Source organism: Triticum aestivum, chromosome 4A, assembly GCF_018294505.1.
Source record: "Triticum aestivum cultivar Chinese Spring chromosome 4A, IWGSC CS RefSeq v2.1, whole genome shotgun sequence".
NCBI classification, from domain to species: Eukaryota; Viridiplantae; Streptophyta; class Magnoliopsida; order Poales; family Poaceae; genus Triticum; species Triticum aestivum.
In genome coordinates this window covers 638,457,330-638,528,081 of record NC_057803.1, presented here as the reverse complement: position 1 = coordinate 638,528,081, position 70,752 = coordinate 638,457,330, and the positions used below count along the sequence as shown (strand labels likewise).

The 70,752-nt window shown below is 46.9% G+C and overlaps 8 protein-coding genes across 8 annotated transcripts; all 8 read right to left on the bottom strand.

Annotated features, from left to right (window-relative positions):
- Positions 1-13,516: 13,516 nt before the first annotated feature.
- LOC123082821 (uncharacterized) lies at positions 13,517-14,482 on the bottom strand. The gene has a single exon (XM_044505059.1). The coding sequence runs from the start codon at positions 14,401-14,403 to the stop codon at positions 13,747-13,749; it is 657 nt and encodes a 218-aa protein (XP_044360994.1). The 5' UTR covers positions 14,404-14,482; the 3' UTR covers positions 13,517-13,746.
- A 16,615-nt stretch (positions 14,483-31,097) lies between these two features.
- Positions 31,098-32,109, bottom strand: LOC123082820 (cell number regulator 10). Its single transcript, XM_044505058.1, has 2 exons — positions 31,910-32,109; positions 31,098-31,803 (listed from the first exon to the last, which is right to left on the bottom strand). Exons 1-2 carry the CDS (start codon positions 32,016-32,018, stop codon positions 31,439-31,441), a joined length of 474 nt encoding a protein of 157 aa, XP_044360993.1. The 5' UTR covers positions 32,019-32,109; the 3' UTR covers positions 31,098-31,438.
- Positions 32,110-38,251: 6,142 nt separating this feature from the next.
- On the bottom strand, positions 38,252-39,056 carry LOC123082818 (cell number regulator 10-like). Its single transcript, XM_044505057.1, has one exon. The coding sequence runs from the start codon at positions 38,998-39,000 to the stop codon at positions 38,533-38,535; it is 468 nt and encodes a 155-aa protein (XP_044360992.1). The 5' UTR covers positions 39,001-39,056; the 3' UTR covers positions 38,252-38,532.
- A 4,261-nt stretch (positions 39,057-43,317) lies between these two features.
- LOC123082817 (cell number regulator 10-like) lies at positions 43,318-44,292 on the bottom strand. The gene is made up of 2 exons (XM_044505056.1): positions 44,103-44,292; positions 43,318-44,005 (listed from the first exon to the last, which is right to left on the bottom strand). The coding sequence occupies exons 1-2, from the start codon at positions 44,206-44,208 to the stop codon at positions 43,635-43,637; spliced, it is 477 nt and encodes a 158-aa protein (XP_044360991.1). The 5' UTR covers positions 44,209-44,292; the 3' UTR covers positions 43,318-43,634.
- Positions 44,293-45,194: 902 nt separating this feature from the next.
- Positions 45,195-46,169, bottom strand: LOC123082816 (cell number regulator 10-like). Its single transcript, XM_044505055.1, has 2 exons — positions 45,980-46,169; positions 45,195-45,882 (listed from the first exon to the last, which is right to left on the bottom strand). Exons 1-2 carry the CDS (start codon positions 46,083-46,085, stop codon positions 45,512-45,514), a joined length of 477 nt encoding a protein of 158 aa, XP_044360990.1. The 5' UTR covers positions 46,086-46,169; the 3' UTR covers positions 45,195-45,511.
- Positions 46,170-47,070: 901 nt separating this feature from the next.
- LOC123082815 (cell number regulator 10-like) lies at positions 47,071-48,045 on the bottom strand. The gene is made up of 2 exons (XM_044505054.1): positions 47,856-48,045; positions 47,071-47,758 (listed from the first exon to the last, which is right to left on the bottom strand). The coding sequence occupies exons 1-2, from the start codon at positions 47,959-47,961 to the stop codon at positions 47,388-47,390; spliced, it is 477 nt and encodes a 158-aa protein (XP_044360989.1). The 5' UTR covers positions 47,962-48,045; the 3' UTR covers positions 47,071-47,387.
- Positions 48,046-63,002: 14,957 nt separating this feature from the next.
- Positions 63,003-63,962, bottom strand: LOC123082814 (uncharacterized). Its single transcript, XM_044505053.1, has one exon. The coding sequence runs from the start codon at positions 63,863-63,865 to the stop codon at positions 63,257-63,259; it is 609 nt and encodes a 202-aa protein (XP_044360988.1). The 5' UTR covers positions 63,866-63,962; the 3' UTR covers positions 63,003-63,256.
- A 2,138-nt stretch (positions 63,963-66,100) lies between these two features.
- Positions 66,101-66,961, bottom strand: LOC123082813 (uncharacterized). Its single transcript, XM_044505052.1, has one exon. It carries the CDS (start codon positions 66,886-66,888, stop codon positions 66,280-66,282), a length of 609 nt encoding a protein of 202 aa, XP_044360987.1. The 5' UTR covers positions 66,889-66,961; the 3' UTR covers positions 66,101-66,279.
- Positions 66,962-70,752: the final 3,791 nt, after the last annotated feature.

The following is a 70,752-nucleotide window of genomic DNA, read 5'->3' as shown; positions in this document are numbered from 1 at the left end:
AACTAGATTATTGACTCTAGTGCAAGTGGGAGAATGTTGGAAATATGCCCTAGAGGCAATAATAAATTGATTATTATTATATTTCCTTGTTCATGATAATCGTTTATTATCCATGCTAGAATTGTATTGATAGGAAACTCAGATACATGTGTGGATACATAGACAACACCATGTCCCTAGTAAGCCTCTAGTTGACTAGCTCGTTGATCAATAGATGGTTACGGTTTCCTGACCATGGACATTGGATGTCGTTGATAACGGGATGACATCATTAGGAGAATGATGTGATGGACAAGACCCAATCCTAAGCATAGCACTAGATCGTGTAGTTCGTATGCTAAAGCTTTTCTAATGTCAAGTATCATTTCCTTAGACCATGAGATTGTGCAACTCCCGGATACCGTAGGAGTGCTTTGGGTGTGCCAAACGTCACAACGTAACTGGGTGACTATAAAGGTGCACTACAGGTATCTCCGAAAGTGTCTGTTGGGTTGGCACGAATCGAGACTGGGATTTGTCACTCCGTGTAAAACGGAGAGGTATCTCTGGGCCCACTCGGTAGGACATCATCATAATGTGCACAATGTGACCAAGGAGTTGATCATGGGATGATGTGTTACGGAACGAGTAAAGAGACTTGCCGGTTACGAGATTGAACAAGGTATCGGGATACCGACGATCGAATCTCGGGCAACTATCGTACCGCTAGACAAAGGGAATTGTATACGGGATTGATTAAGTCCTTGACATCGTGGTTCATTCGATGAGATCATCATGGAACATGTGGGAGCCAACATGGGTATCCAGATCCCGCTGTTGGTTATTGACCGGAGAATGTCTCGGTCATGTCTGCATGTCTCCCGAACCCGTAGGGTCTACACACTTAAGGTTCGATGACGCTAGGGTTATAAAGGAAGCTTGTATGTGGTAACCGAATGTTGTTCGGAGTCCCGGATGAGATCCCGAACGTCATGAGGAGTTCCGGAATGGTCCGGAGGTAAAGATTTATATATGGGAAGTCCTGTTTTGGTCACCGGACAAGTTTCGGGGTCACTGGTATTGTACCGGGACCACCGGAAGGGTCCCGGGGGTCCACCGGGTGGGGCCACCTGCCCCGGGGGGGCACATGGGCTGTAGGGGTGTGCACCTTGGCCTATATGGTCCAAGGGCACCAGCCCCAAGAGGCCCATGCGCCAAAGGATAAGGAAAGGAAGAGTCCTAAAGGGGGAAGGCACCTCCGAGGTGCCTTGGGGAGGAGGGACTCCTCCTAGCCGCACCCTTCCTTGGAGGAAGGGCCAAGGCTGCGCCTGCCCCCCCCCCCCTCTCCCTTGCCCCTATATATATGTGGGGGTGGGAGGGCAGCCATACCAATGTTCTGGTGCAGCCCTCCCCTTCTCCCAAGTCCTTCTCCTCTCCTGTGGTGCTTGGTGAAGCCCTGCAGGATTGCCACGCTCCTCCACCACCACCATGCCGTTGTGCTGCTGCTGGATGGAGTCTTCCTCAACCTCTCCCTCTCTCCTTGCTGGATCAAGGCGTGGGAGACGTCACTGGGCTGTACGTGTGTTGAACGCGGAGGTGCCGTCCGTTCGGCACTTGGTCATCGGTGATTTGGATCACGACGAGTACGACTCCATCAACCCCGCTCACTTGAACGCTTCCGCTTAGCGATCTACAAGGGTATGTAGATGCACTCTCCTTCCCCTCGTTGCTGGTCTCTCCATAGATAGATCTTGGTGACACGTAGGAAAATTTTGAATTTCTGCTACGTTCCCCAACACGCCATTAGTAGGCCTTTTCCTAGTAGTGTAGAAACTTCCGTGTGCAGCCACAAGCCATTATGGGCTCTGGCATAGTTGATTAAGTCGTGCGAACTCTTACAGGGTAGACTAGCAGATGTAGGGGAAAGTAGGTGTACCGGTCTATCCATCGTAAGGTGCTAGCGCTTCTGAAAGACTGTGTCTCGGTCATCCGTTTCTCAAACACCATGTAGTGCGAGAAATCCAACGGAGGCGATCGAGTCTTGTGGGGAAAAGTGCGCAAACCTCTGCAGAGTGTAACAAACTAATCATGATTAGCCGTGTCCCCGGTTATGGACATCTTGAGTATCTAGTATCTGGATTATCATGTGAATCTCAACATGTTACTCTAAAATTAATGTTGTTGGGTTAATGATGATGCTTAATTGGGATTGAGAATGTTGTCAACCATTCTCAATGTTTAACAACCACCATGATAGTAATTAACTTTATTTCTTTTGAAGTAGGGAAAATTTGGCTTTATGCAAAAACTATAACCATAGAGCTTTCCACCAGCCAAATATGCATATAGTATAGCTGTTACATTCCATTACTCTCTATGTGTTACCTTGCCAGCATATTCCATGTGCTGACCCGTTTTCGGGCTGCAACGTTAATGTTGCAGACTTTTTAGACGACGATTAAGGAGTTTTTAGGTCATGGTTCTATACTCAGTGATGCCGTTGGAGTTGATGGACTCACTTATCTTCCAAGCCTTCCGCTGTTATCGTAATTAGATGGCCTTAAGCCATATTTATTGTAATAAGTTCTCTTTTGAGACACTCGATGTAATAAGTGTGTGATTGCTACTCTGCTATAAATCCTCCGAGTACTGTGTGGTGTCAGCATTACTGATCCAGGGATGACACCGGAGCACAGAGATCACACTGTTTGAGGTCTGGTCGCTACAGAGATGGTATCAGAGCACAAGCTGACTGTAGGACACGACCACTAAGCTAAAGACCTAGATCACTACTCACTCTCTTCTCTTCTAACCTCTCATCTTTTCTACTCTTGAGGATGGCAGATGCAAGGAACAAGTTCACCCAACCGGATGAAGATACACCCTTTGGACGCCACTTGAAGGAAGTCACTAGATACCTGAACATAGGAGTACCAAGCTTCACAGGAACCTACAATGCCACTTTACCTGAAGAAGAGCGCTGGATGATTCAAGTTCAAATCCCAGGAAGGACGTTCATGCCAGTCACTGAGCCCATAGAGTTTTCTTTTGATGCACCAACTTGAAGTCTAGGAAAGAGCATGGCGGCTCACATCGCCATGGGACGCATTGGAGAAGTCTACCAGAAGGATCTCGAGGATACTATCTACCAGATTTGCGGGCGCCGAGATGAACACTGGGAGATGATTAACACCATGAAGGATAGATCAATCGCAGCTTTTATCCAGGAGTTAAACCAGCACATTCGACGCCAGGAGAATCAGATGTGCGCCGACATGATAGACCCGAAGAAGACTAAGACTAGAATCAAGGAACTGGAGGAAGAACTCAAGGCTACGCGCAAAGATTATGAAGAAGAAATTGAAGTATTGGTGGATAAGAATGCCGACCTAACTATGAAGCTAGCAGTATTTATGGGAGGCCCGACACCAGTAGATGAAGACGAAGAACCCAAGGAGATTAGCCTGGAAGACTACATCATCATCGACGGCACCGACTCGGAACCAGATAGTAGTGATGATGACTATGTTGATGAAGCAGGAGCAGATATCATGGAGTCTACAACCGTAGAATATTTCTAGTAGACCACCTCATCAGTAGTAGTAGTCCACCATGTAAATATAGTAGTCCGAGCACCTTGCGATAGTTAGATCGATTGTATGCCTTTGTTTGATTGAATGAAGTGAATTGTTTGCTTTTGCCTCATGTGCATATGGGTAGTGTTTTCTCTTTAGACCCCCTCTATTCGTATATCTCATCTTTTCTAAACCCTCAGATGCCTCCAAGACGTGACCTCGGATTTGCCTTCCGCCGGAGCTCACCCAGTTGATCCAGCAACAGAACACCTTGATGCAGTTGGTAGTTCAGAATCAGAATCAGGGGAGTAACAACAACCCACCACCACCACCACCTGTTGACCACTTAGCCCGTTTTCTTAGGCTGAATCCGCCGGTGTTTTCCAGTAGCACCGAGCCGATAGTAGCAGATGATTGGCTTCGCAAGACAGCTAGGGAGTTGACCACTGTAGGATGCACAGATGCGGAGAAGGTTAAGTTTGCCGCACATCAGTTAGAAGGACCCGCAGCATCATGGTGGGAGAATTTCACAGCCACCTTTCCAGTCGACACTGTCACATGGGATCAGTTTCAGCGGGCTTTCCGTACTGCCCATGTTTCAGCAGGAGCAATGGCCATGAAGAAGCGTGAGTTTCGTAACTTGCGCCAAGGAGGACGGACAGTTGGCCAGTATGTGGAGGAGTTTAGTAAGCTAGCACGTTATGCCCCAGACGACGTTGCTACGGATGCAGCTAAGCAGGAGAAGTTCCTGGAAGGACTGAATGATGAGTTGAGTATGCAGTTGATGGTAGCCACCTTCAACAACTACCAAGAGTTGGTAGACCGTGCTCTTATGATTGAAGGGAAGCAGCAGCAAATTGAGATCCGCAAGAGGAAGTATGGACAAGGAAAGTATAATTCAGGAGCTCAGCAGAAGCCACGTTTTACCCCTAGACTGGGAGGACATTTTTAGCATACCCATGGAGTAGGTAGCTCGCACAATCACAATGGCACCAAGAATGGTAATGGGAATGGAGGAAGCAATGGCCAGAACCGCAGCACCCCATCAACCCCAGCCAAGAGAGATCAGAGTCAAGTCACCTGTTTCAAGTGTTCCAAGACCGGACATTATGCCAATGAATGTCCTGAAGGCCAAAGCGGCAATGGAAGCTCTGGAAAGAAGCCGAACCCTTTCAACAGGGGACAGGTGAACCACGTTAATGTGGAGGAGGTTGAAGCTCAGCCCGATGCAGTAATAGGTAAGTTTTTGGTTAAGTCATTTACTGCACTCGTTCTTTTTGATACTGGTGCATCGCATTCATACATATCAAGGGGATTTGTGGAAAAGTATAGCCTACCCACTAGGGTTCTCAAAACACCTATGCTAGTAAGCTCACCAGGAGCATAGTACATGGCCAGTCAAGGATGTTTTCAAGTGCCATTAAGTATAGGACGGCATGTTTTCCCAACAGATTTAATTATTCTGCAATCTCAAGGTCTGGATGTGATTCTTGGTATGGATTGGCTGTCGATGTATGGAGGAAACATCGATTGTGCTAGTAAGTCAATTTTGCTTACCACCCCAGAAGGGAGAAGGATCAAGTATGTATCCCGGCATGTGCCAAACAAGACACAAGTAAATTCATTAACATGAGTTGTGCATGAGGAAGTACCAGTGGTAAGGGAATTCCCTGATGTATTTCCAGAGGAGTTGCCAGGCATGCCACCGGATAGAGATATTGAGTTCTTGATTGAGCTATTGCCAGGCACAGGGCCAATATCAAAGAGACTATATAGGATGCCAGCAAAGGAATTGGTGGAAATTAAGAAACAGATTAAGGAGTTACTGGATAAAGGTTACATTCGCCCAAGTTCTTCACCTTGGGGATCGCCAGTACTATTAGTAGAGAAGAAGGATGGATCGTTAAGGATGGTTGTTGATTATCGGGGATTGAATGAAGTAACAATCAAGAACAAGTACCCGCTACCAATGATCAATGATCTGTTTGATCGATTGCAAGGAGCTAAAGTGTTTTCCAAGATCAATTTGTGATCAGGGTACCACCAGTTGAATATTCGAGAACAAGATATTCCGAAGACAGCTTTTACCACCAGGTATGGGCTGTATGAGTATACCGTTATGTCATTTGGTCTGACTAACGCGCCTGCCTATTTTATGAACATGATGAACAAAGTGTTTATGGAGTTTTTGGATAAGTTCGTCGTAGTGTTCATTGATGATATCCTGGTTTATTCAAAGGATGAAGAGGAACGTAAGGAGCATTTGTGTTTGGTACTTGGAAAGCTCAGAGAACATCAATTATATGCCAAGTTCAGCAAATGTGAGTTTTGGTTGAAGGAAGTAGGATTCCTCGGACACGTTATATCTGGAGAAGGTATAGCTGTTTATCCCACTAAAGTTGATACCGTGACCAAGTGGGAAGCCCTAACTACCGTTGGACAGATCCGGAGTTTTCTTGGACTCACAGGATACTACCGGAGGTTTATTGAAAAAATTCAAAGATTTCGAAGCCTATGACGGAGTTGTTGAAGAAAGATACCAAGTTCAAATGGACTGAGCAGTGTGAGGCTAGTTTCCAGGAGTTGAAGAAACGCTTGGTTACCTCACCAGTGTTGATTTTGCCAGATCAGACCAAGGATTATGAGGTGTATTGCGACGCTTCACGTTGAGGACTTGGAGCAGTGCTTATGCAGGAAGGGAGAGTTGTTTCATATGCCTCAAGACAACTGAAGCCCCATGAGTTGAATTAGGCTACGCATGATTTGGAGTTAGCAGCCGTAGTGCATGTCTTGAAGACATGGAGACATTTCCTCATCGGAAATCATTGTGAGGTGTACACGGATCATAAGAGTTTGAAGTACATTTTCACACAGAAGGAGTTGAACCTCAGACAAAGGAGATGGTTGGAGCTCATCAAGGATTATGATATGAAATTGCATTATCATCCTGGGAAGGCTAATGTAGTAGCTGATGCATTAAGCCGCAAGAGCCATGTCAATACGTTAATGACGGGAGAAATACCCAAGGAGTTAGCAGAAAATCTTCGTGAACTATGTTTGGAAATAGTTCCGAGAGGCTATGTAGCAACGTTGGAAATTCAGTCAACTTTTATGGACAGAATCAGGGAAGCTCAGAAGACTGACAAGGAGATTGCTTCCATAAAGGAGAAAATGAAAGAAGGAAAAGCTAAAGGATTTCATGAGGATGAGCACGATACCCTATGGTTTGAAGACCGTGTCTATGTGCCCAATGACCCGGAGATCAGGAAGTTAATTCTGCAAGAGGCCCATGATTCACCCTATTCGATTCACCCAGGGAATACCAAGATGTATCTGGATTTGAAGGATATTTTCTGGTGGACCGGAATGAAGAAAGAAATAGCAGAGTATGTAGCAGTTTGTGATGTATGCCAGAGAGTAAAGGCAGAACATCAGAAGCTAGCAAGATTGTTACAACCATTGCCGATACCCGAATGGAAGTGGGATAAGTTAGGCATGGATTTTATCACGGGATTGCCCAGGACTCGTTCAGGCTATGACTCGATTTGGGTTGTAGTCGATCGATTGATGAAAGTAGCTCATTTCATCCCAGTAAAGACCACTTATACCAGTGCTAAGTTGGCAAAAATATACATGACCAGAATATTATGTCTGCATGGAGTTCTGAGGAGTATCGTATCAGATAGAGAAACCCAGTTTACCTCAAAGTTCTGGAAGCAGTTGCACGAAACTTTGGGAACCAGGCTAGAATTCAGTACAGCTTTTCATCCGTAGACAGATGGACAGACCGAGAGAGTCAATCAGATTTTGGAGGATATGCTGAGAGCTTGTGCGCTAGATTATGGATCTAGTTGGAACGATAATTTGCCATATGCAGAGTTCTCTTACAATAACAGTTACCAAACCAGTTTGAAGATGGCCCCTTTCGAAGCTTTGTACGGAAGAAGGTGCAGGACACCGATGTCGTGGGACGAAGTCGGAGACCGCCAGTTGTTTGGACCTGACTTGATTAAGGAGTCTGAACAGAAAGTGAAGTTGATTCGTGATGGGCTCAAGGTAGCCCAGTCCAGACAGAAGAGTTATGCAGATTCTAAACGCAAGGAGACAGTTTACGAAGTTGGAGACATAGCTTATCTTCGAGTATCTCCACTTCGGGGAACAAAGCGTTTTGGAGTTAAAGGGAAGTTAGTGCCACGATTTGTAGGACCATATCGAATTTTGGAGCATATGGGAGAAGTGGCCTACAAGTTGAAATTGCCCGAAGGATTGTCAGGAATTCATGATGTGTTCCACATTTCTCAGTTAAAGAAGTGTCACGCGGAGATGGCTGACATACCATTGAGAGACACAGTGCCTTTGGAAACTATTCAGTTGGATAACGATTTGACCTATGAGGAGAAACCAGTTAAGATCCTCGAGTTTGCCAGCCGAGTTACTCGCAGCAAAGTTATCAAGTTTTGCAAGGTTCAGTGGAGCCACCACACGGAGGATGAAGCCACCTGGGAACGAGAGGAAGATTTGCTCAAAGACCACCCTCACCTATTTTCTAGCCAACCCGAATCTCGAGGGTGAGATTCATCTTAAGGGTGGTAGGTTTGTAACATCCCAAATTTTCAATTTGGAATGTTATACATTAGATCATCATGCATATCATATTTTATTTGCTTTGGATTTTGATCCTAGAAAATTCTAAGCAACTCAAGGACCCACGGAGAGAGTTGGGGATTTCGTTATTTTCATATTTGAGTTTTCTCAAATTTTGAGAATAGGATCATTTGATTTTATTTATTTTATCATCAATTATTTCTATTACGAAAATATGAGAGCGGGAATAAAATGACTTTCCCAAAATATAGAAATATTGAGGATTTAATAAAAAATCAAATAGTTTTATTTCGGAGCTTTCTTGTTGTTTTTATTTGAATTAGGAAAAATGCGCGTTTTTCAAAATTGCATTTAGGGCCCAAATAAATGTTCACCTTGTCGGGCTTGATTTTAGAAGCCCGGGAAAATTTATTTCGGGATTTTTGCAGTCTGTTTAGTATTTCTTTTTAATTTTCTTCCGAGCGAAAAAAAAACGCAACCGACTATGGGCCGTAACCGGCCAGAACTCTGCCGGCCGGGGGGCTTTATAAGCCGTGCCTCGGGCCCGAGCCAGCCCACCAGCAGCCGCCCGAACCCTAACCCTAGCCGCCAGCTGCCGCCGCCGCCCCGCCGCCGATCCGCCGGAGCCGCGCGTCGCCCGTGGTTCGCCGCACCTCGAAATCCGTGCCATTTAAAAAAATCCGTTCGTCGTTTTTCTTTTTCGTCGGATTTTTCGCGGTTATTTTCTGATCGCGATTTCTGATCCGATTTTCGTTTTAGTTTTTCTTTTCGCTCGTTTATCGGAATCGGGCGATTCAAGCGCCTGGAGTTTCGTCTCGAAACCCTCTATCCGAATAATCAACTTAAACAAGTTTTGCTACTGTAAAATTTGACTTAGGTTCAGATTACTAGAACGAAGTTGTTTTCTTTCGCCGTTTGACTTTCTTTGCTTCGTTCGATTTGATTCTTTTTGCCAACCGGAGTTCTTAAGTTGAACCTTCTGGTTAGATCTCTTATTTGAGTTTTACCTGTGCATTAGATGAGTACTTATTGTATGCTTGCTTGTTTGCCTGCGATAGAGTACCCGGAGTGCGCCGCCTGTTACTTCGAATCATTAGGTTTCACGGATCATCAGCAAGGCAAGTAACACTTTGATCATACCTTTTCTACAACCCAGTTTTTTTGCATTAGATCAATCTTCACACATTGCATGATTAGGATCTAATTAAACTGTGGGATGGGAAGTAGATGAGGTAGTACCTATTACCTGTTTATTATCAAACCTTTGGGAGTTACTTCTATGTTTGCTTATTATGCCATGCTATGCTAGTAGACGTGGATTGGATGAGTGAAATCCATGACAGATGTGAGATTGATAATTAATGGTTTATCTAAGGTGGCAACTTAAATACACATCTGGGTGGATTGAGGCACCTGGGTAGTCCAGGACCTGCCTGTTTTCTTTTGGACCGCCACCCAGGCTCAAAGGGATCATGAGATTTTTCAAACTAGAAACTTCCGTGTGCAGCCATAAGCCATTATGGGCTCTGGTATAGTTGATTAAGTCGTGCGAACTCTTACAGGGTAGACTAGCAGATGTAGGGGAAAGTAGGTGTACTGGTCTATCCATCGTAAGGTGCTAGCGCTTCTGAAAGACTGTGTCTCGGTCATCCGTTTCTCAAACACCATGTAGTGCGAGAAATCCAACGGAGGCGATCGAGTCTTGTGGGGAAAAGTGCGCAAACCTCTGCAGAGTGTAACAAACTAATCATGATTAGTCGTGTCCCCGGTTATGGACATCTTGAGTATCTAGTATCTGGATTATCATGTGAATCTCAACATGTTACTCTAAAATTAATGTTGTTGGGTTAATGATGATGCTTAATTGGGATTGAGAATGCTGTCAACCATTCTCAATGTTTAACAACCACCATGATAGTAATTAACTTTATTCCTTTTGAAGTAGGGAAAAATTGGCTTTATGCAAAAACTGTAACCATAGAGCTTTCCACCAGCCAAATATGCATATAGTATAGCTGTTACATTCCATTACTCTCTATGTGTTACCTTGCCAGCATATTCCATGTGCTGACCCGTTTTCGGGCTGTAACGTTAATGTTGCAGACTTTTCAGACGACGATTAAGGAGTTTTTAGGTCTTGGTTCTATACTCAGTGATGCCGTTGGAGTTGATGGACTCACTTATCTTCCAAGCCTTCCGTTGTTATCGTAATTAGATGGCCTTAAGCCATATTTATTGTAATAAGTTCTATTTTGAGACACTCGATGTAATAAGTGTGTGATTGCTACTCTGCTATAAATCCTCCGAGTACTGTGTGGTGTCAGCATTACTGATCCAGGGATGACACCGGAGCACAGAGATCAGACTGTTTGAGGTCTGGTCGCTACAAAAGACTAGTATTGATCTGTGGGGCCAGTCTAGATCCTGCCAGGAGTAACGACCACCGGCGGGTGTGTCCAGGGCGTTACAAGTTGGTATCAGAGCCAGGCCTCGCGGTTACACGGATGTTTGCGGACAGGTGCGCGGTCATGTTGTTCATGACGTTTGTGACCCGTCATGGCACCCGGCATGGCACATGTACCGGACTGGATGAACAATCGTATGTGCCAAGACGGAACGTTCCTGTGGCCTGACAAGGACATCGGTTTCTCTGAGTGGGGTGTATGTGATAGCCTGGCTTATTAGGGATGATAGACTACTCATATCAATAAGGAATTCCTTCTTTTCCGGGAGCCCATTCGGATAGAACTCCAAAGTTAAGCGTGCTCAGCTTGGAGTAGTATCAGGATGGGTGACCGATTGGGAAGTTGCTCCCGGGTGCGCACGAGTGAGGACAAAGTGCGCAGAAAAGACTAGTATTGATCTGTGGGGCCAGTCTAGATCCTGCCAGGAGTAACGACCACCGACGGGTGTGTCCGGGGCGTTACACCTGTCCACTCGGTTGTTTTAGGTCAGCCCAAAGGGACACCTGGGAGCAACATCCGGGCCAAACCCACAGCTACATCCCCTTCATGCAGACCCGACACGTCTGTTTCCCCCTACAGGTGCCGGCGGGGCCGCCGTCCATGAGGGGGGCCACACCCCGGATACGCGTGCCGCCTCTTCAGACATGCCACAACACCACCCCGCATGTATGAGGGGCCGGTGCGATGCTTCGGTGGCATTGCTACCCCCCCCCCCCCTCCCAGGGCCCCCGTCCCGCCTAACCCTGGAGCGGTTGACCACGAGATCTAGCCCTTTGACTTCCCAAGGACGGGCATTGACCGGTGGACCTCTCCACCCGGTTGTGTTAGGTCATCCCAGAGGGACACCTGGGAGCAACATACGAGCCAAACCCATAGCAACATCCCCTCCGTATAGACCCGACATGTCCGTTTTCCCCCTCCAGGTGCCGGCGGCGGAGGCGTCTGTTAGGGGGGCCACACCCCAGAGACGTGTATCGCCTCTTCAGACATGCCATAACACCACACGGTTGTGGTAGGTCATCCCATATAAACAGTTGGGAGGAATGTCCCCTCCGTATAGACCCGATGCGGCTGTTTCCCCCCTCCAGGTGTCGGCCGCCGGCACCGGCCGTGAGGGGGGCACACCCCTGGCCCCCCCGGATACGCGTGCCTCCTCTTCAGACATGCCACAACACCACCCCGCATGTATGAGGGGCCGGTGCGATGCTTCAGTGGCATTGCTACCCCCCCCCCCTCCCAGGGCCCCTGTCCCGCCTAACCCTGGAGCGGTTGACCACGAGATCTAGCCCTTTGACTTCCCAAGGACGGGCATTGACCAGTGGACCTCTCCACCCGGTTGTGTTAGGTCATCCCAGAGGGACACCTGGGAGCAACATACGAGCCAAACCCATAGCAACATCCCCTCCGTATAGACCCGACGTGTCCGTTTCCCCCCTCCAGGTGCCGGCGGTGGAGGCGTCTGTTAGGGGGGCCACACCCCAGAGACGTGTATCGCCTCTTCAGACATGCCATAACACCACACGGTTGGGGTAGGTCATCCCATATAAACAGTTGGGAGCAACGTCCCCTCCGTATAGACCCGATGCGGCTGTTTCCCCCTCCAAGTGTCGGCCGCCGGCACCGGCCGTGAGGGGGGCACACCCCTCCGTATAGATTCCAAAAGTAAGGTATTTTTGCTTATATTAACACATGCTACATGTAAGTAAATTAAATAATAATACGTAAAACAAAAAAATCTATATAAAAAAACTATGCCGGCGGCATAGCCTAGGCCAGGGGCAGGTGGAAGGCGCGTCGCGGATCGATGACGTGGCATCTATGCCGACGGTAGCCGTCGGCATAGTTGGTGGTCGGTGCGGTCCGGATCGATGATGTGGCACGCGCATCTGTGCCGACGGCTGCCCGTTTAAGCCGTCGGCATAGATCGGACGCCATTAGCCGCACATCATGAGCGGGCCCGCTGGGCCCGCATCTATGCTGACGGCTGCCGTAGGCATAGGCTCGGGCTAAGCCAACGGTGGCCGTCGGCATAGTTCTGGATAGCCCGACGGCCGCCCTACGCCCACAACCTCGTTCCAGCTGTCGGCATGTCCTGGAGTAGGCCGACGGTGGCCGTCGGCACCGGCCCCTGTTTCGGTAGTGTGCCGTGTACGCTTCTCCACCACCGCGGATATTGCCGTCAGTCGGTCTGGGCGCACGATGTAGCAGTCAAGGCGATCGCTAGGGCCGCCCGGCTCCTTCGGTCCTTCCTCTGTCAGCCAGTACAGTCGCCCTGCTCCCGAGCCTCCCCTCCATGACCGCAACGCCAGTTCATTGCCCCCCAGGCGCCCTGAGGGGTCGCAGCATAGGCTTGCCGGATTGGCGGCGGCGGCCTAGAACATCTATGGAGGGATCTCTATGGTTTCACGGGAAGGGTGACATGGAACTGCGGTTCCTTGAGCGACGGCAACACTGAAAACCTAGAAGTGGGGATTGGGGAAGAGAGCACCGAGAGGGAGAGGGGTACGAGGTTTTGGGAAGATGAAAAGGCGAGCGATCCTCGGCAAAAATTTGAGGCAAGGAGTGATCGTACGTGGCAGAAAAACCAGTGATGAGGAGGCGGAGACGAACGGACAACGACGTACCTATCATCACGTCCGCAGACTTCTTTAGAGTAGAGATTTGTGTCAAAATAGTATGAAAAATTGAGTCACAAAGTTTATGTACTCTCTCTGATTCATATTATTTATCATTCAAATGAATGTATCTAGACGATCGGAGGGAGTATCAATTTGTGCATTTCGCACGGATGAGCACGTTCAGGATTTCAGATGCATTGAAGTGCTACATTTTCTGGGAATTAGCAAACGTATATTAGTACATTTGCACTGGTACCAGTGAGCAGATACGAAATTTAAACCAACTAATGAGATTCCATTTTATTCCCAACATTTTACGACTAAAGTCAAAATGAAGAGGATCCGTACCAAATGAACGAAACAAAACATGAAACTAAACTATGAAAAACTAAACAAAACATGAAAGAAACTATGAAAAACTAAACTGAGGATCAACAGGAATCACACGTTATTGAGCCTTTATCCATTGTTACTGAGCCGAATCGCTCGTGGCATGCCGGTGATCTAGCGGCGGCGCACCGGGGGAGGGAGGGGAGGGAGAGGGCCGGGCGGAGTCTTGGCCGCGATCTTGGTGAGGAAGTTGACGGCGATCCTGATCATCTTCTGGAACTCCACGAGGCTGGTCTCGAGGATGAGCTTGACGTCGCCGGTGAGGTTCCTGCAGCTGATCGTGCAGGCCGACACGTCGGTGATGGCCCGGTCGGCGAGCACCTTGGCGACCACGTGGGCGTGGACCTTCATGGCGGCGGTGGCGCCGTGGAGCTTCTTCATGGCGGACTTCATGGTGACGCTGCAGTTGCTGAGGCAGACCTTGAAGTCCGGCACGGAGGCGTTGAACCCGGGGAGCTTGCCCTCGAAGATGGTGGACGCCACCGCGCCAGCCTCCGTGGCCGCCTCCATGGCCACGGCCACGAGCGAAGAGAAGTCCACCGTGCCCGGCGCGCCGGCGATGAGCGCGCCCCGCGGCGAGACCGACGCCAGCGTGGTCTGGATGTCGAGGAGGCGCGGGCCCAGCTCCTTGACGCAGTGCGCCGGGAAGGGGCCCTCGTTGCACGTGGTCACGAGCGGGCTGGCGCCCGGCGGGGCGCGCCCCGCCGCCGCCGCCGCCGCCGGGAGGAGGAGGACGGCCAGGGCGAGCGCCAGCACGGTCGGCGCGGCCATTTGCTTCAGCTTGGAATTGGATCGAGAACCTCGGTGGTTTCTGTCGGGATTTGCGTCGTGGTGTGCTGGAGCGGTCGAGCGCCCGGATATTTATGTGTCAGTGGGGTTGCTCGCGCGGCCAGGGAGTGGTTCTTGGTGCTCGTCGTCGGTGCGGCTGGGAGGTTTTTCCGACGGTGCATGCGCGCGGCCATGACCATGGGGGATCAGCGATCGAGCAGCGGGAGTGCCGGATCTGGTGCCGACTACTGGACTGAGCGCGAGTGTCCCGGGCGTCTTGTTGTACTCCATCTTCTTGCCAATTGGTGCATGCGCATGCATGCGTTCTTGCGTCTTGTTTCTAAGGTGACCGCGTCATGGCACCAAAAGGAAGGTATGGACGTGCGTCGATCGCACCATGCAATGCAATTGATCGAACTCGATCGCGGCGATGTTAGGGCTCATTCGGTGTATATATAGATTCTTTTTGAAGGATTCCAATGTGATTTTGAACCATGGTTTTTTTCCCTATCTACTATGACAATCGTTTCAAATGAATGAAGGTACTCTATGTCTTGTGATTGTGTTCATATTGGCGTAATTCCTAAGAATTCTTGTCACCAGGCGAGACCCATGGAAAATTCTAGGACCCTGATAACGCCCAAACGTTCAATTTTTACCATGGCAAATTGAACGTTTTTATGACAATTTTAATGATGCGAGGATGACAAGTTTATTTGACATGCATGGCAAATCTGTTCTCATTGTGCTTTTTGCCAGAAAATTGCCGTGCGTGTTAACTAAACTTGCCACCCCCCACTAAAATTGCCATCGAAAACATTCGGTTTGCTATAACCAAATCCCAAACGTTCAAAATTTATCATTTCTGAAATTTGAAAGGATTGGATTGGACAGGGCATCCAAATCATTTACTTTTCATATTCCCCTAATTTGGACATCCCGCAAAAACCGAATGAGCCCTTAGTAGGGAGTTTTAGTTGTGGCCCTCAATGTACCCCCGCTATGCAAACAAGCAACTTGTGGGTCACATTCTTCATAGTTGTCGAAAATTTTCTGAAGTCGGTGGTACTAGCCATCTAATCTCACATTGAACCCCGTCCCCACCCCTACACGAATCTTAATGTGGATACATTGGACAATTTAGAATGTCGATATAAGACAATCTCAGCCGATTTAACTGTAGTAAAACCGTTTTTATATTAAAAAATTGTTACTAAGGACAAAACAAGGATTAAGTATTCCAGAGATAGGCATGGTGTCGCTTTGTCAACCGGTGATTCGAGTCCTGCCCAAAACATGGTGCACGTGTTGTACTTTTGTAAAAAATATAAAATTATAATCTACGCAACCCTATGAAGATATGCCATATAGAGTTTATCTTGGTGTCCACATTGTGATGCACATAAGTGGATAAAATAGCATATAAAGATAAGTTATCAATACAAATTGATGTCAAAGTCTCTTAGGAAGAGTTACCCTATATCCTCAACGGAAAGGTTGGCGACCTTCCCATACTACATGTGAAGATATGACCGTTTATTTCTTCATCTCCATATGTTTCACAAATATAATGGAGAAGGTTGGCACTTCTCTTCTTCGTGTTGCCGAAAGGATGGAGTTCAACCGAAAGAGGTGTGAATAGGAGATTGATTTGTTTGTATTTTAACTTCCAAATTTTAGGGGTAATGCGAAAAAGTAAGTTATCTAGATATGCAATCTATGGTGAGAACAACCTATATGGCAAGCAAACTAGAACCAAGGTAAGCAATGCATCAGGCTAATTATCAAGCCAACACACATACGACGCAAGTAAATGAAACAGTAAAACATAAACAACAAGAGTCGGAGATGCAGAGGTATCCTGAAGTTCGGACACTTTGGAGAGTGCTAATATCCATTGGAGATATGCCAAAGCCAAATCTCAGGAGCGCCACCAAGTGGCTCACCCTAATCTTTCTTTAGGAGCGCCACCAAGTGGCTCACCCTAATCTTTCTTTAGGCGGAGGGATTGAGGGGAATCAAGATTTTGAGGTAGTATCAATGTTGGAAACAACTCAAATCAATGGCTAGGGCATAGCCTAGTGGTGGGAAGGGGCTGATGCCTTCCCACCCACTCAGGTTCAAGGCATGGTACTTGCAATTTGGGTTTGTTGCATCAATTATACTGTAGGGGGTTCCCTTACAGTCTTTCTGTCAAAAAAATCAATGGCTAGGGTTGGAGGTGGAAGAAGGATGGGGTTATAAATACTCCTCTCCAAATGTGATCATTGCTCACCAGTTGGCCCCATGTGCATAGGATCACCGAAGCCAAATCAGGGGCCCCGTGGGCATGGGGGGCAGAGAACCCATGTACATTGGGTATCTAGGGAGTTTGGCATGCTGACCTCGTGAAAATGGGGTATGTGGCTCAGACCTCAATTGGAAGAGCTTTACCGCATATATTTTATGTGATAGATATAGGATGGATGGTGTACATGGTTGCCTCGACCCCTCTTAATAGTGCAGTTGTCCTATGACTCAAAAGAAAGCGAACTAGAACTCTCAGGGTGTTAGGATAACATCATATTTTTCTTTTTTAAACTGGGGTGTCAACCATCTCAATATAATAATTCCTAGAGACAGTGACATCAGATAAACTTAGTAACCGTCATTAGTCTCACTAATTACACTATCATCATACAATAATACAATCAGGGAAAAAACTTTATGCCACGTCAGTAAGTGCAATGTTACTTCTTTGGTTTTTTTTCCTTCCCATTCATTTATTTTTCAAAAAAATGTTTGGTGTGTGTTTTTCAAAAAAAAAATAGATCATGTGAACTAAAAGATGTTCAACGTATATTGCAATATTGTTCATTGTACATTAAAAAAATAGTTCCTTTTGTATGAAAACAATGTTCACCACATGTACATAAATGCTTACCATAGATTAATAAAGTCAATGTGTATAAAACATATGCAACGTATATTAAAAAATAATACATCCTACAATAAAAAAGTTGGGTTGTATAAATGAAACCACAATACATTAAATAAAACTTGGTAATACATTTTAAATTTAACTTTCACATTATAATATACTGAAAAATATTTCTAGTATAGAAAACTATCAAAAGAAAAAAAAACTAAATAAAAACCAAATCAAAAAAAGGAACCCATAAATGAAGAATGGGCAATCAAAAGAAATAAATAAATCTAGAGATAAAATAAAATAAAAAACACAAAAACAAAAACAAAAATCACCAACAGAAAAAAACAAAAGAAGAAGCAAACAAGACAGAGGTCCGCAGGGAAGCACCAAACAAAAGAAGAAGCAAACAAGACAGAATTTGTGTAAAATGTTAGTAAAACTAAAAAATGTTCAGAAGTACATAAAAGAAGTTCAAAAAAATTAGTTTTTTTCAGAATTGCAAAAACAGCTCATGAGTTTTTTAAAAAAATTCACGAAAATTTAAAATATGCTGGAAAAAAAGGAAAGAAAAGAAAGAATGCCCGTCAAAAAAAATAAAGGGCACATAATGAAAAAAGCAGGAGAAAACCGAACAGAAAAAACTCACAAAAAGACTGGTCTGCGAAGTTTGTAGAACCTTCCTAAAAGATGGAAAAAAACCTACTTGGGCCGTGCCAAAAATGTAGATGTTGGTGTGGAGGTTATGGTGTGCCCCGCGCGTTTGCTAACCAGCAACACACGTGCCAAATAGAATTGACCTTTACTATTGGAAAGAAGTCCACATAACCCCCCAAGGTTTCAGGAAACGGTCACATAACTCCATTGTTGGGGATCATAGCAGAAACTAAAAAAATTCTACGCATCACCAAGATCAATCTATTGAGTATTCTAGCAACGAGGGGAATAGGAGTGCATCTACATACCCTTGTAGATCGCGAGCGGAAGCGTTCAAGTGAACGGGGATGATGGAGTCGTACTCGCCGTGATCCAAATCATCCATGACCAAGTGCCGAACGGACAGCACCTCCGCGTTCAACACACGTACGGTTGGGAAGACGTCTCCTCCTTCTTGATCCAGCAAGGGGGAAGGAGAGATTGATGAAGATCCAGCAGCACGACGGAGTGATGGTGGATGCAGCAGGATCCCGGCAGGGCTTCGCCAAGCACAAGCGGGGAGGAGAGGTGTTACGGAGGGAGAGGGAGGCGCCAAGAGCAAGGTGCGGCTGCCCTCCCTCCCTTCCACTATATATAGGGGCTAGGGGGGCGGATGCCCCCTTGGAGATCCCATCTAAAAGGGGGGGCGGCGGCCCCTGGGGGCAACGACCCCCTTAAGGTTTCCAACCAGGCGGGCGCATGCCCCCTCGGGGGGCAACGGCCCCCTAGGGTTTCCAACCCTAGGCGCCTTGGGCCCTTGGGTGGGGTGCACCAGCCCATAAGGGGCTGGTTCCCACGCCACTTCATCCCATGGGGCCCTCCGGGATAGGTGGCCCCATCTGGTGGACCCCCGGGACCTTTCCAGTGGTCCCGGTACAATACGGTAACCCCCGAAACCTTCCCGATGGCCGAAACTGGACTTCCTATATATAAATCTTTACCTCCGGACCATTCCGAAACTCCTCGTGATGTCCGGGATCTCATCCGGGACTCCGAACAACTTTCGGGTTACTGCATACTAATATCTCTACAACTCTAGCGTCACCGAACCTTAAGTGTGTAGACCCTACGGGTTCGGGAGACACGCAGACATGACCGAGACGCCTCTCCGGTCAATAACCAACAGCGGGATCTGGATACCCATGTTGGCTCCCACATGCTCCTCGATGATCTCACCGGATGAACCACGATGTCGAGGACTTAATCAATCCCGTATTCATTTCCCTTTGTCAATTGATACGTTACTTGCCCGAGACTCGATCGCCGGTATCCCAATACCTTGTTCAATCTCGTTACCGGCAAGTCACTTTACTCGTAGCGTAATGCATGATCCCGTGACCAACCCTTTGGTCACATTGAGCTCATTATGATGATGCATTATCGAGTGGGCCCAGGGATACCTCTCCGTCATACGGAGTGACAAATCCTAGTCTCGATTCGTGCCAACCCAACAGACACTTTCGAAGATACCCGTAGTGCATCTTTATAGCCACCCAGTTACGTTGTGACGTTTGATACACCCAAAGCACTCCTATGGTATTCGGGAGTTGCACAATCTCATGGTCTAAGGAAATGATACTTGACATTAGAAAAGCTCTCACAAAACGAACTTACACGATCTTTGTGCTATGCTTAGGTTTGGGTCTTGTCCATCACATCATTCTCCTAATGATGTGATCCCGTTATCAATGACATCCCCATGTCCATAGCCAGGAAACCATGACTATCTGTTGATCAACGAGCTAGTCAACTAGAGGCTCACTAGGGACACATTGTGGTCTATGTATTCACACATGTATTATGATTTCCGGATAATACAATTATAGCATGAATAATAGACAATTATCATGAACAAGGAAATATAATGATCATTTTATTATTGCCTCTAGTGCATATTTCCAACAGTCTCCCACTTGCACTAGAGTCAATCGTCTAGTTACATTGTGAGGAATCGAACACCCATGGAATTCTGGTGTTGATCATGTTTTGCTCTAGGGAGAGGTTTAGTCAACGGATCTGCTACATTCAGGTCCGTATGTACTTTACAAATTTCTATGTCTCCATTTTGAACACTTTCACGAATGGAGTTGAAGCGACGCTTGATATGCCTGGTCTTCCTGTGAAACCTGGGCTCCTTGGCAATGGCAATAGCTCCAGTGTTGTCACAGAAGAGAGTCATCGGCCCCGACGCATTGGGTATGACTCCTAGGTCAGTGATGAACTCCTTCACCCATATTGCTTCTTGTGCTGCCTCCGAGGCTGCCATGTATTCTGCTTCACATGTAGATCCCGCCACGATGCTTTGGTTGCAACTGCACCAGCTTACTGTCCCACCATTCAAAATATACACGTATTCGGTTTGTGACATAGAGTCATCCAGATCTGTGTCGAAGCTAGTGTCGACGTAACCCTTTACGACGAGCTCTTCGCCACCTCCATAAACGAGAAACATATCCTTGGTCCTTTTCAGGTACTTCAGGATGTTTTTGACCGGTGTCCAGTGTTCCTTGCCGGGATTACTTTGGTACCTACCTACCAAACTTACGGCAACGTTTACATCAGGTCTGGTACATAGCATGGCATACATAATAGACCCTATGGCTGAGGCATAGGGGGTGACACTCATCTCTTCTATATCTTCTGTCGTGGTCGGGCATTGAGCCATGCTCAATCGCACACCTTGCAATACAGGCAAGAACCCCTTCTTGGACTGATCCATATTGAACTTCTTCAATATCTTGTCAAGGTGTGTACTTTGTGAAAGACCGATGAGGCGTCTCGATCTATCTCTATAGATCTTGATGCCTAATATATAAGCAGCTTCTCCAAGGTTCTTCATTGAAAAACACGTGTTCAAATAGGCCTTTATGCTTTCCTAGAATTCTATATCATTTCCCATCAACAGTATGTCATCCACATATAATATGAGAAATGTTACAGAGCTCCCACTCACTTTCTTGTAAACGCAGGCTTCTCCATAAGTCTGCATAAACCCAAATGCTTTGATCATCTCATCAAAGCGAATGTTCCAACTCCGAGATGCTTGCACCAGCCCATAGATTGAGTGTTGGAGCTTGCACACCTTGTTAGCATTCTTAGGATCGACAAAACCTTCCGGCTGCATCATATACAATTCTTCCTTAAGAAAGTCGTTAAGGAATGCCGTTTTGACGTCCATTTGCCATATCTCATAATCATAGAATGCGGCAATTGCTAACATGATTCGGACGGACTTCAGCTTCGCTACGGGTGAGAAAGTCTCATCGTAGTCAACCCCTTGAACTTGTCGATAACCCTTAGCGACAAGTCGAGCCTTATAGATGGTCACATTACCATCTGTGTCTGTCTTCTTCTTAAAGATCCATTTATTTTCTATGGCTCGCCGATCTTCGGACAAGTCAGTCAAAGTCCATACTTCGTTTTCATACATGGATCCTATCTCGGATTTCATGGCTTCCAACCATTTGTCGGAATCCGGGCCCTCCATCGCTTCTTCATAGTTCGAAGGTTCACCGTTGTCTAACAACATGATTTCCCAGACAGGGTTGCCGTACCACTCTGGTGCGGAACGTGTCCTTGTGGACCTACGAAGTTTAGTAGCAACTTGATCTGAAGTTTCATGATCATCATCATCAACTTCCTCTCTAGTCGGTGCAGGCACCTCAGGAACATTTTCTTGAGCTGCGTCACTTACTGGTTCAAGAGGTAATACTTCATCAAGTTCTACCTTCCTCCCACTTATTTCTTTCGAGAGAAACTCTTTCTCTAGAAAGGACCCATTCTTGGCAACAAAGATCTTGCCTTCGGATCTGAGGTAGAAGGTATACCCAACAGTTTTTTTAGGGTATCCTATGAAGACGCATTTTTCTGACTTGGGTTCGAGCTTTTCAGGTTGAAGTTTCTTGACATACGCATCGCATCCCCAAACTTTTAGAAACGACAGCTTAGGTTTCTTCCCAAACCATAATTCATACGGTGTCGTCTCAACGGATTTCGACGGAGCCCTATTTAAAGTGAATGTGGCAGTCTCTAAAGCATAGCCCCAAAATGATAGTGGTAAATCGGTAAGAGACATCATAGATCGCACCATATCTAATAGAGTGCGATTACGATGTTCGGACACACCATTACGCTGAGGTGTTCCAGGCGGCGTGAGTTGTGAAACTATTCCGCATTTTCTTAAGTGTGTGCCAAATTCGTGACTCAAGTATTCTCCCCCACGATCTGATCACAAGAACTTGATTTTCCTGTCATGTTGATTCTTAACCTCACTCTGAAATTCCTTGAACTTTTCAAAGGTCTCAGACTTGTGTTCCATTAAGTAGACATACCCATATCTACTCAAGTCATCAGTGAGGGTGAGAACATAACGATAGCCACCGCGAGCCTCAACACTCATTGGACCGCACACATCAGTATGTATGATTTCCAATAAGTTGGTTGCTCGTTCCATTGTTCCTGAGAACGGAGTCTTGGTCATTTTACCCATGAGGCATGGTTCGCACGTGTCAAATGATTCGTAATCAAGAGACTCTAAAAGTCCATCTGCATGGAGCTTCTTCATGCGTTTGACACCTATGTGACCAAGGCGGCAGTGCCAGAAGTATGTGGGACTATCATTATCAACGTTACATCTTTTGGTATTCACACTATGAATATGTGTAGCATTACGCTCGAGATTCATTAAGAATAAAGCATTCACCATCAGAGCATGACCATAAAATATATCTCTCATATAAATAGAATAACCATTATTCTCAGATTTAAATGAGTAGCCATCTCGAATTAAACAAGATCCTAATACAATGTTCATGCTCAAAGCTGGCACTAAATAACAATTATTGAGGTTTAAAACTAATCCCGTAGGTAAATGTAGAGGTAGCGTGCCGACGGCGATCACATCGACCTTGGAACCATTCCCGACGCGCATCGTCACCTCGTCCTTCGCCAGTCTCCGCTTATTCCGCAGCTCCTGCTTTGAGTTACAAATGTGAGCAACTGCACCGGTATCAAATACCCAGGAGCTACTACGAGTACTGGTAAGATACACATCAATTACATGTATATCACATATACCTTTCGTGATGCCGGCCTTCTTGTCCGCTAAGTATTTGGGGTAGTTCCGCTTCCAGTGACCACTTCCCTTGCAATAAAAACACTCAGTCTCGGACTTGGGTCCATTCTTTGGCTTCTTCCCGGCAGCTTGCTTACCGGGCGCGGCAACTCCCTTGCTGTCCTTCTTGAAGTTCTTCTTACCCTTGCCTTTCTTGAACTTAGTGGTTTTATTCACCATCAACACTTGATGTTCCTTTTTGACTTCTACCTCTGTTGATTTCAGCATTGCAAATACTTCAGGAATGGTCTTTTCCATCCCCTGCATATTGAAGTTCATCACAAAGCTCTTGTAGCTCGGTGGAAGCGACTGAAGGATTCTATCAATGACCGCGTCATCCGGGAGATTAACTCCCAACTGAGTCAAGCGTTATGCAACCCAGACATTTTGAGTATGTGCTCGCTGACAGAACTATTTTCCTCCATCTTACAGCTGAAGAACTTGTCGAAGACTTCATATCTCTCGACCCGGGCATGAGCTTGAAAAACCATTTTCATCTCTTCGAACATCTCATATGCTCCGTGTCTCTCAAAACGCTTTTGGAGCCCCGGTTCTAAGCTGTAAAGCATGCCGCACTGAACGAGGGAGTAATCATCAGCACGTGACTGCCAAGCGTTCATAACGTCTTGGTTCCGTGGGACGGGTGTGTCACCTAGCGGTGCTTCTAGGACATAATATTTCTTGGCAGCTATGAGGATGATCCTCAGGTTCCGGACCCAGTCCGTATAGTTGCTGCCATCGTCTTTCAGCTTGGTTTTCTCTAGGAACGCGTTGAAGTTGAGGACAGTGTGGGCTATTTGATCTACAAGACATATTGTAAAGATTTTAGACTAAGCTCGTGATAATTAAGTTCATCTAATCAAATTACTAAATGAACTCCCACTCAGATAGACATCCCTCCAGTCATCTAAGTATAACATGATCCGAGTTAACTAGGCCATGTCCGATCATCACGTGAGACAGACTAGTCAACATCGGTGAACATCTTCATGTTGATCGTATTTTCTATACGACTCATGCTCGACCTTTCGGTCTTCTGTGTTCCGAGGCCATGTCTGTACATGCTAGGCTCGTCAAGTCAACCTAAGTGTATTGCATGTGTAAATCTGTCTTACACCCGTTGTATTTGAACGTTAGAATCTATCACACCCAATCATCACGTGGTGCTTCAAAACAACGAACCTTCGCAACGGTGCACAGTTAGGGGGAACACTTTCTTGAAATTATTACGAGGGATCATCTTATTTAAGCTACCGTCGTTCTAAGCAAATAAGATGTAAAACATGATAAACATCACATGCAATCAAATAGTGACATGATATGGCCAATATCATTTGCTCCTTTGATCTCCATCTTCGGGGCTCCATGATCATCGTTGTCACCGGCATGACACCATGATCTCCATCATCATGACCTCCATCATCGTGTCTTCTTGAAGTTTTCTCGTCATCTATTACTTCTACTACTACAGCTAACGGTTAGCAATAAAGTACAGTAATTACATGACGTTTATGTTGACACGCAGGTCATAAATAAATAAAGACAACTCCTATGGCTCCTGCTGGTTGTCATACTCATCGACATGCAAGTCGTGATTCCTATTACAAGAACATGATCAATATCATACATCACATATATCATTCATCATTCATCACAACCTTTGGCCATATCACATCACAAAACACTTGCTGCAAAAACAAGTTAGACGTGCTCTAATTGTTGTTGCAAGTTTTTACGTGGCTGCTATAGGTTTCTAGCAAGAACGTTTCTTACCTACGCCAAAACCACAACGTGAATTGCCAATTTCTATTTACCCTTCATAAGGACCCTGTTCATCGAATCCGATCCGACTAAAGTGGGAGAGACAGACACCCGCTAGCCACCTTATGCAACTAGTGCATGTCAGTCGGTGGAACCGGTCTCACGTAAGCGTACGTATAAGGTTGGTCCGGGCCGCTTCATCCCACAATACCGCCGAATCAAGATAAGATTAGTAACGGCAAGATAATTGGCAATATCGACGCCCACAACTATTTTGTGTTCTACTCGTGCATAGAAACTACGCATAGACCTAGCTCATGATGCCACTGTTGGGGATCGTAGCAGAAATTAAAAAAATTCTACGCATCACCAAGATCAATCTATGGAGTATTCTAGCAACGAGGGGAATAGGAGTGCATCTACATACCCTTGTAGATCGCGAGCGGAAGCGTTCAAGTGAACGGGGATGATGGAGTCATACTCGGCGTGATCCAAATCACCGATGACCAAGTGCCGAACGGACAGCACCTCCGCGTTCAACACACGTACGGTTGGGAAGACGTCTCCTCCTTCTTGATCCAGCAAGGGGGAAGGAGAGGTTGATGAAGATCCAGCAGCATGACGGCGTGGTGGTGGATGCAGCAGGATCCCGGCAGGGCTTCGCCAAGCACAAGCGGGGAGGAGAGGTGTTACGGAGGAAGAGGGAGGCGCCAAGAGCAAGCTGCGGCTGCCCTCCCTCCCTTCCACTATATATAGGGGCTAGGGGGGCGCATGCCCCCTTGGAGATCCCATCTAAAAGGGGGGCGGCCCCTGGGGGCAACGGCCCCCTTAGGGTTTCCAACCAGGGGGGCGCATGCCCCCTCGGGGGGCAATGGCCCCCTAGGGTTTCCAACCCTAGGCGCCTTGGGCCCTTGGGTGGGGCGCACCAGCCCATCAGGGGCTGGTTCCCACGCCACTTCAGCCCATGGGGCCCTCCGGGATAGGTGGCCCCATCTGGTGGACCCCCGGGACCTTTCCGGTGGTCCCGGTACAATACGGTAACCCCCGAAACCTTCCCGCTGGCCGAAACTGGACTTCCTATATATAAATCTTTACCTCCGGACCATTCCAAAACTCCTCGTGATGTCCGGGATCTCATCCGGGACTCCGAACAACTTTCGGGTTACTGCATACTAATATCTCTACAACCCTAGCGTCACCGAACCTTAAGTGTGTAGACCCTACGGGTTCGGGAGACACGCAGACATGACCGAGACGCCTCTCCGGTCAATAACCAACAACGGGATCTGGATACCCATGTTGTCTCCCACATGCTCCTCGATGATCTCATCAGATGAACCACGATGTCGAGGACTTAATCAATCCCGTATTCAATTCCCTTTGTCAATCGGTACGTTACTTGCCCGAGACTCGATCGTCGGTATCCCAATACCTTGTTCAATCTCGTTACCGGCAAGTCACTTTACTCGTACCGTAATGCATGATCCCGTGACCAACCCTTTGGTCACATTGAGCTCATTATGATGATGCATTACCGAGTGGGCCTAGAGATACCTCTCCGTCATACGGAGTGACAAATCCCAGTCTTGATTCGTGCCAACCCAACAGACACTTTCGGAGATACCCGTAGTGCACCTTTATAGCCACCCAGTTACGTTGTGACGTTTGATACACCAAAGCACTCCTACGGTATCCGGGAGTTGCACAATCTCATGGTCTAAGGAAATGATACTTGACATTAGAAAAGCTCTCACAAAACGAACTTACACGATCTTTGTGCTATGCTTAGGTTTGGGTCTTGTCCATCACATCATTCTCCTAATGATGTGATCCCGTTATCAATGACATCTCCATGTCCATAGCCAGGAAACCATGACTATCTGTTGATCAACGAGCTAGTCAACTAGAGGCTCACTAGGGACACATTGTGGTCTATGTATTCACACATGTATCACGATTTCCGGATAATACAATTATAGCATGAATAATAGACAATTATCATGAACAAGAAAATATAATAATCATTTTATTATTGCCTTTAGGGCATATTTCCAACACCCATGAGCTTCAAAACCGGGTATTTAGCCCCCTAGAGTTTGTAAAACCAGATAAAACACCCCCTGGCAGCTTTGGAGTGTGGTTTTTAGAGTGGTTTTCAACATGTGTGTTTCACTATTGTTTTGCTGGCATCTAGTACAGACTTCTGATGTTTGTTCGGCCGGAGCAACCTGGTAGGTGAAGCTAGGTTCGCTGTGGCTGATGCAACCTAGAAAGCTAACTCACATACGAAGCTAGCTTGACTTGATCTCTATCTGTTTGTAATTACCGGTCTTCACTGCCTCTTGCCGTTTCTCCACTTGTCGTCTGCGCCCTGCTGCACATCGCCAGACACGCTTTGTCATCTCAGTCAGTGCCACACGCCCCATCTGTGGACGTACTGTCCACGTATCCTGCCGGGCTTGCCTTTTCTGCAACTGACCACTAAGCTTGCAGAGCAGCGCGGACAATAAGAACACCGATTTTTTTTTTCAAAAAATACATGGAACTAAGCAACTGCCATTTCAATAACCCCGCGTCTTGATCTCATGGCAGATGCAGACACGTCTGCATGTATCCTAAGGAGAAGGCCAATGCGTCAAAGTGGGAGGAGTGCCAGGTCCAAGCATGTAGTGGAGAAAAGTGGCTCATGGCGGCGGAGCTCGAGCACTATGCTTGTAGTTTCTTGCTGCTTGTTGCTGACCCTCCTCCAATTTTACCCCGGACTCTCTCCCCTCAAAATAAGGACATGCACGTCCAACTCAAACCAGCCACACGCCACAACAAAGTGCACAACTGAAAAACGCAAGCAATGGCGGGGGCACGACCGCACAATGTCGCAAACCTGACGTAGTTGTTCGGCCTATGCGCACCAACAAGCAAGTGAGCAACACGACGCATGCTGGTACTGTGAGCACATAGGGAGAGGCAGTGAAACAGTCCGCAGTAGCGGACGAGGAAATGAAAGAGAGTATAGTGATGGAGTTGTGAATGTTGCAGGTTATGTGATGCATGATCGTAGCTGCACTGCACTGGCTCGTGTGATATGGGCCATGTGTTCAAAACCATTCTCAAAACCACCCTTTAAAGCTATTAGGGGGTGTTATATCTGGTTTTGCAAACTCCAGGGGGTCAAATACCCGGTTTTAAAGTTTAGGGGGGTTATGTGATCGTTCCCTGAAACCTTAGGGGGTTATGTAGACTTCTTTCATTACTATTGGGGACCGAGCGATCGCTTTTCGCTCCCCTGCTTTGTTTGCTCAGTTAATGGTGGACCGACATCGTTGATAGGTCGATCATTCACGAAATTCAAAAATTGTTTCTGGATTTAAAAAAATATTGAATATTGAAAATTTCATATATGTGAAAAAATATGATTTTGCAAAAAAGTTCATTTTTTTATTAAAAAAGCTGGAAATTTTGAGAAAAATATATTAATTTAAGAAAAGTTCATGGATTTGAAAAACAATTCTTGAACTCAGAAAAACTTCAGAAATTTAAAAAAGTACACGAATTGGGAAAAATTGCATGCATTTGAAAAAGAAAGTAAAATAAATTGAAATTTTTTGTGATTTCGAAAATACTTCATAGATTATGAAAGTTCAAGGATTTGAAGAAATTAATGAATTGTGAAAAAATCATGAATTTGAATCATGATTAGAAAATTAATGAAATAGAAAAGAAGAAATAAAGATACGAACAATAAAAACAAGGCAAAAACAAAAGGAAAAAAGAACAAAAACCGGCGGGAAACCCCACGGGAAAGAACGTGAAGGAAAACCGAACCGGCGTTAAAAAAAGCGCTAACATGATGGGCCAGTCCACTTAGGAACCTGCGTACACTGCTGGTGTGCGTCATTTACCGTTTCGCCTTGAAACGGCGCATCAGGCGCTTAAGGGCATGTATAATGATGGTATATGAATACAAATGCTTCATGACAAAAAGTAATTTGAGATATCTATGTTGATTTATTCTTCTCAATGCAAGCTATTACTAGTATATCTCATCAAAGAATAAAAAATAACACTCACTATACATGCATCCTCTTCACTTTAATTTTTCTAACTTTATGCACCGGACTATACTTTTTTCTCTTCAAGCACCCACCTTCTGTAGAGAATCTTGCTTCCTCATCCGAACCTACTTTTTCTGTTATCCAATTCTACATGGCATGTGAAGCATCACCCTGAGGCTATGCATTGGTCATGCCTTAATAGGATTCGGGCTACTACATCATATCTGCAGGGGTGTTGGCCGGATCATCTTTCACCTTTTGTATTGGCTGGCTATGAAAAAAAATATAGACCACTTGAGCAATATATAAATACTTTCCCGCATAAAGAAAAAAAAACTAGGATTTGATTGTTTGATGGCAGTGGCAGTCGACCAACCGAACTAGCAAACTGAAGTTGAATGGCGGTCCCGAGCCGTTTTCTTTGAAGAGTCGCACGGACAGCGCATATGACCACTTTAGTGACGTTCAGGGACGGCGTCATCCAGAACTCCAGCACCAGCTGACCTTCCATCCACTTGAACGCCCCGTTGCGTGCCAGACCTGCCTGCCAGAGGTTGGTATAACCCTGTTTGTTTAGGACATTTTCAACGCTGACCTACAAATATTTCGTTGATCAATTATCGTGCTGTGATGACAGAGTATTAATTACTCCCTCCATCACGGTTTAGAAGACACAGTTAAATTTGCGTGCGTTTCCACAATAGATAAAGTTTAGGGCGCATTGCATTTATTTCTAATAGCTAATTAGTATTTTGATATACTATTTATATATGCATGCGTAGTGTGAATGTTATTTTTTAGCCCATCTCATAACCAATACATAATCACATAGGTCTCAAAAAATTTCCAAACACGTTCTCTAAACCGTGACGGAGGTAGTAGTAAGCTCCGCCCCTTTGACCAATCAATGTCGCCGGAAATCCCTCAGTTGCATGTGCCCAACCACGCCAACTGGATTTAGTTTAGAGAACCAGCGACATCCACTCACTACGGAAGACCGTGGGCTTGACGATGATGGATGGACACCCATGTTAGGAATTACTCAGGCTCTGTTTACACTGCGCCTAAAAATTTGTCAATGAATTTCATTAATAATATTTAAATTCTATGCCATATAAATTACACTGTTGGGATATACATTTCATTTCAAACCGGAGTGAATGGTACTATATAATCTCTGTGACATGTGAACCCACGTTTCGTTGAACATATTTGATCGTTATAATGATCGTGTGTCGTGTAAATAGGTATGGAAGAAATGGACGGGAACGTTTGGTTCCTTGGTGTATAAATACCTTATATGGAAAAATAAATTAGCAATTCAACAGAAAGTCAACAAAATCTAAAAATTATTTTTGAAATAAACTTCACCTTTTATTATACCTGTGAGAAAATTTTCACAAAAATAAATCACCCTTTCACTTCTTTTCAAAAAAGACGATTTTTTTGGTCAAAATAGTGTGAATATTGACCTATAATAGCAAATACATTTTGTCTTTTTTGCCCTAAACTCAATGTTGGTTTTTTTCGTGAAAATTTATATACTAGTGCAAAACAAAATCGAGTTTAATCTAAAAATACTTTTGAACTATTTTGACTTTTTGTTTAATTATTAAAAAAATACCCATATAGGATGTATATACAACCAGAAACTAAAGTGTATTTCCCTGGAAGAAATACCGTATTGGAAGGCAGTAGCTTGGGCAGAAGCTCTGCTTTTTCTTGAAGAATAATAAAAGAAAGTGCATTTCGCTTTTTAGGGAGAACCTATGAGTCACTTGAATGAGTCAACTGTTTCTTTTCCTCGCATCAGCCTTTTTTCACTCCTACGTCTTCCTCTTCTCCCATCTCGGCTACCCTCCCTTAGCTTTGGCTGAACCGGTTGCCACCATCACCCGTGGTTGATGCCATTATCGCGTCGCTTCGTCGCCCCGCCCAATACGAGTCATATCCTTTGTCGAGTTGTTGTCGTCTCGGATGTCCCTCTATACCCCTCCCCTTCTCCGACAGCGGTGATCATGCCTCACACCTCTACCCGCACCGTCGACTCTCTTACTCCCATCTAGCGGCGACACACTGCGGTTCCCATGAGTATGGAGTTGCGCATTCGTCTTCTCCACAGGAATCGGCTGAAATTGTTATTATTATTCTGTTGTAGTATAAGGAATAGCAAACATGAATTTTTATTCAAAACCAGAGGCCGACCGGGTGGCCAGCCATAGAAATACAAGGATGAAATGCAGAGCGACATTTTTTTCTGCCATCGCAAAAAGAAAAAAGAAGGAGAAAAACGTACACACGTTCTTGCCCTGACATCACATCATCAACTCACCATACAACATAAGTACATAACCCATTCACAGTATGAATTTTTTTTCGACAAAGGGTGATTTTATTGACAAAGAGTACGAACTTAACCAAGTCTATGCAACAATTTACCAAGCACGAAAGAACGCTTGCTCGATCGACCCTCCCTTCACACGTACGGCAATGAGCAGCCGGGTTCGATCAGCGGCCCATCTCCTGCATGCCGGGCGGGTTGACGCCGCCGGCGCCGCCGTTGCGGCGCTCTTGGTTGAGGTGCCAGCCGATCTCGGGGTCGTAGCCGCGGGCCTTGAGCTCCTTGTACTCCTGGACGAGCGCGCAGGGCTCGCAGCAGTAGTGCACGCAGCAGTCGCAGCAGGGCGCGTCCGGGAGCGCGTACTGGGCGCGCATCTTGGAGCGGTAGGTGCAGGAGTAGATCCAGTGGCACCCCGTGAGCGACGCCAGCAGCACGTAGAGCGCGCCGCTCGTCCCACACGACGTCGCGCCCCGGTCCACGATCTCCGCCACCTTCCCGAACGTGATGCACGGGCACCAGCAAGTCAGGCAACCTGCACACATCATAAGTATGTATTAGACATGCATTTCATGGCGATTGAGACGTTGAGATGAGTAGGAGGAAGATGGCATGAGCCGCCTGAGAGCAAGGCTACGTACAGAGGCCGCAGTCGTCGAAGCAGTCGAAGAGGCCGGAGGACCAGGCGGTGGGGGCGCCCGGTGCGCCGCCGACGGGGACGCCGGTGGCCGGCTCGGTGCCGGGCTTCATCGCGACGATGGCCGGTGAACTGGAAAGCTGTGATGAGGTGATCTTTGTGCGCTGGTGAGGTCGCTTTGCTGTTGCCTGTTGGCTGTTGTTGTGTGCCGGGAATGGGCTCGCCGGAGGGGTGCTTATATATAGGTCGTGGCCGGGCGGAGATGGGTAGGAATGCGTGTGCTGTCCCGAACGGTTCAGCGTGTAAAATAACCCAGCCGCGTTTTCAAGTCAAAGCGGCGTTCAATTGGCGCGAAGTAGCCGTATTTACGCAGTGTACGCGTCGTTGAAGGTGACAGCCAGCTGCCTGAAACCTCACATACCGTATAGCGTAGACTCATGATTGATCTGCTATACACACGACGGTGTGCAGCCGATGTCTGGACGATGCTACTGATCTGACCGTACATGCATGTCACAAAGAGGAGGCCGACCGCTGGATCAAAGCATCGTCCAATGTTCGGCCAGTGGGTGTCGGCTGCTCAGTAGTTCCGTCTGATCAATTCTTCTGCGTGTGGTAAAAGGTACTCCTCGTCGACTCAGTAACCATTTTGATCTGAACGATTCTTCATCTTGGATGCACGTACCTGTATAAACAGCCCATCTGTTTTTTTTTTCACTGAACATTCAATGTGTTCTAGAGATGGAAAACACGATCAGTAATTACTACCAAATACGAATGGGGTGGTATATTTGCCAAAGGAAAATGTAGGGCGGTATTACTACTATGGGGACGGGAGTGTAATTCGGGCATGTATGCATGGGTGGTCGCATGTGCTGGAGCTGGACCGGCGGCCGTTGGTGTAGGACTATGGGCCGCCGGGAGCTTCGCCTACGTGCGCGTGTGTTTTCTTCCTCGATCAACGGCTTGGCTTGTTAATAATGCTCGTATATGATTGTGTTCTCGCTCTCACGTCTCAGCTATACTCCCAATCTTTTATTTGCGGGGTAGTTAGCTCAGCATCAGCCGACCATTAATCTAAAAGCTCTCTGGATAAGTAATGGTTTTTGCGCCAACTTTCAAGTCAATGTGAGTACGTACACGCTTAATTAGTACTTCATCCGTTCGAAAATATTTGTATCAAAATGGATAAAAGGGAATGTATATAGATGTATTTTAGTTCTAGATATATCTTTTTTTATCAATTTTGATGACAAGTATTTCCGGACGGAGAAAGTATTTCCTCCTTGGACTAATATAAGATCTTTTAAATTACTACTTAAAAGACCTTATATTAGTTTACAGAGAAAGTACCTACTGAATTTCTTTATGGCAGGTCAATAATCAGTGTTATAATCTGCTCGTGAACACGTCCACATGCTCCAGCTACACAAGATCGGTTTATATCTGACACGATACAAAGAAAAGCTTACTATTGGCTAGTGAAAGATTGGATACGGTTACATTTGTTAGTAGCACTGTAGAACTAGCTGCATGCTGTCAATTAGCTTGGTGCACCAGATACATCCCCATGATGCAGCCTGCAAGACCAGATACCGTGGATGATGAGGGGAGACGAACCGCACCAAAAACACGTGCAAAAATATACGTATAAACAACGTCATCATTTGAATTCCTACCACCACTTGCACGTCCCTGACCCGGTCACTAGCTCGTCCATGCATCTACTTCCTGCAGGGATACTTACGTAGGCCGCGACCAGCTTGACGGCTCGAACAAAGCTACACTAGTTCAACACGCCCTGCGTCCAGTCAGCACAGCATGCATGCCGAGGGAGCAACCCGGCTATAGCATGTCCTGCGTCCAGCGATCGTACTTACCGATGCCGTCGTGTCAGCGGGCCGATGTTAATTCTTACTCTAGTACACGGCGGCAAGTTTTGTTCGGAACTTGTATGTAGTAGGTCGATGGCGACAAGGCAAGCTAGCAAGGGGATCACATGCATCTACTTTTCTTTTTGGCAAATTCAAAGTTACCGAGTGATAGCAGCGCGACTAGTAATTCCACGCGGAGTGTGTCTCCACGTTTTTCCAGATTAGCATTTTTTTTTCTTTTAGTGCAGTCACTTTCATTTGGTCCGTAAAGATAGCCGGGTCAGGGGAGGCGGATTTATTTGTGGCACACAGGTATCAGAGCACCGAGTCCCTCGTACGTGGTTTTATTTTTAACTTTTGATTTTGAAACTTCTATATCTTTTGAACGAAAAGTTTAAATTAAGTTTTGTTTTCATATTCGTATTTCTCCCGATGAGTACTTTTATATATGACCCATTTTGGAAATGTTTTGATGAATTTTGAAAAATTAATGCTAACTTTCAACTCTTGAAACTTAGTACAGGTGACCGATAAATCATGGCTTTTGTCCCTACGATCGGAAACAAATCTTAAAATTTTACCTATGAAACAAGCTCAAACTCCAACCAAGAAAAGCAAGAAGACGAGACACAAGACACCAAGGCTGTGTCACGACCAACATGAGGCACTCACAATACGTGGCTACGACTCAAGAACTGACCGAATCGATGTACACCCACCATGGGTGCCTAGAAGAGTCGGCAAGTGCGTTGCAGGACATGGCATGGCCTGAGAAAGGAGCCATGGAGAAAGAGTCGATGTTGTCGTACATTACACACGCCCTGAGAAGCACCCACACCAAGCATGACATCCAACAACTCGAAATCCAACACTAGGGGTACTGGGACTCTGAAGGATTGGAGACTGCCACAGTTCTCTCCCACTAACAATTTTCCTCAATTAGTACTCTCTCCGAGTCAAAATAAGTATCGTGGTTTAGTTCAAAAAAAATCAGAGGGAGTAGTTTTGCTTTTCATTTCTTTGCGAAATATGTTTGGCGCATCTGCCACGGTCTTTGTGCAAGACGAGAGCTATCCACAGGCGAGAGACGTACTCGCACCAAGAACACGTGCAAAATAATTGACGCCCTCAAATCAGTTCCTACCGCCACACATGCACGCCATAGACCCGGCCACCAGCTCGTCCATGCAAGTTGGACGCAGTTTCTGTGCTCTTTCCTGCGGGGGCACGCAGGTCACGTGACGCGTCGGGTCCAGTTTCATGCCACACTACACGGTCCCGTGGCGCCCAGCTTGACGGCCCGAACACGCACGGACACGGTCCCCTCCCCGGCCGAGTCCTGCGTCCATCGGTGTCGTACTTGCCGATGCCGGCCGTGTCAGCTGGCCGATGTATTGAATTTATGCTTCAATCAATTCATTCAAAAGTCCGAACTGATGAAGAAAAATGAACAATATATCTTAACACGATGTCGTCTCTCGCTGTAGTGCTGCTGAAAATATCACTGGCGCGCCAAAGGAAGCGGCAACAAAGTTGCTACTCGGAACATGTACGTCGATGGCTACCAGGCAAGCGAGCAAGAGGGGTATAATACTACGAGTGTTTAAAACCATTTTACGAATTTCTCGCAAAAAAACCCTATTTTACTAATGTTTTGCCTTCGTTCGCAAATTGAAAGTTGCTAGCGGGTGATGGCAGCTAGGCTAGCAATTACTCCCTTCGTTTCGAATTACTTATTTTAGATTTGTTAGATACGGAGGTATCTAACACTAAAATGAGTCTAGATACATTCGTATCTAGACAAATTCAAGACAAGTAATTCGGAACGGAGGGAGTAGTTCCGTGTAGAGAGTGCCTTGGCGACTTCTGCCGTAATTTTTTTTTTGAGACAATGGCATGCCGTATATATAACTCAAAATGCTTGGCAAACGCACAAAGCGTGAGCGACTGGGCCTGCCCTTATGCGCTCCGCGATTGCAGCAATTTTCATTAAGGCTTTATAGTTGGTTTTCTCAAACCTTTTAAAAAGCTAAAAGCTAGGTTTGTCAAAAACAAAGGCTGCACTAGGAATTCTTAAAACCGTTATACTAAAAAATAAAAAATATGTTCATTGAAAATAAAAAATTTATGGAATTTGAAAAACGTTCATGTTCTCAAAAAAATTGAATTAAAAAATCTTTTGTATTTTGAAATTTTTTCTTGATTTTTCAAAAGTATTCTCAATATTTGAAAAAATACTGGAATTGCGAAAATGTTCCTGTATTTTAAAATGTGTCAAATTAAAAAAAACCAAAAGAAACCAGTGAAAAAATAATCCTAGGTGAACAGAAAAGATACCTGAGCTACCCCTTCGCGAAAAACAAGGGGGGGGGGGGGGATCGTCGAAACCAGAGTCAGCCCATGTCGATACGGCCCATGTCGCTATGGGTCAGCTCGACATTTTGTCATACAGAGCGACAAACAGGGATTACCATCATGGAATGTTTAGGTTTTCTTTTTTTCTAATAAAGTCCAGATTCTTATTGTTAGTTTTGTGTTTACTTGGCGTTACCGTCTCGGCGATGGAGACAACTGCCTCTGGAATATGTATCTTCCAACTCGACCATCGTCCTAACTCTGTCTTCATGGCCGATGTTAGGGAGTTAGTTGTGTTTTGGTTTGTTCCCTTTTATATTTTCATTATCATAAGAACATAGCAAAGCTTAAGTGGGTAGCAGTTTGTGTCTATGCCTCGCCTGTCTGAGTTCAAGGCCTGAGGCTCGCCCCTGGCTCCGATTTCTTCTTAAATGCCGAAGCAGATGCTAGAGTTTAATTTTTTTTCATATCATGTTCTTCTTCTTTGGTGGTATAGCTAGTATTGTGATGAAGAACCGATCAATCTTGTCTTGTGAGGAGTAAATTTTCTTCTATAACCTGGGTTGTAGCCTAGTGGTAGTTATTTGGTGGTGTGTGATTGCTAAACAGCGTTTAAATATCCTTAGATGGTAAGTATGTCAACTTTGAGGTGTTTTTTTTTGTGAACGCACTGTGACACGCTCAACTTTTATGTACAAATCTTAAAGCAAGACACATGACAATCAATGTTTGCTACCATGCACCCCTTGAGGGAGTTATGAGCTAACGACACTAAATGGGTTAAGCGAACACATCCAGAATGGAAAAAAAAATTAGGGTAGCAATTTCTATTTCTTAGAGCATGCAAATTTTCACCGGGTCCTATTGATGTAACATGACAATTTTCTTCTACCAGGATGGCAAATCTTGGAGAATCGGATTTTATTTTTATTTTTTAGGATGACAATTTTCGTTGCTATCATCATGATAAATCTCTGAAAACGCATGCCAATACTCTGCTGCAGCCTAACAAATTCCTCACTATATTTCTACTAGCATTATCGTTTTTTACAAAATGTCAATCTTTTATACGATAGCATGGCAAATAAACCTATTTTAGCATGGCAGTTCCCTAGCGTTCGCTCGGAGTGTCTTTTTTTTTAAGAAACACTCCCAGATCGTAGCGTTCACTCAGATGACCTTTCGCGCGGAACGATAGTTTCTCAGGCTACCTCTTGAGGGAACGTCAGCAAGTTTGATATACCGGATATGTTTCTACCCTAATTAAAACTCCACTTGGCTCCTCCCGTTGAACTAGTTTATGAGCTAAGGATGTGGGGTCATCCTCACCAGAGTTGAAGCATCCAAACTCGTAATTATTTTTATGACGAACCACTCTTCTTAATAAAAGGCAGCAAATCTCTGTTCTTCCTATTGTGTTAGCCTTTTTAACTCACATTCTACCTATCGCATGATTGATGACAACCATGCGTGTTGTTTTCAGTGTGAAATTACACTATCAACATTTGCTTAATATGTCTCCGAAACGGGATTAGGTACACATGGTTGACTTTCAAAGGTAACAGGGATAAAAACATTCTTAGATAATTAATAAGACATCAGTTTTTTTAGAAAAGGAGGAAGACCCCCTGCCTCTGCATCTGGGCGATGCATACAGCCACTTTATTAATAAGACATCATATGTACTTGATATTTTCCCTTTGCAAATCTTTTCGGCCTAATAAAAGGACAAAGATCCCGCCGTTTGCTCTTTTTTTTAACAAATAATACTACAATACAATGAATAAAATGCAAATATAAGGTACATTGAACTCTGAAATAAATTGCATAGAGGCATTAGAGACTACACACGAACGTTCTGGTCCTCCTCCCACTCCTGACACCAGCTCATAAGTCATAACTCTGGTGCACGGTGTGTGCACAGTGCACTTAGCAAACCAAAAGATTATTGAAGTTGCAAGAGCAAAACATCAAGTCATCATATCACCATACAACATACTCCCTCCGGTCCTTTTTACTTTGCATATTATGTTTGTCCGAAATCAATCTCATCCAACTTTGATCAAGTTTATATAAAAAATTATAGACATTCACATAACAACATCAATATCATTAGATTCATCTTGAAATATATATACTATATTTATTAGATATTATAGATGCTAATAATTTTCAATATAAATTTGGTCAAACTTAGCAAAGTTTGACTTTCGGCAAATCTAATGTGCAGAGTAAAAAGCACCGGAGGGAGTACTCACACAAGTTACCACGGTTACTTTTTTTGACAAGTTACTACGGACACTAGTACCATATATGCAATAGTAATTTATGAAACATAAACGACGCATGACACAAACGGCAATAGTAAAGCAGCAGCTGAGTTCGACCAGCTAGCCAGCTAGCGGCCCATCCCCTGAACGCCGGGCGGGTTGACGGCGCCGGCGCCGGCGCGGCGCTCCATGTTGAGGTGCCAGCCGATCTCGGGGTCGTAGCCGCGGGCCTTGAGCTCCTTGTACTGCTGGACGAGCGCGCACGGCTCGCAGCAGAAGTGGACGCAGCAGTCGCAGCAGGGCCCGTCCGGGAGCGCGTACTGGGCGCGCATCTTGGAGCGGTAGGTGCAGGAATAGATCCACTGGCATCCCGTGAGCGAGCACAGGAGCGCGTAGAGCGCGCCGCTCGTCCCGCACGACGTCGACCCCCTGTCCACGATCTCCGCCACCTTGCCGAACGTGATGCACGGGCACCAGTAGGTCACGCAGCAGAGGCCGCAGTCGTCGAAGCAGTCGAAGAGGCCGGAGGACCAGGCGGCGGGCGCCGCGCCGACGGGGACGCCGGTGACCGGCTGCGCGGCGGGCTTCATCTCCATAACGGCCGGTGAACTGGAAAGATGTGATGAGGTCTTTGTGTGTTGATGATGTCGCTCGCTAGCTGTGGTGCCGGGAATGGGCTGGCTTGGAGTGCTTATATATAGGTGGTGATCAGGCGGGGGGTGGTCGGGGTGGGTATGAATGTTTGCACTATTCAAAACAGTTCAGTACGTTAATTAAATCCATCCGCGTTTGCTTGGTGATAAGCACCAGGAAAATTAGCTGCACGTCAAAGTGGCGTTCCCTTGACCTGAATTAGCCGTGCGTACATACTCTATACATGTCTACCGTCTACGTCGTTGAATGTGACAGCCAAGCTGCCGCGAAGCTCACACCGTAGACTTGTAGTGTATATATTTTGCGAGATCATTTCGTCCGCGTGTGGTACTATATACTATAGGTTCTCAAAAAAAAAGCTATATACTATACTCCACTAATAACACGGCTAATTGACTTTTTTCAACTGAAAAAAAATTCTTCGCTGTCTACATATTTGTGTAATTTTGTTTGCTTATTTTTTCTTATTGCTCCAGAGGGAAATAACACGCGTAATAATTACCAAACTACGGCAGGTGCAATTGTTTTGCCTAGTTTCAACTACTTGCGTGCTTGTTTTCTTCCCCCGTTCATGTGGCTTGACTTGTTGATTAAGTACCAACTCCGTATATAATTGTGCTTTAAGCCAGCCTCTCACTCTCACGTACGTCTCAGCTAACCCCAAATCTAATTGTTTGTTGTGCAAACTTTCAAGTCCGACGTAGGAGTACGCACGCACGCACAGAGTATTGCTTCCTGGCAGATCAATCATTGAATCTTTCTCGCAAAAAATAAATATCATTGAATCTGTTTCTAAATTATGGCATCTACATCTTGCAGTTGGCCAGTTGCACAAATTAATATTGCTAAGCTCGACGAGAGTTTATTCAACGTAACCATCCTGACAGAAGGCTCTTGGCCGGCCTGAAGTGGAAGATTGACGGTGATTATCACAGTGACAATGAAAAATTATCGCAGAAAAAACCTTCGATAAATATGATGAAGGGTTTTTAATCAATATAAAGCCAGGACATCTGGAGGCGGCAAGATGACTAGGGTTACAGCCAAACCGGTAACGGAAGGGACCTCTTATAAATGGGAGAGATGAAGGTGAAGGGGCATGAGTGTAAGCCGAGTGCTTTCTTTTGGGCACTCGGCTTACATTTTTGCCTTTAAAACAAATAAAGGAATGGATGTAGGCGAATTATACCGTAAAACACCACTCATCTTATAGCGCTCGCCGTCACAGAGCCGTCAAGGGCAGCGAGGATGGCCCCATGGTAGGTGCTTTGCCAAGCCTCGTGTATAAGCTAAAGTTTTTTTGCGGAGTATGTTGAGTTCTCTTTGTAAACCTAGGCATTATTTTTTTGAGGTAATAGCACTGTAGGTCCTTGAACTTGTGATGGAGGTGATGATTTGGTCCTCAAACTTGAAAAAGTGGATTATTTCGTCCTTGAACTTGTCATGGAGGTGCAAGTTTGGTCCTGGGCCAATCACAACTCGCTAAGTGGAGCCAGCTCGACTGGGCCAGTCAGCGTCGTGCATTTTGCAAATTGCCCCCTGTCTTTAGCTCTTATCAATGGGGCCACGATCCAGGGCCAGGATCAGTTTGAGTTCCTTCTATGCGATTGCTGCTGATTTGATTCTTGCTGTTGGAGAAGCTGTGGCTTTTTCTCATTGAAGGACTGGCACCGTTGGAGCTGCTGTTGAAGGAACTCGGACTGAGCTGGCCCTGGATCGTGGCCCCATTGATGTTTTGAAGGTATGACTGCTGCCGAAACTGAGGTTGCATTTGCTGCAAAATCCAACTTCGTAGAAGTGGCGTAGCTCTAACAACCATGTTTTGTGGCTGCTGGAACTGCAACATAGTAGGTGACATCTTTGTTGGGTCCTGAAACCCAGCCGCAGCCACCGTTTGGTAAATGTCAGGCTGTAAACCAAATAACGACGCATCCAGCCTTGGCTGCATCCAGGGATTCATACCAGCATCGCTGAAATTCAGCGACTGGAAACCAGGGTTTGCGCTATCTCGAAGCCACATGAGCGAGGAAGTCAAGTCATCATCCTTACCACCTACAGAAAGAGATAGATAATTTATAACACTCCATATTGAAAGCATACTACACAATTATTCAAGCACAACTATTTATGAATGCTAGAGACCAGCTGTCCATCATACCATGCAGAGAAGGCAAGCCTGTTGGCCGCGGTCGCTTCAGTCTGAGTGGAAAAGGAGTAGGGTACATCGGGAAAGTTGTCAGGGGTTCAATCTCCCAAAGTGACACCCTTGGCTGCCTCTCTCCAGCAGTTGATTCATCCCAGCCAACCTGCATTTTTCATAGACAAAGTTTTCTGTCATGCTAAATTGTGAAGTTATACCAAGCAATCTCAATAGGAATTTGCGTCTCATCTAACAATACATGGGTAAGCAACAGGCGATGTTCATGTACAGACTTGACTGGATACAATAGTAAGTGTTAGCCAGTAAATATACCTTCACAGACCGCCAATGTGAGTTTGGCCAACGGACAGCATCAAGATCACTAATTCCTGTAATTGCCCCCATGTATCTGAACAATAAGAATTGGTCTGGTTAAACAATTAAATATTTTTAGATAAGTCTGCTAATAGTTAATACAATAGATGTTTTTAGATAAGATTGCTAATAGTGAGTGCGGGTTGATAAGGGCTAAAGAAAGGGGGCAATTCACAAAATGCGCGACGCTGACCGGCCCAGCCAAGCTGGCTCCAGTTGGCGAGCTGTGATTGGCCTAGGACCAAACTTGCACCTCCATGACAAGTTGAAGGACGAAATAATCCATTTTTTTATGTTTGAGAACCAAACCATATCACCTCCATGACAAGTTCAGGGACCTGTAGTGCTATTACCTCTTTTTTTTTGGAGTTGTACTCTGTTTACTCTTGTCTATCAGAGGGCCCTGCAATTGTCATGTGTTTTTTGACAAGTACTTCTCTTACACTGGGCTAAGCTGAGTACCCAAGAAATAGCATTTGGCTTATGCCCAAACACTAGGCAACACGCGTTTCCGCGTAGTGTGACGACCATGTGATGTTATTTTCAGTGTGAACTTAGAGCACTTACAGCCGCATATAGTTAATGTCCGCAGACAATAACAGGTCACACCTCAAATTCTTTCTTCCACAACCGAATACCACAATTATGAATTCTCAAATCCATTACAATTACATGCAACAAAAAACGTAAACTAAATATTCGCCGACGCTCATTCAGTTCCACATTTGTGCCCATGTTTGACGGCCGACTGAGCCCCTACGAGTGAAGGTGCGGTATCTGACGAGCTAGAGTAGGACATAGGACACAGACCGGCTCATGGGATTCGAGGCGCCACTGCCTCCCATGCCCTACTCTTCCTTGTCAGAGCCCATGGACTGGATGTCGCCGGCCGATGTGAGGTCCATGATACACCCGTCGTGGTCGAAGCCCGATAGGTCCACCGCGAGGGTTGCCGGTCACCCACAGAGGCTCTGCCGTCATGGTGTGCGACTTCTCCTCCCCGACATTTGCCGCAAGGGTGATGTGGCCTCCCATGCCCTCTGCCTCGCATGGCGAGCACATCGCGCCATATTAGCCTCCGACGTGGACGAGCCATAAGTGTCGGCGCTTGCCTCTGACTCGGAACCCGGCGTGATGGCGAAGACGTGCCAACGAAGGGGTTGTGTTGCCGCCATGGCGTTGGGCGCCAGACGGACCACACCCCATCCAGGGAGGCAGCGGCGACGTGCCTCGCACCAGATCCAAGTGATATTAGGGCAGACGAAATGGATTCCCGCCGGTTGAGTCCAACCGCTGTGGGTGGACTCCTCCCGGGAGGGTCAGAGCACAATGCAGGCGACCACCACCTCCTCGGGCACGCTTGGGGCGTGGTCTTAGTCGAGAGACCAAGGAGTTAGATCCGCTGCCCGTCATGTCGGAGAAGGCCGCAGGTCGCCGGAAGGGAGCTTGGGGGCGGAGTGGAGTGGCTAGCGTTTGGTTCAAGATGCGGATGACGACAAATTTATGGACGGTTTGGGTGTGCCAACTTGGCCCGGATCAAACGTGACGGACACGCGTGGATCCGCTCGCACCCCCCCATATCCGCCTTGGATTTGGGCTGAATACGAGGAGGTGCCGGTTAGCTCGGATCTATAAGGCCGGTATGAGCTCGTCTGGATCGGGACTTTGTGATCAGTCATTAATCGGGCCACCTGCATGGGCGTATAGAAAGGGTTTGAGTAGACCAGTTATAGATGCTCTGGCCTAGTAAAAGTACGGTGATCCCGTCGTTTGCTCGATTTTATTTGTACAAATATACAATACGATGAATAAATACAAATATACAGTACACTGAACAAAATGCATCGTGGCATTACTCCTGTCCGCTTGCTCCTCCTCCCACTCCTGACAGCAACTTATCACATCACCATGTACTCCAATACAACATACTCCTCCACCGCACCACATGCATTCGGAACTTAACAAAGCTACAAGTACGTACTACTATGCAATAACTTACCAAGCACCTGGAACACTTGCTCGAGCGATCCTCCACCCACACGTGCGGCAGAGTTTGACGATCTAGCGGCCCATCTCCTGCATGCCGGGCGGGTTGACGCCGCCAACACCGGCGCCGCCGTTGCCGCGCTCGACGTTGAGGTGCCAGCCAATGTCGGGGTCGTAGCCACGGGCCTTGAGCTCCTTGTACTGCTGGATGAGGCCGCAGGTCTCGCAGCAGAAGTGGACGCAGCAGTCGCAGCAGGGCTCGTCCGGGAGCGCGTACTGGGCGCGCATCTTGGACCTGTACGTGCAGGAGTAGATCCAGTGGCACCCCGTGAGCGACCCCAGCAGCGCGTAGAGCGCCCCGCTGGTGCCGCACGACGTCGAGCCCCTGTCCACGATCTCCGCCACCTTGCCAAACGTGATGCAAGGGCACCAGCACGTCAGGCAACCTGCATGGATCATAGGTCACATGTGTTAGACACGCATGTGAGACATGGAGACGAGTTGGAGGAAGATTGGCACGAGAGGTAGGGTATATGCGCGTACAGAGGCCGCAGTCGTCGAAGCAGTCGAAGAGGCCGGAGGACCAGGCGGCTGGGGCGGGGGCGCCGCCGACGGGGACGCCGGTGACCGGCTGCGCGGCGGGCTTCATCTCGACAACGGCCGGTGAACTAGAAAGATGTGATGAGCTCTTTGTGTTCGATCGATGTCGCCGGGTAGTTGTTGTTCTGTGCCGGGAATGGGATGCTTATATATAGCTCGTGTCTACTGGTTTCGGATCGAGGCGGCGGGTTTAAATTTTTGCACTGTACCGAATTGTTCAGCATGTTAATTAATCCATCCGTGTTTGATTGGTGATAAGCACAAGGAAAATTAGCCTCAAGTCAAACCGGCGTTCCCTTGACCCGAATGAGCCGTACGTCTATACTCTATACAGGAGGGTACGTCGTTGAAGGCGACAGCCAGCTGCCGCGAAGCTCACACCGTAGACTTGTAATCTGTCTGATCTGATCTGATCATTTCTTCAGCGTGTGGTAACAGGTACTATATACTCCACTAATAACACTGTCAATTGACCTTTTTTCAGCCGAACAATACTTCGCCGTGTACGTGTTTGTGTAATTTTGTTCTCTTTTTTTTCCTATCTGCTCGAGAGAGAAATAATTGCGTAATTACCGAACTACGGCGGATGTAATCGTTTTCTTTAAATATAAAGTTTGGCCGGAGATGAGGTGGAGTAATAAGAACATCTAAAGCCGGACCTCTTAAACCCGCTTCATACGCTCGGGCGGGCTGCTCGGTCACTGACCGGTCATGTTTTTTTCGACTCAGACGGACGTCTCAAACGGGTCTCAAACGCCCGGACTGACCGGCACCTCCATATCCAGCCCAAATATGGGATGGGTATAGGGGCGCCAACTTGGCCCGGATCAAACGTGACGGACACGCGTGGATCCGCTCGCACCCCCCCATATCCGCCTTGGATTTGGGCTGAATACGAGGAGGTGCCGGTTAGCTCGGATCTATAAGGCCGGTATGAGCTCGTCTGGATCGGGACTTTGTGATCAGTCATTAATCGGGCCACCTGCATGGGCGTATAGAAAGGGTTTGAGTAGACCAGTTATAGATGCTCTGGCCTAGTAAAAGTACGGTGATCCCGTCGTTTGCTCGATTTTATTTGTACAAATATACAATACGATGAATAAATACAAATATACAGTACACTGAACAAAATGCATCGTGGCATTACTCCTGTCCGCTTGCTCCTCCTCCCACTCCTGACAGCAACTTATCACATCACCATGTACTCCAATACAACATACTCCTCCACCGCACCACATGCATTCGGAACTTAACAAAGCTACAAGTACGTACTACTATGCAATAACTTACCAAGCACCTGGAACACTTGCTCGAGCGATCCTCCACCCACACGTGCGGCAGAGTTTGACGATCTAGCGGCCCATCTCCTGCATGCCGGGCGGGTTGACGCCGCCAACACCGGCGCCGCCGTTGCCGCGCTCGACGTTGAGGTGCCAGCCAATGTCGGGGTCGTAGCCACGGGCCTTGAGCTCCTTGTACTGCTGGATGAGGCCGCAGGTCTCGCAGCAGAAGTGGACGCAGCAGTCGCAGCAGGGCTCGTCCGGGAGCGCGTACTGGGCGCGCATCTTGGACCTGTACGTGCAGGAGTAGATCCAGTGGCACCCCGTGAGCGACCCCAGCAGCGCGTAGAGCGCCCCGCTGGTGCCGCACGACGTCGAGCCCCTGTCCACGATCTCCGCCACCTTGCCAAACGTGATGCAAGGGCACCAGCACGTCAGGCAACCTGCATGGATCATAGGTCACATGTGTTAGACACGCATGTGAGACATGGAGACGAGTTGGAGGAAGATTGGCACGAGAGGTAGGGTATATGCGCGTACAGAGGCCGCAGTCGTCGAAGCAGTCGAAGAGGCCGGAGGACCAGGCGGCTGGGGCGGGGGCGCCGCCGACGGGGACGCCGGTGACCGGCTGCGCGGCGGGCTTCATCTCGACAACGGCCGGTGAACTAGAAAGATGTGATGAGCTCTTTGTGTTCGATCGATGTCGCCGGGTAGTTGTTGTTCTGTGCCGGGAATGGGATGCTTATATATAGCTCGTGTCTACTGGTTTCGGATCGAGGCGGCGGGTTTAAATTTTTGCACTGTACCGAATTGTTCAGCATGTTAATTAATCCATCCGTGTTTGATTGGTGATAAGCACAAGGAAAATTAGCCTCAAGTCAAACCGGCGTTCCCTTGACCCGAATGAGCCGTACGTCTATACTCTATACAGGAGGGTACGTCGTTGAAGGCGACAGCCAGCTGCCGCGAAGCTCACACCGTAGACTTGTAATCTGTCTGATCTGATCTGATCATTTCTTCAGCGTGTGGTAACAGGTACTATATACTCCACTAATAACACTGTCAATTGACCTTTTTTCAGCCGAACAATACTTCGCCGTGTACGTGTTTGTGTAATTTTGTTCTCTTTTTTTTCCTATCTGCTCGAGAGAGAAATAATTGCGTAATTACCGAACTACGGCGGATGTAATCGTTTTCTTTAAATATAAAGTTTGGCCGGAGATGAGGTGGAGTAATAAGAACATCTAAAGCCGGACCTCTTAAACCCGCTTCATACGCTCGGGCGGGCTGCTCGGTCACTGACCGGTCATGTTTTTTTCGACTCAGACGGACGTCTCAAACGGGTCTCAAACGCCCGGACTGACCGGCACCTCCATATCCAGCCCAAATATGGGATGGGTATAGGGGCGCCAACTTGGCCCGGATCAAACGTGACGGACACGCGTGGATCCGCTCGCACCCCCCATATCCGCCTTGGATTTGGGCTGAATACGAGGAGGTGCCGGTTAGCTCGGATCTATAAGGCCGGTATGAGCTCGTCTGGATCGGGACTTTGTGATCAGTCATTAATCGGGCCACCTGCATGGGCGTATAGAAAGGGTTTGAGTAGACCAGTTATAGATGCTCTGGCCTAGTAAAAGTACGGTGATCCCGTCGTTTGCTCGATTTTATTTGTACAAATATACAATACGATGAATAAATACAAATATACAGTACACTGAACAAAATGCATCGTGGCATTACTCCTGTCCGCTTGCTCCTCCTCCCACTCCTGACAGCAACTTATCACATCACCATGTACTCCAATACAACATACTCCTCCACCGCACCACATGCATTCGGAACTTAACAAAGCTACAAGTACGTACTACTATGCAATAACTTACCAAGCACCTGGAACACTTGCTCGAGCGATCCTCCACCCACACGTGCGGCAGAGTTTGACGATCTAGCGGCCCATCTCCTGCATGCCGGGCGGGTTGACGCCGCCAACACCGGCGCCGCCGTTGCCGCGCTCGACGTTGAGGTGCCAGCCAATGTCGGGGTCGTAGCCACGGGCCTTGAGCTCCTTGTACTGCTGGATGAGGCCGCAGGTCTCGCAGCAGAAGTGGACGCAGCAGTCGCAGCAGGGCTCGTCCGGGAGCGCGTACTGGGCGCGCATCTTGGACCTGTACGTGCAGGAGTAGATCCAGTGGCACCCCGTGAGCGACCCCAGCAGCGCGTAGAGCGCCCCGCTGGTGCCGCACGACGTCGAGCCCCTGTCCACGATCTCCGCCACCTTGCCAAACGTGATGCAAGGGCACCAGCACGTCAGGCAACCTGCATGGATCATAGGTCACATGTGTTAGACACGCATGTGAGACATGGAGACGAGTTGGAGGAAGATTGGCACGAGAGGTAGGGTATATGCGCGTACAGAGGCCGCAGTCGTCGAAGCAGTCGAAGAGGCCGGAGGACCAGGCGGCTGGGGCGGGGGCGCCGCCGACGGGGACGCCGGTGACCGGCTGCGCGGCGGGCTTCATCTCGACAACGGCCGGTGAACTAGAAAGATGTGATGAGCTCTTTGTGTTCGATCGATGTCGCCGGGTAGTTGTTGTTCTGTGCCGGGAATGGGATGCTTATATATAGCTCGTGTCTACTGGTTTCGGATCGAGGCGGCGGGTTTAAATTTTTGCACTGTACCGAATTGTTCAGCATGTTAATTAATCCATCCGTGTTTGATTGGTGATAAGCACAAGGAAAATTAGCCTCAAGTCAAACCGGCGTTCCCTTGACCCGAATGAGCCGTACGTCTATACTCTATACAGGAGGGTACGTCGTTGAAGGCGACAGCCAGCTGCCGCGAAGCTCACACCGTAGACTTGTAATCTGTCTGATCTGATCTGATCATTTCTTCAGCGTGTGGTAACAGGTACTATATACTCCACTAATAACACTGTCAATTGACCTTTTTTCAGCCGAACAATACTTCGCCGTGTACGTGTTTGTGTAATTTTGTTCTCTTTTTTTCCTATCTGCTCGAGAGAGAAATAATTGCGTAATTACCGAACTACGGCGGATGTAATCGTTTTCTTTAAATATAAAGTTTGGCCGGAGATGAGGTGGAGTAATAAGAACATCTAAAGCCGGACCTCTTAAACCCGCTTCATACGCTCGGGCGGGCTGCTCGGTCACTGACCGGTCATGTTTTTTTCGACTCAGACGGACGTCTCAAACGGGTCTCAAACGCCCGGACTGACCGGCACCTCCATATCCAGCCCAAATATGGGATGGGTATAGGGGCGCCCGGGCACGCTCGCCACGTCAGACCCGACCCATGTTGGCCACGCGACCCCACTTATTTTCGTCCCCGTCCTCTCGTCGGAGCAAACCCTAACTGCTTCACTCCACTCCCTCCCTCCCCTCCGCCACCCAAACTCGCCTCCGGCGCCCATGGCGGGCAGTGAATTGGACTCCGACCAGTCTGGATCCGTCGGCTGGGGATGTCATCCCGTGTGGGTTGGAGGAGGCAATGACAGTCTTCGTTGCACTTCGCTGCTCCCGTGAGGACAGCGCCTGGCCAACGGACGGATCCGTCCGCCGCGACGCCAAAGCGTAGGCTTGCCTGGCGCTCGAGTCCTCTAGTGCTGGATCCTAGCGGTCTCGGTCTGAACACCTCTCCTTCCCCATCACCGAGCGGGCAGACTATGAGTCCCACCGGGAATGGGCGGCCCGCCGTGGGAAGGAGAAGATAAGGGCCGCCGAGGCTCGTATCGCGGCAGAAATGACGGCGGCGGAGGCGGCTGATGTGGCGGCGCGGGCGGCCGGAGAGGAGGAAGCCATCCGCCCCGCATTGTGAAGAAACGGCGGCAGAGGAACACACTCGCCCTCGCCCGATAGCAGAATCGAGCGGTCCATGCCATGGCCGGACTACCACCGAAGAAGGACAACTCCAGCGACGAGCAGATCCGCCTCGGTCCGTACTGCATCTTAGACTGGTACTTCCGCGAGAAGGACGACAAGGGCGCCGGGAAAGGAAAAGGGTAGCCGTGGATGAACTCCATCATAACCAAACATGCCAAATTTTTGTAGTCCGATGGAATGTTTAGTGTAGTGTGATGGAGTTGCCGGATGACGCATGTGCATCGACATAGTTGCATGAGTTTGTATGAATTTGAGATATGATGATTTAGGTGTTCGGATGTGGATTACATTTTTTGAGAAGCGCCCGCTCAGTGCCCGCGGACGCGCCCGGGCGCGTCCGCGGGCGTTTGAGGGGCCGAATTTACCAAGTCCGGTTGTATGCTATAAGCCTGAGCTACGGTATGTCAAACTAAATGTGGATGCAGCATCCTTTGTTGATAATGATATGGGTGCTACTGCAGCTATTATAGGGGATGAAAAAGATAATTTCCTTGCCGCCCAATGAAAAGTTATACAATATGCAGCTGATGTGATCACAACCGAAGCACTAGCAATGAGAGATGCATGGATTGAAGTTTGCAAATTCCCTTGGTTTTAATCGCCTTGAGGCAGAATCAGATTCTTCACGATTAATTTACTTTTGCACCGGGCAAACACAATGGTGGGATGAAGCTTAGCAGTATTTGCAGAGTGTGTGGATTTAGTGTCGACGATTGGAAAGATCATGTTTAAACATTGTTCTAGAGCTGCTAATGAAGCGACTCATGTGCTAGCAAATCATAATTATTATAATAATAACTCTTTTACTTGGCTAGACGAGCTGCCTGATTTTATTATCAACGTACTCTTGAGCGATGTAACCTTATTTGAGACGGAATAAATCTAGCCATGATGGCCTTCATAAAAAAATGTTTGGCCAAGGTGCATGCTTGTTTTCTTCCTCGATTAAATAACTTGTTTTAACTCCTTTTATTTTAAAGAAAACTATCAATCTATTCTTCTAACATTATGAAAGTACAAAGAGCATGAGAAGTATCAAAAATTAAATTCATATCCATAGATCACCTAATGACGACTACACACAGATGAGATAGCTGAAGGCACGCCCCCGTCATCTCCCCTTTCTCATAGGAGCTGCGCAAACCTTGTTGTTATGGATAGTCAGAAAGTCGTCGTGCTAAGACTCCTAAGAACCAGCACACGAGAACAGTAATCATCGCCTACGAAGAGAAACATAGATAGGAAATATCCAATACATAGACACAAGAACACAGATGAACAAAAACTGGTCCATGTTGATCCACCGAAGACAAAGACCGACATAAACCTGCAAAATTCGTCGGAGACACACCTCCACACATCTTTCAATGACGCGAGAGGCACCGTCGTGCTAGGGGAAAGGCAGGGTGGAACTTATTTCATCAAGATGTCACCGCCGCCTCACCTTCCCAAAGGACACAAAATCCTAAACAGATTTTAAAAACCGAAGTTGGAGCCTTTTCATTGACAAGGCCCGGGATTCATCATGCCTTCATGGCCCTGAAAGCAGTAGCGGAGCTACAGATGGAAAGTTGGGCGGGCCGGCCTATAGAAAACCTAAATTATTTTTCTCATATGGCTCAATTTACTCTAACACCTCACTGATTTCAGACTGGACAGAGCGGGCCATGGCACAGTTTTACTTGCACATAGCTCCGCCCCTGCCTGAAAGCACAGGAGACGAGGCAGATCAATGACGGCACGGATCGGAGATGAGAAAACCCAAGATGCGTAGGACTCTCTTGTGGGGAGGAGAAAACCTTTTAGAGGTACTAACTCCGTATATGACTGTACTTTAAGCCGGCCTCTCACTGTCGCATACGTCTCAGCAATCCTCTAATATAATTGTCTGTTGTGTAAACTTTCAAGTCCGATGTACGTACCTACGCACAATATATTGTTTCCTGGCAGATCAATCATTGAATTTGTCCCTAAACTTTGGCATCTACATCTTGTAGTTGGCCAGTTGCACAATAAATATTGGTACTAATCTTGACGAGAGTTTAATCAGCACACGTATTGTGAGGCTGGTCACAATAAGATTATCATACATGTTTTTTTGAGGAAAAAGATTATCATACATGTTAATTAACTAGACATTTTTTGTTAAGGTGTCACATAATTAAATAAGGTGAGAGAGGATTGAGTATCGTGATGTAATACCGTACCAATATTACATGATGTACTAGTACATGTCATGCATGACAATAGATGATGTCAATATGAAATCAAAGTATGATACTATATATTGTGAAGGTAGTATTATACACTAGTATATACTTCTCATTGTGACCAACCTAATACAAGATCACTCCCAATGCTTTTATCATATCATAGTTTCATAGCTAATAATCTAATTTAGAATCTATTTAATAATGAAAGTGAGAGCAACCATATATCAATCTATATACAAGATACAAATCATAGTGCCGAAACCAAGATATCTCATAGCTAGGGCTGGAAAAAAGCTCGAAGCTCGTGAGCTAAACGAGTAGCTCGTGACTCAACTCGAATCGACTCGAACTCGAAGAATAACGAGTCGAGCCGACCTTTAGTTTAAGATTGTTAATAGACCAAGTTAAATGAGCCAATCTCACGAGTACTCGTGTAACTTGTTAGGCTCGGTACAAAAGATCAGTCACTCCCAATACAAAAAAAATCAGCCACTCAGCACCCTATGTCCCATGCGCACAACACAAGGGTTGGCCGTTGAAGGCCCAGCCACCTAGGAGACTCATGTGTTACAAGGAAATTGATATTGTTTAGTGATATATATGTTTAATATATACATAATCATTTTCATAATATTTGATGGTTTTATGTTCATATTTTTAACGAGCTTAACAAGCTAAACGAGCCAGCTCGCAAGTTAAACGAGTCGAGCCAATCTTGGATTTGAACTCGTTATAATAACGAGTCGAGTCGAGCTAGCTCGTTAGCGACACGAGCTCTAGCGAGTCGAGTCGAGCTGGCTTGACTCGGCTCGAATTCCAGCCCTACTCATAGCTTTTCTCTCAAAAAAGACATTAAATAAAGGTTCTTTTAGATATACACAAATATATACTGCACTGATGCTATATCTAAACATCTGTTCATGGGAGTGCACTTAATACTTTTAGTACCTTCTATGTCAGCCCACCATATATTTTCGACCAGCGGATTAGAGTACCTTGATTTCGGACGAGGATTAGTGTACCTTTTAGTTGTGTAAATGCCAATCTAGGTTAATCAAGTCGTTATGTAGGTTTGTTTGAGCACATTTACGCTCAATGTGGCAATCTTATGTATAACTATCAGCTAAGTTATGTTAACTGTGTTTCAAATAGTGTTTGACAAGACTAGTTTGTGCAAATTTGTGTCCGGGAGTTCAATTTTGGACGAGGACAAATTTGGGTGCTAAAAAGGTGAACTTACCAAAATTTGAAGAGGAGGTGCTAAATTGTTTGAACTTCTTAAAATTACTACCTCCGTCACGGTTTAGAAGACACCGTTAAATTTGCGTGTGTTTTCATAATAAACAAGATTTAAGGCGTATTACATTTATTTCTAGTAGCTAATTAGTACTTCAATATACTATTTCTATATGCATGCGTAGTGTGAATACTATTTTTTAGCCCATCCTACAACCAATAGATAACCACCTAGGTCCTAGAGAATTTCCAAGCGCGCCTTCTAAACCGTGACGGAGGGAGTAGTGTAGTTGAATGTGAGGAGGTGTTTCTGAGATTGAGGAGTTAAGATTGAGAGAAAAACGCTCTTAATTTAATTTTTTAATGTAAAAAAAATGCTCTTAATTAGATGGAGAGACGACGTACTCACCTAAAAAACGTGGAGAATACATGGCGTCATCGATTGCGTAGTTTCATTGCTCGTACACACTGTACACATGCCGGTCAACTTGGAGAGAGATGCAGTTTCTGTGCTATTTCCCCTGCGTCAGGTCAGTGCCGTGTCAGCTGGCCGTACCCACCGATGTCGTCTCAAACTGTAGTACTGGTCAAAATACCACTGGCGCAAGAAAGGGAACGGCGACAAGTTTTGTTCGGAACATGTCCATGGCGACGAGGCAAGAGCTAGCAAGCAAGGGGAGGACTGAGGAGCATCATATATATAAAGCCCGTCCGATTTGACTAATGCGCTTTGAAGCGGAGCCCCACAGAGACTGATTTTTTAAAAAAAAAATCCAAACTTTCAGTTTCATAAAATTCCACTAAAAATCAGCGCTATAGCATTTTAAGAATTGCCTCACTAAATATATCAACGTGTAACGTCTCGCTAATAGCATGCTATAGCGTGATATGGCATGCTAATAGCATATTTTGAGGTCGGCGCTATTTTTGTTGTAGCACGCTATTATTTTCCAAATTTCAGAAAAAAAACATATAGAGGCATACAAAGGATGTAATGCATATGGATGTAAAATTTCACGAAGAAATACCTTGAATTGCGAGCTGTATAAAAAAATTGTCGTGAACTTTGAGAATGAACAGTGTGTGTGCGCGCACGCTGAAAAGCCACATATTTGTTTCTAATTCTCCAACTGTCATTTTAATCTATTTTCATGATAAGAATTTCCAAAATGTACATTATGTCTTTTGGTGTACCTATATTTTTTCCTAAAATAAAATAAAATGTGAAAGTATGAATTTCAAAATTTTCAAATTCGACCTCCATGGAGCACAACCTCCGTTCAACATTTTCATTTAATTTGTCCCTTCTTTGGAAAATTCATAGTTTCTTGGGAGTGATGGCAGTTCCATGCGGAGAGTGCCTTGATTGTTTTAGCAAGCGCCTTCTCTTTGCTCTTCTACATGCAATAATATATAAAAGAATTGTTTTTAGGGGAGACAATTTCTTTTCGGCCAGTCTTTTTTTTATTGGAGGGAACTATTTCCAGGGACTCGCTATGTGTGGCTCGCTGTGGAATGTTGCGGAATGCGGAGCAAACTTACATAGGTGATTGCCTCTACGCCGCTCGAGTTTAGACTGTAGCAACCCTAGCAACCTTTGTTTTTCGGAAAACGCGATACTTTTTAAAATTTGTGAATCCTTTTTGAAATGGGAAATATCTTTAAAAAACCGTGACTATTTTTTAAAATTCTCAAACAATTTTTGAAAACAAGATCATTTGTTGAATTTTGTGACCAAATTTTTAAAAAAGAACACTGTTTTATATTCTGAACAGTTACAGAAAATATTCCAGAACATATTTTTAAAACATGACCATTTTGAATTTGTGCAAAGAAATTGAAAACGGGAACATTTCTCAAAAATGTGAACAATTTTTAATAAAATAAAAATACTTTGAGGACTGTGAATATTATTTAAATTGTAAAACATTTTTAAAAAGGAAATCCATTGAATTTTTAACAAAACTTATACACAAATATTTAAGAAAATTATGAGAAATTATTGTAAAATACGATTTTTTAAAATTCTTGGACATTTTGATAAAGTGATCAGTTTTTTAAAATTGGTGAGATTTTTTTAATACGGCAACATTAAAAAATGTGAACTAGTTTTGTTTAAAGAAACATCTTCTGAAATTCCTGAACTTTTAAAATTCAGGGACATATTCTGAAAACAGGAACATTTTATGAAATTTTGAACAACTTTAAAAAACTACAAGTGTTTTTTGAATTTCCAAAGAAGTAAATAAACATAAATTTGAAAATAAAAAAAGTAAGAGGGAAGAAAAAACAGAAACATGAAAAAAACTAAAAAAGAGAAAAGAAAGAGTAAAAACTGAAAGAAAATCAGGAAACCCAAGAAACCAGTTCAGAACCTTGTAGAAGGTTTCCAAAACCGGTTGGCTCGGAAGTAGGTTACACACGCGGGGTCTCAGACAAAGGTGCAGCGTGCCCCTACGCCTTCCGCCTGCTATTTCTCCTAAATTAAAGTATGTAAATGTAAATACTCATGTCAAGTTGTCAACCAATTAAAAAATTCATTTTGAGAATTGGCTTGTAGACGACTGGTGTGTCCTTGCCGAAAATTCTATAAGTTCGGTATGTAATATTCGCTTCTACATCAATTAAAATTTTATGGGGCTCCTTCCTATTAGAAAAGTTTATGAACTGCGGCTATTTTTTTTTCGAAAAGCATTCAAATCTATTATAAATGTTCATCAGAATAACAAAGGACCCCAACCATAATAGTATCAATCGAGATCTCTGGATGATCGAACAACCACTACCACTGTCAAAATAAGCAGTCGACACACCACTGTCCTTGCTCCTATATCCAAGCCGACCTGACCTTGTCGATGACAACCGAAAGTCCTCATGGACATGCTCCAAAGACTAGCGCCCCGGAGCCACAGTCGTCTTCATTGAACCCTTGAATGGATCTGAATAACCTGACACCTGTTCTCACCATCACGTACACACGATTTGAAATTCTAACCTCGCTGCTAGCCGACATGAATCAACAATAGAGCTTCATCGATTCCGTCCGGACTCGAAGAAGGAGCGGCATCATCCACCCGAATGTTACCCTTACGAGGACAAAACTTCTAATCTGTCTATTAGTTGAAGCCAAGGCACCAGGACTCCCATCCCCGCCATCAGCCATCAGAGTGGCAGGCAGAGTGGAAACGAATCCACGGCCTCGCTGGCGGAGATCATGGGAAGGAAGTACTTTGTCCTGGCCGCAGAGCGGGAAAGAAAGTCACATGTGAAATTTGAGGTAATTTGGATGTTAAGGACATGTCATCTTAGCCACCGGAGTCTGAGCCCCTGATTTCATCATTTCTGATGACAAGCAATTTTAAGTGAAAAGCCAACGGTTATATTTTTTGTCTATTTTTCTCTCACACAACTCTCACACCATCCCTATCGCATGATTGATGACACAAATGTCATCTTATTTAGAGCGTGAACTCATCTTTTTTTTGAGAAATCTCGCCACTTTATTGGATAGTAATGTTCATAGGTACACGGTCTGGGTCATGAGGAACCCCCAACCAGACATGTCTACCTAAGGCAAGATTACAAGCAAACTTGGCGAGATTATGAGCCTCAAAATTATGACTCCTATGCTCATGAACAAAATTATAGAAATTGAAGCTAGTCCTACGAGCTACTATTTCATGAACAATTGCCGAATGTGGTCCTCCCGTGCCCTGATTTATGTCCTTGACTACATTCTAGCAATCTGATGCTATCAGTAGTTGCTGAATATCCAGGTCCTCTGCAAGTGCAAGCCCCTCCCTACATGCATAAGATTCCAGGATCACCGCATCATTTACTCCTCGAAACACCACCGCCGACGACCCCAAGTAAGCTCCAGAGTGTGTAAAACAAGAGATTTGGGAAACTGCCCGACACCCTAAACGGGGTGTGGCTTTCTCATTATATAAAGGTACCAAGGGGTATAATACAATATTACAATGTTTATACAGAGGCTACGTATATACACAGTCTAACACCCTCCCTCAATCTTAACTATGGCCTGAAGTACAAAGCAAGTTAAGATTGCGCCTACAACCTACAAACTGTGGTTGTGGAAGAGGCTTTGTGAAGATGTCAGCAAGTTGATCCTTTGACGAGGTGAACTTGATACAAAGTAGCTTCTGTGCAACACGTTCCCGAACAAAATGATAGTCAACCTCAATGTGCTTCGTCCGAGCATGAAACGGTGGATTAGATGAAAGATATGTAGCACCGATGTTGTCACACCACAGAACCGGAACGAGCTGGAGAGACTCTCAACTCTCTCAATAGAGACTGTACCCATATGATCTCAGCAGTCGCATCAGCAACTGTTTTGTACTCAGCTTCAGTACTACTACGAGACATTGTTGCTTGCTTGCGAGCATTCCAGGCGATCAAGTTAGAACCCAGGAATACCGCATAACCCCCCGTGGATCGCCTGTCATCAGGACTACCAGCCCAATCTGCATCTGAAAAAGCTGAGAGCTCACAAGACGGTGCAGGCTGAAGAAGCAAACCATAGGAGGCAGTAAGACATATATAATGCAAAATACACTTTACAACTGACCAATGGGAGTCCTGGGTGCATGAAGAAACTGACACACACGGTTGACTGCATAAGAGATATCAGGCCTGGTAATAGTAAGGTATTGCGGGCCACCAACGAGACTGCGATACTCAGTAGCATCATCAGGTGAGAGAGAATCTCCATCAAGAGCAGACAACCGATCAGTAGCAGACATCGGAATGATAGCATGTTTGCATTTCAGCATCCCAGCACGACACAACAAGTCCAATGAGTACTTCTTCTGTGTAAGAGTCAACCCAGCAGAAGAACGTGACACCTCCAAGCCAAGGAAAAAATGCAAAGCACCTAGATCCATAACAGCAAAGTCACCACTGAGTGCAGTCACAAGACGATCAGCAGCAGCATCGGAGGAACTGATGAGAATGATATCACCAACATAAACCAGGAGATACATCGTAACCTCAGGACGCTGAAGAAGGAACAACGACATGTCTGCAGTGGAGGGAGTAAACCCAAGAGCCCGAAGAACAGAGCCAAGGTGAGCATGCCATGCACAAGGAGCCTGTTTGATTCCATACAGTGCCTTAACCAGACGACGGAGATGATGAGGACGTGCAGGATCAACAAAACCAAGGGGCTGACGCTTATAAACCTCCTCCTCCAGAATTCCATGTAGGAAAGCGTTCTGCACATCAAGCTGACGAAGAAACCATCCTCGAGTAATAGCAAGAGACAACAACAAGCGAATGGTAGTAGGCTTGATGAATGGACTGAACGTGTCTTCATAATCAAGACCATACCTCTGTTTGAAGCCCTTGTCAGCGAGCCGTGCCTTGTAGCATTCTATAGAACCATCAGCATGTCTCTTGACTTTAAAAACCCACTTGGAATCAATGACGTTGACACCAGACACTGGAGGAACAAGTTGCCAAGTGTCATTTTTTGTAGAGCCTAAAACTCCTGTTCCATGGCGGCACGCCAGTGAGGAATACTTAGCACAGCCTAGAAGTGACGGGGTTCTGCAGTGGGATCAACAACAATATGAGCCATGCACGCAGCGAGCCATGCCATAGTCCCATCCGTGCGTCCCTTCGGACGAAAGATGCCGGATTCACTCCGTGTGCGAGGACGAAGGGGGACAGCAGGTTGTGCTGGCGATACCGATGCAATAGGTGAGAGCGGCGAGGCCGCTGCATCTGACGAGTTCGCACCAGAGCTCCCTGGTGATGGCGAGCCGGGGGAAGCCAGCCCACTGGAGGCTGAGGCGGGGCTGACTGGATCTAGCTCAGGGCCGGTCGAAGCAACAGCCGGCCCGGGCGAAGAAATCGCCAGGTCAGGCGAGGCCGGCACCGGGCCAGGCGAGGCAGCAGCCCTGGGCGAGACGGCAGCCGTCAGGCCGGGCGAGGCCAGCATCGGGCCGGACAAAACCGGCGCCCGCGTGGCAGCCTCCACAGGCAGTGCAGAGGCGGGTTGGCGGGTGCCACCCGACATGCATGTCGCATGCACGTCCCGATCGTGAGCCGTATCCGTTGCCTGTTCATCAAGAAGCTCAAGGCGAGCGCCGCGTCCAATACCTGCAGCATGATTAGGAAGCAACGCAGGGGCATATGCAACATCCACAAATTGACCAGGCAAAGATATTGACGATGCACCGGTGGCGGGGGAGTGGTAGAGTTTGGCTGAAGTGCACGAAAGAGGGACACGTTTTCATGAAACACAACGTCACGAGAGATGTAGACGCGATTTGTAGGAACATGAAGGCACCTGTACCCTTTGTGAAGGGAACTATACCCAAGAAAAACACACTTCTTAGACAGGAACTCTAGCTTACGCTTGTTGTATGAATGTAGGTGAGGCCAACACCCACACCCGAACACTTTGAGGAAAGTGTAGTCTGGAATTTCTTTGAGCAAGAGTTCAAGCGGGGTTTGTATTTTCAGAAGTCGTGAGGGAAGCCTATTTATGAGAAAACAGACTGTGGAGAAAGCATCACTCCAAAACCGAAACGGAACGGATGCATGAGCTAGCAAGGTTAGGCCAGTTTCAACAAGATGATGATGCTTACGTTCGGCAGTTTCATTCTGCTGATGTGTATGAGGACAAGACACACGATGCGAAATCCCAAGTTTGTTAAAAAAAGAGTTGAGGTTGTGGTATTCACCCCCCAGTCAGATTGAACATGGATGATTTTCTTCTTAAGGAGACGCTCAACATGTGCTTGAAACTGGATGAAAACATTGAACACATCAGACTTGCGCTTAATAAGATACAACCAAGTAAACCGACTATAAGCATCAATAAAACTGACATAATAATTGTGACCACTAACAGACGTCTGGGCATGACCCCATACATCAGAAAACACAAGCTCAAGAGGATGTTTCACAACACGACTAGACTCTGAAAACGGAAGTTGATGACTCTTGCCCTGCTGACATGCATCACAAATAGTTTCACCAGTTTTATTGGACACAACTGGTAGTTCATGATGATGCAACACATGACGAACTATACGAGCCGCATGATGACCAAGGCGCGCATGCCAGTGCGTAGGCGACACACGAACACCACTGAACGCCTGCGGAGAAAACTGCATGGGAGGTGTGCACGGTGCGTCAAGTGCATACAGGCCATGGCGAAGATGACCGCTAAGCAGAACGGCCCTCGTGTCCTGATCCTTGATAAAGAAACGAAAAGGATGAAACTCAGCAAGGACATTATTATCACGAGTAAGTTGATGAATGGACAATAAACTACGCGTAGCAGAGGGAACTCGAAGGACATTGGAAAGATGCAATTTACAAAAATTGTGTGTGAGGAGAGAAGCCTGACCAACATGGGAGATGCGCATACCTGCTCCACTGGCAGTGTGCACCTGATCATGACCACGATACGGCTCCTGATTAGACAGCTTGCTCATCTCGCCGGTGAGGTGGTTGGTAGCTCCGGTGTCCATGTACCACGTGGGATCAATGGAATAGGATGGAGTGCGACCGTGCTCATGACTCGTCACCGCGACTGCGGCCTGCTTATCATTCCCTTTGCCATTGTTGCCCAGGCCCAGGAAGTCTTGCTTGTAACGACGATGACAACGGGAGGCAATGTGGCGCTCAATGCCACATAGCTGACAGGCCTGCTGAGCACCACAGCAGGGACACCAAGCAACCGGCCGGCTACCGCCAGTGATGGTCGGCGTGTTGCCCCGCGAGGCCTGCTGTTATGAGGGCGCCGTTTTGCCACCGGATGGTGACGACTTTGGAGGTTTACCGCGAGTCGCGACGTGGGCGGAGACGAAGCCGGGGGAGACACGACGCGCCTTGATGCGCTGCTCACGGCCGAGGAGTCGTGCATAAAGCTCACGAGGTGGGAGTGGATCATCCCGGCCATGAACGTTCTCAATGAGATTGTCATAATCATCATCGAGCCCGTTAAGCACGTAGGTGGCGAAATCCTCATCCTGCAGTGGCTGGCCAACGGAGGCCAATGTGTCGGCGAGACCAGTCATTTTGTTGAAGTAGTCCGTGATGCTGAGGTCACCAAGCTTGGTCTCACCCAGCTCGGTGCGTATAGAATGAGCACGCCCCTGAGACTGAGAAGCGAAGCTAGTGTGAAGCGCCGCCCATGCCTCTCGGGACGTAGCGGCAAAGATGACCAGCGATGAAACGCTCGGTGTGAGCGAAGACTGGATGGCGGAGAGGATGGCCTGAGCCTGGGCCACCCATGTGTGGTACGCCGGATGATGAGGGGGCGGACACGGGATGGATCCGTCAACATAGCCCTCCAAGTAGCGGCTCCGCAGAAGAGGCAACACCTAAGCACGCTAGGACAAGTAGTTATCTGGCGCAAGCTTCACCGGCAGCAGGTGCTAGAAGTAGAACGGCGACGACACCGCGGCCTGATCAGCATGAGCATGTGTCGGTGGTGCATAAAGACCCATCGACGGAGCCATCTCGGCATGAGCAGCAGGTGTCGAGTACGGTGCTTAGGATCCGGGAGGACCAGCGGCGAGGGCGCCATAGTTCGGCGCAACATGAGCCCCATAGGGTGAGGCGGCCGCGGCCATGTGAGGCTGCAGTTGTGGAGTCGCCGCGGCCCCGTAGGACTGCTGCAGCGGAGCGACCGCGGACCCGGAAGGCGGCTGCGGCGAAGGGGCCGCGCCCCCATGTTGTGCTGGATAGGGTTGAGGTGGCGGCGGCCCGCAGGGATGCCGCGGGGGCGCCGCGTAGAGTTGGTGAAGCGGCGGCGCACCATACGACGCCACCTGCCATGAAGACGACGGCGGCGGCGGTGCACCATGGGCCACCGGGAAGGCGTCGTACGAGTTAGAAGTGACGCCGTAGGGCGACAGCGGGGCGACGCCGTAGGGCATTGGTGCGGCGACACTGTAGGGCGGCAGCGTAGTGATCTCGGTCGAGGCAAGGTCCCCCGAGGCGCCAGATCCGATCGGAGAACCTGGCGGCGACAGGGCTCCATAGGCCGTCGCGAGAGGCTGAGAGGCGAGGAGCGGCGATGTAGGGGCGAGGACCGGCGGCCGCGGCGGGAGCAGCGGAAGACCACGTAACCTACTCTGATACCATGTAAAACAAGAGATTTGGGAAACTGCCCGACACTCTAAACAAGTGTGGCTATCTCATTATATAAAGGTACCAAGGGGTACAATACAATGTTATAATGTTTATACAGATGCTACGTATATACACAGTCTAACAGAGTGGTCTCGACAAATCGCAGCTACTGCTCCTCCACGTCGATGGCGGGCCACAACACCATCTAAATTGATTTTCTGGGTGTGAATCGGTGGAGGTATCCAACGTTGCTGCACATTACTGGAAGGTACACTCGCTGGTTTAATAGCCCTAGCTTTCGGAAGTTGATCTAGCTCATTTATGTAGGAGTTGACAAAAGAGAAAACCTGATAATGGACTTTGAAAGATTGCTTCATGTATTGTCTTTCGTCTCGCATATCATATAGACCATAATGTGATAACCATCCGTGCAAACTCCTTTTGGTCCAACACATCATTCATTTCAAAAAGCCAACTCTTAGCACTGGATTCAGTGTTCACTGTCATTTTAGATACTAGATTGTCATCAGTAAGTGCCCAAGTGCATCTGGCGTTTGTACAGGATATTAATGCATGGCGCCACGAATCTACACAGCCGCAGAGTGGGCATGCATCCTGCTCAGCCATGTTGCGATGCTTCAGCACATCCGTCGTTGGCAAGGAGTGTTGAGCTAATCTCCAGACAAAGACCTTTGAAGGAACTACGATGCTCCAAAGCGAAGACCACGAATTCGCTTCCCTCTCCGTGTCCGACTGACCCGCTCTTCCTTCCAACCAATTCTCTCGTTGGATTTTTGTAGTGACCATGAACTTATATGCTGAACTGACCGTAAACAGTCCCCTACCATCAGGGTGCCACGCCCAGAAATCAGAAATGTTCCTAAAGCGTGAACTCATTTGCTACCAACATTACGTACACTACAAGTTTTGACTTTGGAAGGTAAATGGATGAAAATAGTTGTACATATTATGTGGTAAGCAATCTCAAAACAAATAATGTAAAAAAAAAGGTTTCATGTGTTCTTTGATATTTTCAGCAGGTTTTATTTTCTGCTCAATTCTTTTTCTATCTAATAAAAAATAGAGATCCCACGGAAAATAAAATTTACGCATTAATAAAATGTCCCAAATTGGCAAGCACCAAACAATGTCTCAATAATGACAAAAGGAGATCACAAAGCTAATAAATGATGTAAACTAAAAGAAGCACTATGAACATATAGCTAGCATAGAAAACCTGGTCGATCAGAATAAAAGAACATCAAGAAGCACGTTACTCTGTGTCGACAACAAAGTATGTTACCGCAACACGTGCGAGTGGGGATTAGTATTATTTCTCGCGGCGAGTTCAGGACGGGCCGGGCGCTGGCGCCGGCGCGGCGCTCCCACCGGCCCGCTTGATGAGGGCAGTGACGGCCCCCATGACCTTCTCGAACTCGTTGCCTTTGGGTAGCAGCCCGGTCTTGACGGGCGCCGTGAGGCCATCCCGGCACTGGTCGCAGTTCCACGTCAGCCCGTCCTTCTCGGCGCTCTCCACGTAGTCGCGCGCGTCGTTGAACTTGGCGTCGTCCATGGCGGTGACGCCGCCCTTGCCCCTGTCGACGTCGAGGTGGGAGACGGCCTCCTCCACGTCGGCGACGCACGAGTCCATGCACTGCCACTGCGGGCCCTTGATCGTGACCAGGTTCAGCTGGGTGCGCGCGGCCGTGCCCTCCGCGGCGCCGATCTTGGCCGCGGCACGGATGCCCAGCTCCGCCAGCCCGCGCGCGTCCACCGTCATGCTCTCCGGGATGCCTGCCAGGAAGGCCACGCAGAACTGCTGGTCTGGCGCCTTGGAGCAGGCGTCCTTGGCGGAGTTGCCGGCGGCGGTGACGAGGAGTGCGCTGGAGAGGAGGAGGAGGAGGAGGAGGGATAGGAGGTTGACACTAGGCGTGTTGCAACGCGCCGCCATGGCCATGGTCGATCGATGAACTCGCTCCGGCCTGAGGATCGATTTGTCTTGGGAGTGGTGACGAGAGCTGCATGTACGTACGTATGTGCATGTGCCCGCTCGGTGCGCGTGGTCAGGAGTGTTTTGTGAGCGAGCGGTGGCTGAGTTTTAAGGAGAGCAACGCGCGGACTATGGATTACCAGCACTCCTAATATTAGTAAAAAAAAGAGAGTATATACTAGTATTTTGCAAACGAATGCAATCATATTATTTCAGCATGTTCAATACATGCATAGTGTAATTTTACACATATTAAAGGGCATATCTATGTCTATGTGGATTAAGGTCATGAATCTCATTTGCTTTAGAAAACCATAGGTTCAGTTTAGTGAAGATTGCAACTTGCGCCTGCTCTAGTCTCTCTTTTTCTAAGAAAAAGTGCACTTTTCCAAATTTGAATGAGACTTGAGAAAATTATACTCAGATGGTTAGGTTACTTCGATGGAACCAACCCACACGGTTCAAGTCATAGATTTGGCATTGGTGGTCGCATTTTTTTGTATATATTTCAGGCCTTCCGGTGATGTGCGTTCAGTGGAGGGAGACGTTCCCATTGACTAAGAAGGTGTCTGTGGCAAGTTCGTCAATTTCAAGATGATGTGTTGGCTCAGTCTCCCGGAGGTGCTCATAGGGTAGGGGGTGTGTGCGCGTGCGTTTATAAGGATGAGTGTATGTATGTATGTATGAGCATCTACGTCTGTACTATGTTGAAAAAAACGTAGTTAAGAGCGCCAAGTACATAGCAATGATATAGTAACGACATGCAAGTTATATCACACCAGATTGAAAACCATTTGATTATTGTTCGAAAGTACTCCTCTGATAAGAAATATATGCTGTTTTTGGATATAATGGGCGAAGTTTTATGTTTTTTTTTGGGGAAACTTAAGAATAGCGAGCAAATACTAAAACAACCTACGAAAGCGAGTTCTTTTTACAACCATATTTTTCTAGCTGCACCTAGCAAATCAAAAAATTTATGGTCTAAGCTTGAAATTGATTTACGAAATTAACTAAAATGACAAGATTTCTAAGCATAAGGAGTAATGATAATGCTGACGGCTGAAATTTAAATTTTTACAATGGTATCTAAGTTTATTTTCTATGATGTACACTCTCTGTAAAGAAATATTGGTAGTGATCTAAATGCTTTTATATTTTTTTACGGAGGGAGTGGCAAACAATCTTATTTTTGTTCCAGTTTCACTTATAAACTGGATTGTTCTCTTTTCAAAATGAGTCACACTCAAGTATTCATGTGAGGAGCCCCCCCCCCCCCCTCTTCCCCAGTGGTTGTTTCAAAATAAAGAAAGAAAACAAGTTTGTAGACTTATGCAAATTCAAGGATCCATGTTATGTGAAAAATAATCACTTCCGCTTGACTCCAATAAATTCAGTAACTTTGATATTTTTTCACAAGTCATATATTAACAAGCAAACTGATTCACAAAAATGATTAACAAGCAAACTTTTGTGCAAATTCAATCCTTTAGGATTCCGGTGAGCACAACATTGTTATCTTATTGTTTTTTCCTATTTTAGAGTATTTGTTGTCGCGCAAATAAAATGAGCCATTAGAATTCTCATGGTTTTTCTATATGTATTAGTTGTTTAGCTTTCTTACTAACTTTTGGTTGTCTCTCCCCACGTAAAGATTGTTTAACTTGCAGGATTATCTTCCTTCAACTTGTTCCCCCAAGAATTCCTTTCCACCAAGAAAAAAATTTGATTCAGTCAAACAAATGTTTTTTTTGTTTTTCCTTTCCTACAATCAAACAAGCATTGGTGCAAATTTATTCTTGTTGAATTTAGTGGTGGTCATGTCCTTCTGCGGAAATATTAAAATGTGGACGATGTTGGCCTAGTAAGTGAATTATTTTGTAACAATATTATGTACTCTCTCCTTCCTTCAAAGAGTGTACTTTCAACTTTGTTGGAAGGTCAAATTATTTTAAAGTTTGACCGAGTTTGTGTAAAAATATATCAACGTTTGTGAAACCAAATTGGAGTAGATGAAAATATATTTTATCATGAATCTAATGCTATTAATTTGATGGCATAAATGTTGCTATACTCTTGTATAAATACAGTCAAACATAAAAAAATTTGACTTTTTAGCAAAGTTAAAAATACACTCTTTTAAGGACGGAGGGAATACACAAAAGCTTTGTTATTCGAAACACGTCAAGAAAGACAGAGTAGTATGTAAAACAAGTTTAATTTATTGATAAGAGACATTTTTGCAGAATAAAACAAGTACTACGTACAATTATGACAACCTATATATAGCTAAGACGGAGTAGTATGTAACACTTGTGGGTGCGTACATATAATATAAAAGCACATCAGGAATGGTATATCGCTAGTGCGAATTATGCATCTCATGGAAGAATAGCGGGTTTCGGCGGCACCGGCGAGGCGCCCCCGTCGGCGAGCTTGATGAGCTGGCGGGTAACGTTCATCATCCTGTCGAAGTCGAGGTTCTTGCGGAGCAGCTCGGTCTTGACCGGGCTGGGCGGCGTGTCCCGGCAGGTCTCGTCGCAGGACCAGGTGTCCTGCTCGGAGAGGTCGATGTACTGGCGGACCTGGTCGAACTGGGCGTCGTTGACGCCGCCCAGGGCGTCGTCCAGGTGCGACAGCGCGTCCTCGATGTCCTCGGCGCACTCGTCCAGGCACTGCCACGTCGGGTTGTCCTTGACCAGATCCAGCTCGCGGCGCGCGTAGGCCCCCACCAAGCCGCCGAGCTTGGCGGTGACCTTCATGGCGATCTCCGCCAGCCCGCGCGCGTCCGCCGTCTTGGTGTCCGGCTCGGGCCCGAGGAAGGAGTTGCAGGTGATCGGGCCGTCCGTCTTGGCGCAGGACGCCTTGACGTCCACGACGGGGCCTTTGGCGCGGGCGCCGAGGAGGGACGCCGAGGCGGAGGCGAGGAAGAGGAGGACGAGGAGGGAGGAGACGTGGCAGCCGCCCGTGCTGCTGCGGCGCGTGGCCATGGTCGACGTATGAGCACGATCCACTCCGGCCGGCCGGGAGGCGGTCTCTATCGATCGATCGATCACGAGAATGCGAGTGGGGCGTGGGTGAGTATATACGCGCGCGCGCGAGCGACCAGAGGCTGGCTGGCTGACTGCATGCATGCATGGATGCGCGCGGCCGTTCAGCGAGTGTGGTCGGGAGTGTGTCGTGGGTCACTGCTCTATGCATGCCGCTCGTTTGAAAGCGGCTATTTCTGGCGTGCACCCGAACACCATCATGTTTGCACACCACCCAAGATGCCGCATGCACTATGTTCCATGCCTAATTTGATCGTGACATCGAGGGCTAGGTGTGTATGCGATTTCAAGAGTTTTGTTTTTCTTTGTCTTTTTAAAAGAAAAAAAGTCCATTTTACTACCTGAATAAAGTGGGTGGTTCACTTTACTCCCTGGTTTATTTTTCAGCTCTTATACCACCCTAAACAATCTCATACCGGACAAAAAAGCACCCTAGGTGGTTTACCCAGACCAGATGATGACGTGGACACAGTCAAAGGTGGTATTTGACCTGCCGGTGGGTCCCACTCATCAGTTTTTGTAAAAAAACAAAGAAATAGAAAAAAGAAAAAAAGGGGTGCCCCCTACTGCAGTAGCAGCCGGCCACAGCGGCGGTAGCCGGTGCGCGCGGAGCCGGCAGGCGGCCGTGGCGGGCGGAGTCGGCGCGGGCCGAGTGCGGGAGGCCGAGTGCGACCAGGCACAGCGACGGGTTCGCGCGCACGAGGGCAGAGCGGCACGGACCGGCTTGGGCGCGGACTGGGCTGCGCCCGCGAGGGCAGAGCATGCGTGGTCGGAGCCGGCGAGCGGAGCCGGTGTGTGTCGAGCGGGGGAGGATGGGCGCGGCCAGGCTCAGCGTTGGGTTCACGCGCACGAGGGTAGAGCGGCGCGGACCGGCTTGGGTGCGAATAGGACCGCGCGCGCGAGGGCAGAGCGGGGGCGGTCGGAGCCTGCGGGCGGCTGGGGACGACGACGCGAGCAGCGCGCGAGGGCGGCTGGGGTCCAGAACGCAAGCTCGGGGAGGAGGCGGGGTGGCGCAGTCGTGCGGCCAGAGCGGTGACGGGGCGGACGGCGCCGGAGCCAATGCGGCGGAGGAGGGAGGCGAGGCCGAGTGGGGTGCTCACTGAGAGCGCCATGGCGAACGGCGGGGCGGCGTAGCCACGGGAGGAGGTGGGCTAGCGCGGGGTGGAGCAGGTGGCGACGCGGCTCGTCGGCGGGGTCGCGTTGGAGCCGGAACGAAGCGCGAGGGAGCAACGGAGATGCCCACGCCCGACCTAACAAGGGGGGCCCACCGAGGTCAAAACCACCGTTGACTAATGCCACATCAGCAGCGAGTGGAGACAAACCAGTTAGGGGGTGTTTTGTCCTATTTTGATTTGTTTGGGGTAGAAAGAGCCAAAAAATAGATCGGGGATAAAGTGAACCATCCACTTTATTCGAGGTAGTAAAATGAACTTTTTTATTTTAAAATGATGGTTGTTTTCACCGGCAGTACAAACGAAGGTTTATTTACACTTAACAACAGTGGACAAAGCCGCCACAAAAGCAGGAACCGGAAAGGAGGAGGAAACGAGCTCATCACTACGTGCACTTCTTGTCCAAGTCGCAAGTGCTATTTAGTACCCAAAAAGGTTTTTGCCTTGCTTTATATTTTTTTAAGGGAAAACCAAATTTATTCAGCAAAATCCACATGGAATGGGATACAACTTTGGTCATGGGGTGCGCCCAACCAAACCTGACGACCCAGACCTCTAGATAGTGCAAGCTTAGCTAAACTCTGTGCCTCATAATTAACGGCACGAGACTCAAAAGGAAAAATACAATGAAAAGTAACAACTCTAAGGTTTATTTCAGTAACAATTCACCATATGCACCCCGTGCACCTACGTTGATGTCAGAGACAACTTTCTAGCAATATGAGGTCACAACAAATTGCTGGATGCCTAGGTCTTCTGCAAGGGAGAGAGCTTCTCGGCAAGCTATTGCTTTTAGAGTGGCTGGGTCATGAACTCCTTCAATTACAAGTGCTGCGCTCCCCATGTAATTTCCTCCATCGTCTCTCCATACAGCAACTGCAGTTCCTCGCTGTCCTGCTACAACATCCGCATCAACGTGAATCTTACAGAAACCCAAGGGCGGCTTCTTTGGCTTTTGAGTGACTTGTGGGGCAGCTCTTGCATGCGTGTGCACCTGCCTATTCCTGATGGTGCCGAGCTCCTCAATAAATCTGGCAATGAAGCTATGAGTAGCCTGAGGGCTCTGGAAAATTGACTCGTGGATAGCTTTACGTCTCGCATGCCATATTGACCACAAAATCACCGTCATGAGAACGAACTGATCATGAGGTAAGGCCTGCAATAATTGTAAACAGCCACTGTTTTGCGTTGGGCTCCATATTCGCTATGATTTTATGTGTAAACTCATCGTCCGCCAATGCAACAGCCAACACACAGGCCCGGCCCCTAGCTCTCTATACTGCGTATAGCCTACTAGGCCTGGCCCAAGCAATTCCACGCAGCAGCGAAGTCCATCGGCCTGGTTAACTCGGGAAAAGGAAAACGTCTAGGTTAGCGATCTGATGCATCGTATAGCCGCCGAGGTTTCTCGCACAGAAAACAAGCGCTCGATATTTCTTTTCCCCAGTTTTCTAAATTATGTATCTAGGTTTTCTAGTTCTTCTCCAATACGCCGGCTACTTCTTACTTTCCAAGAACTCAAGATCTACAGTAGCAATCAAAAGTAACACCGCGCCAGTGCTCTCCCAGAAGTTCTGCTCGACGGACCCAGAACAAAATCAATCTAGGTTTGTCAAATATCTGTGGCTGTTCTTTCTTTACCTAGCATGTATTGTTTTGACTACTTCGTTGTCATATACAATTGTTTCAGAGGAAAATCTTTGTTCCAATGTACTAATTAAAAACAAGAAAAGCACAATCCGGATTCACAGATTATTTTCCGTGAAGAACCGTGTTGTATACCCATTGGCAATTATATATATTTTATTAATTAGACTCCTGGCCATAAATGATAAGCTTTCTTGATCTGCTCTTTCAGCTCATCAACATTTTCATGTAAGGATTTAGGTAATCGTGGTCCAAGATGCAAATTCAGTCCTATACTACAAAAGAAAATAAATTGACGCAACTGTTGGAAATCTTTCATCGCCTAAACCTTGAGCTCTAAATCTCATTTTTTTTTGTAGAGTACTAAATCAGAATAGTTCCTTTGACATGGCATTTCGTGAACCAATTTACATATGTGCAATACTAATGTTCGTATTGTTAAGCAATCGTCCATGCCTTAACTATTTGTCACACACTACCACCATGCAGCAACATTGCCTTCCTAGCACGGTTCACCCTTATGATTGATATCTTGTGCGCCCTACTTGTGATGGTGTCACTACCGCTTGATCTCATATGCACCCTGGCTGGAGACGCCCCATTTGCTAGGCCTACTCTGCCATGCATCACCGAGAACAGATCACGAAACTAGAGAATGTTGAAACCGCAACCCTCTCCCTCTCACTCAAGACTAGAGGTAGAAGGAGACGGATACACTGGAGTTTCACCCGGCTGCACACACAGCCCCGTTTTTCTATTCCAGAGTGCCAAACTCATACAAGCACACACCCACGGCTGTAGCTTTGTAGTCTTAGCAAACGCAACGCTCACGTTTTTTCCTGCGCACGCACGCACGAAACACCCAGCCAGCTTCTGCTTGTGAGAGAGCGATCCGGCCGGCCATGCGCATGACGCGCGATCCACAGAACCGGCCTCCACTCGTACACGTACGAAGCGGCCGTTCTCCGAGCTGATCGCAAGCCAC

Coding starts and splice junctions, on each gene's coding strand:
- LOC123082816 (XM_044505055.1), bottom strand. CDS start 46,085: ATGAAGCCCGCCGCGCAGCCGGTCACCGGCGTCCCCGTCGGCGGCGCC. Junction 45,883..45,979: donor CTTCGACGACTGCGGCCTCT/GTACGCGCATAT, acceptor TGATCCATGCAG/GTTGCCTGACGTGCTGGTGC.
- LOC123082814 (XM_044505053.1), bottom strand. CDS start 63,865: ATGGCCATGGCGGCGCGTTGCAACACGCCTAGTGTCAACCTCCTATCC.
- LOC123082820 (XM_044505058.1), bottom strand. CDS start 32,018: ATGAAGCCCGGCACCGAGCCGGCCACCGGCGTCCCCGTCGGCGGCGCA. Junction 31,804..31,909: donor CTTCGACGACTGCGGCCTCT/GTACGTAGCCTT, acceptor TGATGTGTGCAG/GTTGCCTGACTTGCTGGTGC.
- LOC123082821 (XM_044505059.1), bottom strand. CDS start 14,403: ATGGCCGCGCCGACCGTGCTGGCGCTCGCCCTGGCCGTCCTCCTCCTC.
- LOC123082817 (XM_044505056.1), bottom strand. CDS start 44,208: ATGAAGCCCGCCGCGCAGCCGGTCACCGGCGTCCCCGTCGGCGGCGCC. Junction 44,006..44,102: donor CTTCGACGACTGCGGCCTCT/GTACGCGCATAT, acceptor TGATCCATGCAG/GTTGCCTGACGTGCTGGTGC.
- LOC123082813 (XM_044505052.1), bottom strand. CDS start 66,888: ATGGCCACGCGCCGCAGCAGCACGGGCGGCTGCCACGTCTCCTCCCTC.
- LOC123082815 (XM_044505054.1), bottom strand. CDS start 47,961: ATGAAGCCCGCCGCGCAGCCGGTCACCGGCGTCCCCGTCGGCGGCGCC. Junction 47,759..47,855: donor CTTCGACGACTGCGGCCTCT/GTACGCGCATAT, acceptor TGATCCATGCAG/GTTGCCTGACGTGCTGGTGC.
- LOC123082818 (XM_044505057.1), bottom strand. CDS start 39,000: ATGGAGATGAAGCCCGCCGCGCAGCCGGTCACCGGCGTCCCCGTCGGC.